Here is a 65139-nt window from a genome sequence, read left to right as displayed (position 1 = left end):
TTTCGAGTTGTGAAGTTTCTAGTTGTGGTGTTTCAATTTGTGGGGTTTCTAGCTGCGGAGTTTCTAGTTGCAGTCTCTGGTTGTGGAGTTTCTAGTTGCGGAGTCTCTAGTTGTGGAGTCTCTAGTTGCGGAGTTTCTAGTTGTGGAGTTTCTAGTTGTGGAGTTTCAAGTTGTGGAGTTTCTAGTTGTGGAGTCTCAAGTTGTGGAGTTTGAAGTTGTGGAGTTTCAAGTTGGGGAGTCTCTAGTTGTGGAGTTTCTAGTTGTGGAGTATCTAGTTATGGAGTTTCCAGTTGTGGAGTTTCTAGTTGTGGAGTTGCGGAGTCTCTAGTTGTGGAGTTTCTAGTTGTGGAGTTTCTAGTTGTGGAGTTTCGAGTTGTGGAGTCTCTAGTTGTGGAGTTTCTAGTTGTGGATTTTCCAGTTGTGAAGTATCTATTTGTGGAGTTTCCAGTTGTGGAGTATCTAGTTGTGGAGTTTCAAGTTGTGGAGTTTCTAGTGGCGGAGTTTCTAGTTGCGGAGTTTTTAATAGCGGATTTTCTAGTTGTTGAGTTTCAAGTTGCGGAGTCTCAAGTTGTGGAGATTCCAGTTGTGGAGTTTATAGTTGTGGAGTTTCTAGTTGTCGAGTTTCTAGTTGTGAAGTCTCTAGTTTTGCAGTTTCTAGTTGTAAAGTTTCTAGTTGTAGAGTTTCTAGATATGGAATTTCTAGTTGCCGAGTCTCTATTTGTGGAGCTTGTAGTGTTGGAGTTTCTAGTTTTGGAGTTTCTAGTTGTGGAGTTTCAAGTTGTGGAGTCTCTAGTTGTGGAGTTTAAAGTTGTTGAGTTTGAAGTTGTGGAGTCTCTAGTTGTGGAGTTTCTAGTTGTGGAGTATCAAGTTGTGGAGTTTCCATTTGTGGAGTTTCTAGTGGTTGAGTTTCTAGTTTGAAGTCTCTAGTTGTAGATTCTCTAGTTGTGGAGTCTCTAGTTTAGGAGTTTCTAGTTGAAGAGTTTTTAGTTGTGGAGTGTCTAGTTTTGGAGTTTCGAGTTGTGGAGTTTCGAGTTGTGGAGTTTCTAGTTGCAGAGTCTCTAGTTGTGGAGTTTCAAGTTGTGGAGTCTCTAGTTTTGGAGTTTCTAGTTGCCGAGTTTCAAGTTGTGGAGTATCTAGTAGTGGAGTTTCCAGTTGTGGAGTTTCTAGTTTTGGAGTTTCTAGTTGCGGAGTCCCTAGTTGTGGAGTTACTAGTTGCGGAGTCTCAAGCTGTGGAGTTTCTAGTTGTTGAGTTTTTAGTTGTGGAGTTTCTAGTTGTTGAGTTTCTAGTTTGAAGTCTCTAGTTGTAGATTCTCTAGTTGTGGAGTCTCTAGTTTAGAAATTTCTAGTTGAAGAGTTTTTAGCTTTGGAGTTTCTAGTTGTGGAGTTTTGAGTTGTGGAGTTTCTAGCTGCGGAGTTTCTAGTTGCAGTCTCTAGTTTTGGAGTTTCTAGTTGCGAATTCTCTAGTTGAGGAGTCTCTAGTTGTAGAGTTTCTAGTTGCGGAGTGTCTAGTTGTGGTGTTTCTAGCTGTGGAATTTCTTGTTGCGGAGTTTTTATATGCGGAGTTTCTATTTGCGGAGTTCTATAGTTACAGAGTCTCTAGTTGTCGAATTTTCAGTTGTGGAGTGTCTAGTTGTGGAGTTTCAAGTTATGGAGTTTCTAGTAGAGTTTTGAATTGTGAAGTTTTTAGTTGTGGAGTTTCTAGTTGTCGAGTTTCTAGTTTTGGAGTTTCTAGTGGTGGAGTTTCTAGTTGTAGAGTCTCCAGTTGCGGAGTTTCTAGTTGCGGAGTTTCTAGTTTGGGAGTTTCTGGTTGTGGAGTTTCTAGTATTGGATTTTCTAGTTGTGGAGTAACTAGTTGTGGATTTTCTAGTTGTGGAGTTTCTAGTTGTGGAGTTGCGGAGTCTCTAGTTGTGGAGTTATAGGTTTCAGAGTCTCTAGTTGTGGAGTTTCAAGTTGTGGAGTCTCTAGTTGTGGAGTTTCTAGTTGCCGAGTTTCCAGTTGTGGAGTATCTAGTGGTGGAGTTTCCAGTTTTGGAGTTTCTAGTTGTGGAATTTTTAGTTGCAGAGTCCCTAGTTGTGGAGTTTCAAGTTGCGGAGTCTCAAGCTGTGGAGTTTCTAGTTGTTGAGTTTTTAGTTGTGGAGTTTGTAGTTGTTGAGTTTCTAGATTGAAGTCTCTAGTTGTAGGTTCTCTAGTTGTGGAGTCTCTAGTTTAGGAATTTCTAGTTGAAGAGTTTTTAGTTGTGGAGTGTCTAGTTGTGGAGTTTCTAGTTGTGGAGTTTCTAGTTTTCTAGTTGTGGAGTTTCTAGTTGTGGAGTTTCTAGTTGTGGAGTCTCTAGTTGTGTAGTTTCTAGCTGCGGAGTTTCTAGTTGCGGAGTTTCTATTTGTGGGGTTTCTAGCTGCGGAGTTTCTAGTTGCAGAGTCTCTGGTTGTGGAGTTTCTAGTTGCGGAGTCTCTAGTTGTGGAGTTTCTAGTTGTGGAGTTTCTAGTTGTGGAGTTTTTAGTTGTGGAGTTTCTAGTTGCGGAGTTCCTAGTTGGGGAGTTTCTAATTGTAGAGTTTCTGGTTGTGGAGTTTCTAGTTGTGGAGTTTCAAGTTGTGGAGTTTCTAGTTGTGGAGTCTCAAGTTGCGGAGTTTGAAGTTGTGGAGTTTCAAGTTGGGGAGTCTCTAGTTGTGGAGTTTCTAGTTGTGGAGTATCTAGTTATGGAGTTTCCAGTTGTGGAGTTTCTAGTTGTGGAGTTGCGGAGTGTCTAGTTGTGGAGTTTCTAGTTGTGGAGTTTCTAGTTGAGGAGTTTCGAGTTGTGGAGTCTCTAGTTGTGGATTTTCTAGTAGCGGAGTTTCCAGTTGTGGAGTATCTTGTTGTGGAGTTTCCAGTTGTGAAGTTTCTAGTTGTCGAGTTTCAAGTTGTGGAGTATCTAGTTGTGGAGTTTCTCGTTGCGGAGTTTTTTAATAGCGGAGTTTCAATATGTGGAGTTTCAAGTTGTGGAGTCTCAAGTTGTGGAGTTTCCAGTTGTGGAGTTTATAGCTGTGGAGTTTCTAGTTGTTGAGTTTCTAGTTGTGAAGTCTCTAGTTTTGCAGTTTCTAGTTGTAAAGTTTCTAGTTGTAGAGTTTCTATATACGGAATTTCTAGTTGCCAATTCTCTATTTGTAGAGCTTGTAGTGTTGGAGTTTCTAGTTGTGGAGTTTCTAGTTGTGGAGTTTCTAGTTGTGGTGTTTCGAGTTGTGGAGTCTCTAGTTGTGGAGTTTCTAGTTGTGGAGTTTCCAGTTGTGGAGTATCTAGTTGTGGAGTTTCCAGTTGTGAAGTATCTAGTTGTGAAGTTTCCAGTTGTGGAGTATCTAGTTGTGGAGTTTTAAGTTGTGGAGTTTCTAGTTGCAGAGTTTCTAGTTGCGGAGTTTTCAATAGCGGAGTTTCTAGTTGTGAAGTGTTTAGTTGCGGAGTCTCAAGTTGTGGAGTTTCCTGTTTTGGAGTTATTTAGCTGTGGAGTTTGTAGTTGTTGAGTTTCTAGTTGTGAAGTCTCTAGTTTTGCAGTTTCTAGTTGTGGAGTTTCTAGATATGAAATTTCTAGTTGCCGAGTCTGTATTTGTGGAGTTTGTAGATGTGGAGTTTCTAGTCGTGGAGTTTCTAGTTGTGGGATCTCTAGTTGCGGAGTCTCTAGTTGTGGAGTTTCTAGTTGTGGAGTATCTAGTTATGGAGTTTCCAGTTGTGGAGTTTCTAGTTGTGGAGTTGCGGAGTCCCTAGTTGTGCAGTTTCTAGTTGTGGAGTTTCTAGTTGAGGAGTGTCGAGTTGTGGAGTCTCTAGTTGTGGAGTTTCTAGTTGTGGAGTTTCCAGTTGTGGAGTATCTTGTTGTGGAGTGTCCAGTTGTGAAGTTTCTAGTTGTGGAGTTTCCAGTTGTGTAGTTTCTAGCTGCGGAGTTTCTAGTTGCGGAGTTTCTATTTGTGGAGTTTCTAGCTGCGGAGTTTTTAGTTGCAGAGTCTCTGGTTGTGGAGTTTCTAGTTGCGGAGTCTCTAGTTGTGGAGTTTCTAGTTGTGGAGTTTCTAGTTGTGGAGTTTCTAGTTGTGGAGTTTTTAGTTGTGGAGTCTCTAGTTGCGGAGTTTCTAGTTGTGGAGTTTCTAGTTGTAGAGTTTCTGGTTGTGAAGTTTCTAGTTGTGGAGTTTCAAGTTGTGGAGTTTCTAGTTGTGGAGTCTCAAGTTGTGGAGTTTGAAGTTGTGGAGTTTCAAGTTGGGGAGTCTCTAGTTTTGGAGTTTCTAGTTGTGGAGTATCTAGTTATGGAGTTTCGAGTTGTGGAGTTTCTAGTTGTAGAGTTGCGGAGTTTCGAGTTGTGGAGTCTCTCGTTGTGGAGTTTCTAGTTGTGGATTTTCCAGTTGTGAAGTATCTATTTGTGGAGTTTCCAGTTGTGGAGTATCTAGTTGTGGAGTTTCAAGTTGTGGAGTTTCTAGTGGCGGAGTTTCTAGTTGCGGAGTTTTTAATAGCGGAGTTTCTAGTTGTTGAGTTTCAAGTTGCGGAGTCTCAAGTTGTGGAGATTCCAGTTGTGGAGTTTCTAGTTGTGGAGTTTCTAGTTGTTGAGTTTCAGGTTGTGAAGTCTCTAGTTTTGCAGTTTCTAGTTGTAAAGTTTCAAGTTGTAGAGTTTCTAGATATGGAATTTCTAGTTGCCGAGTCTCTATTTGTGGAGCTTGTAGTGTTGGAGTTTCTAGTTGTGGAGTTTCAAGTTGTGGAGTCTCTAGTTGTGGAGTTTCTAGTTGTGGAGTACCAAGTTGTGGAGTTTCCGTTTGTGGAGTTTCTAGTTGTGGAGTTGCGGAGTCTCTGGTTGTGGAGTTTCTAGTTGTGGAGTTTCTAGTTGTGGTGTTTCGAGTTGTGGAGTCTCTAGTTCTGGAGTTTCTAGTTGTGGAGTTTCCAGTTGTGGAGTATCTAGTTGTGGAGTTTCTAGTTGTGGAGTATCAAGTTGTGGAGTTTCCGTTTGTGGAGTTTCTAGTTGTGGAGTTGCGGAGTCTCTGGTTGTGGAGTTTCTAGTTGTGGAGTTTCTAGTTGTGGTGTTTCGAGTTGTAGAGTCTCTAGTTGTGGAGTTTCTAGTTGTGGAGTTTCCAGTTGTGGAGTATCTAGTTGTGGAGTTTCCAGTTGTGAAGTATCTAATTGTGGAGTTTCCAGTTGTGGAGTATCTAGTTGTGGAGTTTTAAGTTGTGGAGTTTCTAGTTGCAGAGTTTCTAGTTGCGGAGTTTTCAATAGCGGAGTTTCTAGTTGTGAAGTTTCAAGTTGCGAAGTCTTAAGTTGTGGAGTTTCCAGTTTTGGAGTTATTTAGCTGTGTAGTTTGTAGTTGTTGAGTTTCTAGTTGTTAAGTCTCTAGTTTTGCAGTTTTTAGTTGTGGAGTTTCTAGATATGAAATTTCTAGTTGCCGAGTCTGTATTTGTGGAGTTTGTAGATGTGGAGTTTCTAATCGTGGAGTTTCTAGTTGTGGAGTCTCTAGTTGCGGAGTCTCTAGTTGTGGAGTTTCTAGTTGTGGAGTATCTAGTTATGGAGTTTCCAGTTGTGGAGTTTCTAGTTGTGGAGTTGCGGAGTCTCTAGTTGTGGAGTTTCTAGTTGTGGAGTTTCTAGTTGAGGAGTTTCGAGTTGTGAAGTTTCTAGTTGTGGAGTTTCCAGTTGTGTAGTTTCTAGCTGCGGAGTTTCTAGTTGCGGAGTTTCTATTTGTGGGGTTTCTAGCTGCGGAGTTTCTAGTTGCAGTCTCTGGTTGTGGAGTTTCTAGTTGCAGAGTCTCTAGTTGTGGAGTCTCTAGTTGCGGAGTTTCTAGTTGTGGAGTTTCTAGTTGTAGAGTTTCTGGTTGTGGAGTTTCTAGTTGTGGAGTTTCAAGTTGTGGAGTTTCTAGTTGTGGAGTCTCAAGTTGTGGAGTTTGAAGTTGTGGAGTTTCAAGTTGGGGAGTCTCTAGTTGTGGAGTTTCTAGTTGTGGAGTATCTAGTTATGGAGTTTCCAGTTGTGGAGTTTCTAGTTGTGGAGTTGCGGAGTCTCTAGTTGTGGAGTTTCTAGTTGTGGAGTTTCTAGTTGTGGAGTTTCGAGTTGTGGAGTCTCTAGTTGTGGAGTTTCTAGTTGTGGATTTTCCAGTTGTGAAGTATCTATTTGTGGAGTTTCCAGTTGTGGAGTATCTAGTTGTGGAGTTTCAAGTTGTGGAGTTTCTAGTGGCGGAGTTTCTAGTTGCGGAGTTTTTAATAGCGGAGTTTCTAGTTGTTGAGTTTCAAGTTGCGGAGTCTCAAGTTGTGGAGATTCCAGTTGTGGAGTTTATAGTTGTGGAGTTTCTAGTTGTTGAGTTTCTAGTTGTGAAGTCTCTAGTTTTGCAGTTTCTAGTTGTAAAGTTTCTAGTTGTAGAGTTTCTAGATATGGAATTTCTAGTTGCCGAGTCTCTATTTGTGGAGCTTGTAGTGTTGGAGTTTCTAGTTTTGGAGTTTCTAGTTGTGGAGTTTCAAGTTGTGGAGTCTCTAGTTGTGGAGTTTAAAGTTGTTGAGTTTGAAGTTGTGGAGTCTCTAGTTGTGGAGTTTCTAGTTGTGGAGTATCAAGTTGTGGAGTTTCCATTTGTGGAGTTTCTGGTTGTGCAATTGCGGAGTTTCTAGTTGTGGAGTTTCAAGTTGCGGAGTCTCAAGCTGTGGAGTTTCTAGTTGTTGAGTTTTTAGTTGTGGAGTTTCTAGTGGTTGAGTTTCTAGTTTGAAGTCTCTAGTTGTAGATTCTCTAGTTGTGGAGTCTCTAGTTTAGGAGTTTCTAGTTGAAGAGTTTTTAGTTGTGGAGTGTCTAGTTTTGGAGTTTCCAGTTGTGGAGTTTCGAGTTGTGGAGTTTCTAGTTGCAGAGTCTCTAGTTGTGGAATTTCAAGTTGTGGAGTCTCTAGTTTTGGAGTTTCTAGTTGCCGAGTTTCAAGTTGTGGAGTATCTAGTAGTGGAGTTTCCAGTTGTGGAGTTTCTAGTTTTGGAGTTTCTAGTTGCGGAGTCCCTAGTTGTGGAGTTTCTAGTTGCGGAGTCTCAAGATGTGGAGTTTCTAGTTGTTGAGTTTTTAGTTGTGGAGTTTCTAGTTGTTGAGTTTCTAGTTTGAAGTCTATAGTTGTAGATTCTCTAGTTGTGGAGTCTCTAGTTTAGAAATTTGTAGTTGAAGAGTTTTTAGCTTTGGAGTTTCTAGTTGTGGAGTTTTGAGTTGTGGAGTTTCTAGCTGCGGAGTTTCTAGTTGCAGTCTCTAGTTTTGGAGTTTCTAGTGGCGAATTCTCTAGTTGAGGAGTCTCTAGTTGTAGAGTTTCTAGTTGCGGAGTGTCTAGTTGTGGTGTTTCTAGCTGTGGAATTTCTTGTTGTGGAGTTTTTAAATGCGGAGTTTCTATTTGCGGAGTTCTATAGTTACAGAGTCTCTAGTTGTCGAATTTTCAGTTGTGGAGTGTCTAGTTGTGGAGTTTCAAGTTATGGAGTTTCTAGTAGAGTTTCGAATTGTGAAGTTTTTAGTTGTGGAGTTTCTAGTTGTCGAGTTTCTAGTTTTGGAGTTTCTAGTGGTGGAGTTTCTAGTTGTAGAGTCTCCAGTTGCGGAGTTTCTAGTTGCGGAGTTTCTAGTTTGGGAGTTTCTGGTTGTGGAGTTTCTAGTATTGGATTTTCTAGTTGTGGAGTAACTAGTTGTGGATTTTCTAGTTGTGGAGTTTCTAGTTGTGGAGTTGCGGAGTCTCTAGTTGTGGAGTTTTAGGTTTCAGAGTCTCTAGTTGTGGAGTTTCAAGTTGTGGAGTCTCTAGTTGTGGAGTTTCTAGTTGCCGAGTTTCCAGTTGCGGAGTATCTAGTGGTGGAGTTTCCAGTTTTGGAGTTTCTAGTTGTGGAATTTTTAGTTGCAGAGTCCCTAGTTGTGGAGTTTCAAGTTGCGGAGTCTCAAGCTGTGGAGTTTCTAGTTGTTGAGTTTTTAGTTGTGGAGTTTGTAGTTGTTGAGTTTCTAGATTGAAGTCTCTAGTTGTAGGTTCTCTAGTTGTGGAGTCTCTAGTTTAGGAATTTCTAGTTGAAGAGTTTTTAGTTGTGGAGTGTCTAGTTGTGGAGTTTCTAGTTGTGGAGTTTCTAGTTTTCTAGTTGTGGAGTTTCTAGTTGTGGAGTTTCTATTGTGGAGTCTCTAGTTGTGTAGTTTCTGGCTGCGGAGTTTCTAGTTGCGGAGTTTCTATTTGTGGGGTTTCTAGCTGCGGAGTTTCTAGTTGCAGATTCTCTGGTTGTGGAGTTTCTAGTTGCGGAGTCTCTAGTTGTGGAGTTTCTAGTTGTGGAGTTTCTAGTTGTGGAGTTTTTAGTTGTGGAGTCTCTAGTTGCGGAGTTCCTAGTTGGGGAGTTTCTAATTGTAGAGTTTCTGGTTGTGGAGTTTCTAGTTGTGGAGTTTGAAGTTGTGGAGTTTCTAGTTGTGGAGTCTCAAGTTGTGGAGTTTGAAGTTGTGGAGTTTCAAGTTGGGGAGTCTCTAGTTGTGGAGTTTCTAGTTGTGGAGTATCTAGTTATGGAGTTTCCAGTTGTGGAGTTTCTAGTTGTGGAGTTGCGGAGTCTCTAGTTGTGGAGTTTCTAGTTGTGGAGTTTCTAGTTGAGGAGTTTCGAGTTGTGCAGTCTCTAGTTGTGGATTTTCTAGTAGCGGAGTTTCCAGTTGTGGAGTATCTTGTTGTGGAGTTTCCAGTTGTGAAGTTTCTAGTTGTCGAGTTTCCAGTTGTGGAGTATCTAGTTGTGGAGTTTCTCGTTGCGGAGTTTTTAATAGCGGAGTTTCAATATGCGGAGTTTCAAGTTGTGGAGTCTCAAGTTGTGGAGTTTCCAGTTGTGGAGTTTATAGCTGTGGAGTTTCTAGTTGTTGAGTTTCTAGTTGTGAAGTCTCTAGTTTTGCAGTTTCTAGTTGTAAAGTTTCTAGTTGTAGAGTTTCTAGATATGGAATTTCTAGTTGCCGAGTCTCTATTTGTGGAGCTTGTAGTGTTGGAGTTTCTAGTTGTGGAATTTTTAGTTGCAGAGTCCCTAGTTGTGGAGTTTCTAGTTGCGGAGTCTCAAGCTGTGGAGTTTCTAGTTGTTGAGTTTTTAGTTGTGGAGTTTGTAGTTGTTGAGTTTCTAGATTGAAGTCTCTAGTTGTAGGTTCTCTAGTTGTGGAGTCTCTAGTTTAGGAATTTCTAGTTGAAGAGTTTTTAGTTGTGGAGTGTCTAGTTGTGGAGTTTCGAGTTGTGGAGTTTCTAGTTTTCTAGTTGTGGAGTTTCTAGTTGTGGAGTTTCTAGTTGTGGAGTCTCTAGTTGTGTAGTTTCTAGCTGCGGAGTTTCTTGTTGCGGAGTTTCTATTTGTGGGGTTTCTAGCTGCGGAGTTTCTAGTTGCAGAGTCTCTGGTTGTGGAGTTTCTAGTTGCGGAGTCTCTAGTTGTGGAGTTTCTAGTTGTGGAGTTTCTAGTTGTGGAGTTTCTAGTTGTGGAGTTTTTAGTTGTGGAGTCTCTAGTTGCGGAGTTTCTAGCTGCGGAGTTTCTAGTTGCGGAGTTTCTATTTGTGGGGTTTCTAGCTGCGGAGTTTCTAGTTGCAGAGTCTCTGGTTGTGGAGTTTCTAGTTGCGGAGTCTCTAGTTGTGGAGTCTCTAGTTGCGGAGTTTCTAGTTGTGGAGTTTCTAGTTGTAGAGTTTCTGGTTTTGGAGTTTCTAGTTGTGGAGTTTCAAGGTTGGAGTTTCTAGTTGTGGAGTCTCAAGTTGTGGAGTTTGAAGTTGTGGAGTTTCAAGTTTGGGAGTCTCTAGTTGTGGAGTTTCTAGTTGTGGAGTATCTAGTAATGGAGTTTCTAGTTGTGGAGTTTCTAGTTGTGGAGTTGCGGAGTCTCTAGTTGTGGAGTTTCTAGTTGTGGAGTTCCTAGTTGTGGAGTTTCGAGTTGTGGAGTCTCTAGTTGTGGAGTTTCTAGTTGTGGATTTTCCAGTTGTGAAGTATCTATTTGTGGAGTTTCCAGTTGTGGAGTATCTAGTTGTGGAGTTTCAAGTTGTGGAGTTTCTAGTGGCGGAGTTTCTAGTTGCGGAGTTTCTAGTTGTGAAGTCTCTAGTTTTGCAGTTTCTAGTTGTAAATTTTCTAGTTGTAGAGTTTCTAGATATGGAATTTCCAGTTGCCGAGTCTCTATTTGTGGAGCTTGTAGTGTTGGAGTGTCTAGTTGTGGAGTTTCTAGTTGTGGAGTTTCAAGTTGTGGAGTCTCTAGTTGTGGAGTTTAGAGTGGTTGAGTTTGAAGTTGTGGAGTTTCTAGTTGTGGAGTATCAAGTTGTGGAGTTTCCATTTGTGGAGTTTCTAGTTGTGCAATTGCGGAGTTTCTAGTTGTGGAGTTTCAAGTTGCGGAGTCTCAAGCTGTGGAGTTTCTAGTTGTTGAGTTTTTAGTTGTGGAGTTTCTAGTGGTTGAGTTTCTAGTTTTAAGTCTCTAGTTGTAGATTCTCTAGTTGTGGAGTCTCTAGTTTAGGAGTTTCTAGTTGAAGAGTTTTTAGTTGTGGAGTGTCTAGTTTTGGAGTTTCCAGTTGTGGAGTTTCGAGTTGTGGAGTTTCTAGTTGCAGTCTCTAGTTGTGGAGTTTCAAGTTGTGGAGTCTCTAGTTTTGGAGTTTCTAGTTGCCGAGTTTCAAGTTGTGGAGTATCTAGTAGTGGAGTTTCCAGTTGTGGAGTTTCTAGTTTTGGAGTTTCTAGTTGCGGAGTCCCTAGTTGTGGAGTTTCTAGTTGCGGAGTCTCAAGCTGTGGAGTTTCTTGTTGTTGAGTTTCTAGTTGTGGAGTTTCTAGTTGTTGAGTTTCTAGTTTGAAGTCTCTAGTTGTAGATTCTCTAGTTGTGGAGTCTCTAGTTTAGAAATTTTTAGTTGCAGAGTCCCTAGTTGTGGAGTTTATAGTTGCGGAGTCCCAAGCTGTGGAGTTTTTGTTGTTGAGTTTTTAGTTGTGGAGTTTGTAGTTGTTGAGTTTCTAGATTGAAGTCTCTAGTTGTAGGTTCTCCAGTTGTGGAGTCTCTAGTTTAGGAATTTCTAGTTGAAGAGTTTTTAGTTGTGGAGTGTCTAGTTGTGGAGTTTCGAGTTGTGGAGTTTCTAGTTTTCTAGTTGTGGAGTTTCTAGTTGTGGAGTTTCTAGTTGTGGAGTCTCTAGTTGTGTAGTTTCTAGCTGCAGAGTTTCTAGTTGCGGAGTTTCTATTTGTGGGGTTTCTAGCTGCGGAGTTTCTAGTTGCAGAGTCTCTGGTTGTGGAGTTTCTAGTTGCGGAGTCTCTAGTTGTGGAGTTTCTAGTTGTGGAGTTTCTAGTTGTGGAGTTTCTAGTTGTGGAGTTTTTAGTTGTGGAGTCTCTAGTTGCGGAGTTCCTAGTTGTGGAGTTTCTAGTTGTAGAGTTTCTGGTTGTGGAGTTTCTAGTTGTGGAGTTTCAAGTTGTGGAGTTTCTAGTTGTGGAGTCTCAAGTTGTGGAGTTTGAAGTTGTGGAGTTTCTAGTTGTGGAGTATCTAGTTATGGAGTTTCCAGTTGTGTAGTTTCTAGTTGTGGAGTTTCTAGTTGTGGAGTTTCTAGTTGAGGAGTTTCGAGCTGTGGAGTCTCTAGTTGTGGATTTTCTAGTAGCGGAGTTTCCAGTTGTGGAGTATCTTGTTGTGGAGTTTCCAGTTATGAAGTTTCTAGTTGTGGAGTTTCCAGTTTTGGAGTATCTAGTTGTGGAGTTTCTCGTTGCGGAGTTTTTAATAGCGGAGTTTCTATATGTGGAGTTTCAAGTTGTGGAGTCTCAAGTTGTGGAGTTTCCAGTTGTGGAGTTTAGAGTTGTGGAGTTTCTAGTTGTTGAGTTTCTAGTTGGGAAGTCTCTTGTTTTGCAGTTTCTAGTTGTAAAGTTTCTAGTTGTAGAGTTTCTATATATGGAATTTCTAGTTGCCGAGTCTCTATTTGTAGAGCTTGTAGTGTTGGAGTTTCTAGTTGTGGAGTCTCTAGTTGTGGAGTTTAAAGTTGTTGAGTTTGAAGTTGTGGAGTCTCTAGTTGTGGAGTTTCTAGTTGTGGAGTATCAAGTTGTGGAGTTTCCGTTTGTTGAGTTTCTAGTTGTGGAGTTGCGGAGTCTTTGGTTGTGGAGTTTCTAGTTGTGGAGTTTCTAGTTGTGGTGTTTCGAGTTGTGGAGTCTCTAGTTGTGGAGTTTCTAGTTGTGGAGTTTCCAGTTGTGCAGTATCTAGTTGTGGAGTTTCCAGTTGTGAAGTATCTAATTGTGGAGTTTCCAGTTTTGGAGTTATTTAGCTGTGGAGTTTGTAGTTGTTGAGTTTCTAGTTGTTAAGTCTCTAGTTTTGCAGTTTCTAGTTGTGGAGTTTCTAGATATGAAATTTCTAGTTGCCGAGTCTGTATTTGTGGAGTTTGTAGATGTGGAGTTTCTAATCGTGGAGTTTCTAGTTGTGGAGTCTCTAGTTGCGGAGTCTCTAGTTGTGGAGTTTCTAGTTGTGGAGTATCTAGTTATGGAGTTTCCAGTTGTGGAGTTTCTAGTTGTGGAGTTGCGGAGTCTCTAGTTGTGGAGTTTCTAGTTGTGGAGTTTCTAGTTGAGGAGTTTCGAGTTGTGAAGTTTCTAGTTGTGGAGTTTCCAGTTGTGTAGTTTCTAGCTGCGGAGTTTCTAGTTGCGGAGTTTCATGTTGCGGAGTCTCAAGTTGTGGAGTTTCCAGTTGTGGAGTTATTTAGAGTTATTTAGTTGTGGAGTTTGTAGTTGTTGAGTTTCTAGTTGTGAAGTCTCTAGTTTTGCAGTTTCTAGTTGTGGAGTTTCTAGATATGAAATTTCTAGTTGCCGAGTCTGTATTTGTGGAGTTTGTAGTTGTGGAGTCTCTAGTTGAGTTTCTAGTTGTTGAGTTTCTAGTTGTGGAGTTTCTAGTTGAGGAGTTTCTAGTTGTGGAGTCTCTAGTTGCGGAGTTTCTAGTTGCGAAGTTTCTAGTTGTGGAGTTTCTAGTTTTAGAGTTTCTAGTTGTGGAGTTTCTAGTTGTAGAGTCTCCTGTTGCGGAGTTTCTAGTTGCGGAGTTTCTAGTTGGGAAGTATCCAGTTGTGGAGTTTCTAGTTGTGGAGTTTCTAGTTGTGGAGTCTCAAGTTGTGGAGTTTAAACTTGTGGAGTTTCAAGTTGTGGAGTCTATAGCTGTGGAGTTCCTAGTTGTAGGATTTCTAGTTGTGGAGTATCTAGTTATGGATTTTCCAGTTGCGGAGTTTCTAGTTGTGGAGTTTCTAGCTGCGGAGTTTCCAGGTGCAGAGTCTCTAGTTTTGGCGTTTCTAGTAGCGAATTCTCTAGTTGAGGAGTCTCTAGTTGTAGAGTTTCTAGTTGTTGAGTTTTTAGTTTTGCAGATTCTAGTTGTTGAGTTTCTAGTTTGAAGTCTCTAGTTGTGGAGTTTCTAGTTTAGGAGTTTCTAGTTGTAGAGTTTTTAGTTTTTGAGTGTCTAGTTGTGAAGTTTCAAGTTCTGAAGTTTCGAGTTGTGGAGTTTCGAGTTGTGGAGTTTTGAGTTGTGGAGTTTCAAGTTGTGGAGTTTCTAGTGTTGGAGTTTCTATTTGCGGAATCTCTAGTTGTGGATTTTCTAGTTGCGGAACTTAAGGCTGTGAGGTTTCAAGTTGTGGAGTTTCTAGTTGTGGAGTTTCTAGTTGCGGAGTTTCTAGGTGTGGAGTTTCTAGCTGCGGAGTTTCTAGTTGCAAGGTCTCTAGATGTTGAATTTCTAGTTCTAGAGTTTCTAGTTGTGGAGTCTCTAGTTGCGGAGTTTCTAGTTGTGGAGTTTCTAGTTGTGGAGTTTCTGGTTGTGGAGTTTTAAGTTGTGGAGTTTCAAGTTGTGGAGACTCTAGTTGTGGAGTTTCTAGTTGTGGAGTCTCTAGTTGCGGAGTTTCTAGTTGTGGAGTTGCTAGTGTTGGAGTTTCTAGTTTTGGAGTTTCAGGTTGTGGAGTTTCTAGTTGCAGAGATTCTAGTTGCAGAGCCTCTGGTTGTGGTGGTTCTAGTTATGGAGTTTCTAGTTGTGGAGTTTCTAGTCGTGGAGTATCTAGTTGTAGAGTCTCCTGTTGCGGAGTTTCTAGTTGCGGAGTTTCTAGTTGTGGAGTCTCAAGTTGTGGAGTTTAAACTTGTGGAGTTTCAAGTTGTGGAGTCTATAGTTGTGGAGTTCCTAGTTGTGGAGTTCCTAGTTGTAGATTTTCTAGTTGTGGAGTATCTAGTTATGAATTTTCCAGTTGTGGAGTTTCTAGCTGTGGAGTTTCTAGTTGTGGAGTCTCAAGTTGTGGAGTTTAAACTTGTGGAGTTTCAAGTTGTGGAGTCTATAGTTGTGGAGTTCCTAGTTGTAGATTTTCTAGTTGTGGAGTATCTAGTTGTGAATTTTCCAGTTGTGGAGTTTCTAGTTGTTGAGTTGAGGAGTCTCTAGTTGTTGAGTTTCTAGTTGAAGAGTCTCTAGTTGTGGAGTTTCAAGTTGTGGAGTTTCTAGTTGTGGAGTTTCGAGTTGTGGAGTTTCTAGTTGTGGAGTTTCTAGCTGCGGAGTTTCTAGGTGCAGAGTCCCTAGTTTTGGCATTTCTAGTTGCGAATTCTCTAGTTGTAGAGTTTCTGGTTGTTGAGTTGTTAGTTGTGCAGATTCTAGTTGTTGAGTTTCTAGTTTGAAGTCTCTAGTTGTGGAGTTTCTAGTTTAGGAGTTCCTAGTTGTAGAGTTTTTAGTTTTTGAGTGTCTAGTTGTGAAGTTTCAAGTTCTGGAGTTTCGAGTTGTGGAGTTTCGAGTTGTGGAGTTTTGAGTTGTGGAGTTTCAAGTTGTGGAGTTTCTAGTTGTGGAGTTTCTAGTTGCGGAATCTCTAGTTGTGGATTTTCTAGTTGCGGAACTTAAGGCTGTGAGGTTTCAAGTTGTGGAGTTTCTAGTTGTGGAGTTTCTAGCTGTGGAGTTTCTAGTTGTGGAGTTTCTAGTTGCGGAGTTTCTAGTTGTGGAGTTTCTAGCTGCGGAGTTTCTAGTTGCAATGTCTCTAGATGTGGAATTTCTAGTTCTAGAGTTTCTAGTTTTGGAGTCTCTAGTTGCGGAGTTTCTAGTTGTGGAGTTTCTAGTTGTGGAGTTTCCAGTTGTGGAGTTTCTAGTTGTGGAGTTGCGGACTCTCTAGTTGTGAAGTTTCTAGTTGTGGAGTTTCTAGTTGAGGAGTTTCGAGTTGTGGAGTCTCTAGTTGTGGAGTTTCTAGGTGTGGAGTTTCCAGTTGTGGAGTATCTTGTTGTGGAGTTTCCAGTTGTGAAGTTTCTAGTTGTGGAGTTTCCAGTTGTGGAGTATCTAGTTGTGGAGTTTCTCGTTGCGGAGTTTTTAATAGCGGAGTTTCTAATTGTGGAGTTTCAAGTTGTGGAGTCTCAAGTTGTGGAGTTTCCAGTTGTGGAGTTTATAGTTGTGGAGTTTCGAGTTGTTGAGTTTGTAGTTGTAAAGTCTCTAGTTTTGCAGTTTCTAGTTGTAAAGTTTTTAGTTGTGGAGTTTCTAGATATGAAATTTCTAGTTGCCGAGTATCTATTTGTGGAGTTTGTAGTTGTGGAGTTTCTAGTTGTGGAGTTTCAAGTTGTGGAGTCTCTAGTTGCGGAGTTTATAGTTGCGGAGTTTCTAGTTGTGGAGTTTCTAGTTGTGGAGTTTCTGGTTGTGGAGTTTCTAGTTGTGGAGTTTCAAGTTGTGGAGTTTCTAGTTGCAGAGTCTCAAGTTGTGGAGTTTCTAGTTGTGGAGATTCAAGTTGTGGAGTTTTGAGTTGTGGGATTTCGAGTTGTGGAGTTTCTAGTTGTGGAGTTTCGAGTTGTGGAGTTTCTAGTTGTGGAGTTTCTAGTTGCAGTCTCTAGTTTTGGAGTTTCTAGTAGCGAATTCTCTAGTTGAGGAGTCTCTAGTTGTAGAATTTCTAGTTGCGGAGTGTCTAGTTGTGGTGTTTTTAGCTGTGGAATTTCTTGTTGCGGAGTTTTTAATTGCGGAGTTTCTAGTTGCGGAGTTCTATAGTTACAGAGTCTCTAGTTGTCGAATTTTTAGTTGTGGAGTGTCTAGTTGTGGAGTTTCAAGTTATGGAGTTTCTAGTAGAGTTTCGAATTGTGAAGTTTTTAGTTGTGGAGTTTCTAGTTGTCGAGTTTCTAGTTTTGGAGTTTCTAGTTGTGGAGTTTCTAGTTGTAGAGTCTCCAGTTGCGGAGTTTCAAGTTGCGGAGTTTCTAGTTGGGGAGTTTCTAGTTGTGGAGTTTCTAGTTGTGGAGTTTCTAGTTGTGGAGTCTATAGTTGTGTAGTTTCTAGCTGCGGAGTTTCTATTTGTGGAGTTTCTAGCTGCGGAGTTTCTAGTTGCAGAGTCTCTGGTTGTGGAGTTTCTAGTTGTGGAGTTTCTAGTTGTGGAGTTTTTAGTTGTGGAGTCTCTAGTTGCAGAGTTCCTAGTTGTGGAGTTCCTAGTTGTGGAGTTTCCAGTTGTGGAGTATCTAGTTGTGGAGTTTTAAGTTGTGGAGTTTCTAGTTGCAGAGTTTCTAGTTGCGGAGTTTTCAATAGCGGAGTTTCTAGTTGTGAAGTTTCAAGTTGCGGAGTCTCAAGTTGTGGAGTTTCCAGTTTTGGAGTTATTTAGTTGTGGAGTTTGTAGTTGTTGAGTTTCTAGTTGTGAAGTCTCTAGTTTTGCAGTTTCTAGTTGTGGAGTTTCTAGATATGAAATTTCTAGTTGCCGAGTCTGTATTTGTGGAGTTTGTAGATGTGGAGTTTCTAGTCGTGGAGTTTCTAGTTGTGGAATCTCTAGTTTCGGAGTCTCTAGTTGTGGAGTTTCTAGTTGTGGAGTATCTAGTTATGGAGTTTCCAGTTGTGGAGTTTCTAGTTGTGGAGTTGCGGAGTCTCTAGTTGTGGAGTTTCTAGTTGTGGAGTTTCTAGTTGAGGAGTTTCGAGTTGTGGAGTCTCTAGTTGTGGAGTTTCTAGTTGTGGAGTTTCCAGTTGTGGAGTATCTTGTTGTGGAGTGTCCAGTTGTGAAGTTTCTAGTTGTGGAGTTTCCAGTTGTGTAGTTTCTAGCTGCGGAGTTTCTAGTTGCGGAGTTTCTATTTGTGGGGTTTCTAGCTGCGGAGTTTCTAGTTGCAGAGTCTCTGGTTGTGGAGTTTCTAGTTGCGGAGTCTCTAGTTGTGGAGTTTCTAGTTGTGGAGTTTCTAGTTGTGGAGTTTCTAGTTGTGGAGTTTTTAGTTGTGGAGTCTCTAGTTGCGGAGTTTCTAGTTGTGGACTTTCTAGTTGTAGAGTTTCTGGTTGTGAAGTTTCTAGTTGTGGAGTTTCAAGTTGTGGAGTTTCTAGTTGTGGAGTCTCAAGTTGTGGAGTTTGAAGTTGTGGAGTTTCAAGTTGGGGAGTCTCTAGTTTTGGAGTTTCTAGTTGTGGAGTATCTAGTTATGGAGTTTCCAGTTGTGGAGTTTCTAGTTGTGGAGTTGCGGAGTTTCGAGTTGTGGAGTCTCTAGTTGTGGAGTTTCTAGTTGTGGATTTTCCAGTTGTGAAGTATCTATTTGTGGAGTTTTCAGTTGTGGAGTATCTAGTTGTGGAGTTTCAAGTTGTGGAGTTTCAAGTTGTGGAGTTTCTAGTGGCGGAGTTTCTAGTTGCGGAGTTTTTAATAGCGGAGTTTCTAGTTGTGAAGTTTCATGTTGCGGAGTCTCAAGTTGTTGAGTTTCCAGTTGTGGAGTTATTTAGAGTTATTTAGTTGTGGAGTTTGTAGTTGTTGAGTTTCTAGTTGTGAAGTCTCTAGTTTTGCAGTTTCTAGTTGTGGAGTTTCTAGATATGGAATTTCTAGTTGCCGAGTCTGTATTTGTGGAGTTTGTAGTTGTGGAGTCTCTAGTTGAGTTTCTAGTTGTTGAGTTTCTAGTTGTGGAGTTTCTAGTTGAGGAGTTTCTAGTTGTGGAGTCTCTAGTTGCGGAGTTTCTAGTTGTGAAGTTTCTAGTTGTGGAGTTTCTAGTTTTAGAGTTTCTAGTTGTGGAGTTTCTAGTTGTAGAGTCTCCTGTTGCGGAGTTTCTAGTTGCGGAGTTTCTAGTTGGGAAGTATCCAGTTGTGGAGTTTCTAGTTGTGAAGTTTCTAGTTGTGGAGTCTCAAGTTGTGGAGTTTAAACTTGTGGAGTTTCAAGTTGTGGAGTCTATAGCTGTGGAGTTCCTAGTTGTAGATTTTCTAGTTGTGGAGTATCTAGTTATGGATTTTCCAGTTGTGGAGTTTCTAGTTGTGGAGTTTCTAGCTGCGGAGTTTCCAGGTGCAGAGTCTCTAGTTTTGGCGTTTCTAGTAGCGAATTCTCTAGTTGAGGAGTCTCTAGTTGTAGAGTTTCTAGTTGTTGAGTTTTTAGTTTTGCAGATTCTAGTTGTTGAGTTTCTAGTTTGAAGTCTCTAGTTGTGGAGTTTCTAGTTTAGGAGTTTCTAGTTGTAGAGTTTTTAGTTTTTGAGTGTCTAGTTGTGAAGTTTCAAGTTCTGAAGTTTCGAGTTGTGGAGTTTCGAGTTGTGGAGTTTTGAGTTGTGGAGTTTCAAGTTGTGGAGTTTCTAGTTGTGGAGTTTCTATTTGCGGAATCTCTAGTTGTGGATTTTCTAGTTGCGGAACTTAAGGCTGTGAGGTTTCAAGTTGTGGAGTTTCTAGTTGTGGAGTTTCTAGTTGCGGAGTTTCTAGGTGTGGAGTTTCTAGCTGCGGAGTTTCTAGTTGCAAGGTCTCTAGATGTTGAATTTCTAGTTCTAGAGTTTCTAGTTGTGGAGTCTCTAGTTGCGGAGTTTCTAGTTGTGGAGTTTCTAGTTGTGGAGTTTCTGGTTGTGGAGTTTTAAGTTGTGGAGTTTCAAGTTGTGGAGACTCTAGTTGTGGAGTTTCTAGTTGTGGAGTCTCTAGTTGCGGAGTTTCTAGTTGTGGAGTTGCTAGTGTTGGAGTTTCTAGTTTTGGAGTTTCAGGTTGTGGAGTTTCTAGTTGCAGAGATTCTAGTTGCAGAGCCTCTGGTTGTGGTGGTTCTAGTTATGGAGTTTCTAGTTGTGGAGTTTCTAGTCGTGGAGTATCTAGTTGTAGAGTCTCCTGTTGCGGAGTTTCTAGTTGCGGAGTTTCTAGTTGTGGAGTCTCAAGTTGTGGAGTTTAAACTTGTGGAGTTTCAAGTTGTGGAGTCTATAGTTGTGGAGTTCCTAGTTGTGGAGTTCCTAGTTGTAGATTTTCTAGTTGTGGAGTATCTAGTTATGAATTTTCCAGTTGTGGAGTTTCTAGCTGTGGAGTTTCTAGTTGTGGAGTCTCAAGTTGTGGAGTTTAAACTTGTGGAGTTTCAAGTTGTGGAGTCTATAGTTGTGGAGTTCCTAGTTGTAGATTTTCTAGTTGTGGAGTATCTAGTTGTGAATTTTCCAGTTGTGGAGTTTCTAGTTGTTGAGTTGAGGAGTCTCTAGTTGTTGAGTTTCTAGTTGAAGAGTCTCTAGTTGTGGAGTTTCAAGTTGTGGAGTTTCTAGTTGTGGAGTTTCGAGTTGTGGAGTTTCTAGTTGTGGAGTTTCTAGCTGCGGAGTTTCTAGGTGCAGAGTCCCTAGTTTTGGCATTTCTAGTTGCGAATTCTCTAGTTGTAGAGTTTCTGGTTGTTGAGTTGTTAGTTGTGCAGATTCTAGTTGTTGAGTTTCTAGTTTGAAGTCTCTAGTTGTGGAGTTTCTAGTTTAGGAGTTCCTAGTTGTAGAGTTTTTAGTTTTTGAGTGTCTAGTTGTGAAGTTTCAAGTTCTGGAGTTTCGAGTTGTGGAGTTTCGAGTTGTGGAGTTTTGAGTTGTGGAGTTTCAAGTTGTGGAGTTTCTAGTTGTGGAGTTTCTAGTTGCGGAATCTCTAGTTGTGGATTTTCTAGTTGCCGAACTTAAGGCTGTGAGGTTTCAAGTTGTGGAGTTTCTAGTTGTGGAGTTTCTAGCTGTGGAGTTTCTAGTTGTGGAGTTTCTAGTTGCGGAGTTTCTAGTTGTGGAGTTTCTAGCTGCGGAGTTTCTAGTTGCAATGTCTCTAGATGTGGAATTTCTAGTTCTAGAGTTTCTAGTTTTGGAGTCTCTACTTGCGGAGTTTCTAGTTGTGGAGTTTCTAGTTGTGGAGTTTCCAGTTGTGGAGTTTCTAGTTGTGGAGTTGCGGACTCTCTAGTTGTGAAGTTTCTAGTTGTGGAGTTTCTAGTTGAGGAGTTTCGAGTTGTGGAGTCTCTAGTTGTGGAGTTTCTAGGTGTGGAGTTTCCAGTTGTGGAGTATCTTGTTGTGGAGTTTCCAGTTGTGAAGTTTCTAGTTGTGGAGTTTCCAGTTGTGGAGTATCTTGTTGTGGAGTTTCTCGTTGCGGAGTTTTTAATAGCGGAGTTTCTAATTGTGGAGTTTCAAGTTGTGGAGTCTCAAGTTGTGGAGTTTCCAGTTGTGGAGTTTATAGTTGTGGAGTTTCGAGTTGTTGAGTTTGTAGTTGTAAAGTCTCTAGTTTTGCAGTTTCTAGTTGTAAAGTTTTTAGTTGTGGAGTTTCTAGATATGAAATTTCTAGTTGCCGAGTATCTATTTGTGGAGTTTGTAGTTGTGGAGTTTCTAGTTGTGGAGTTTCAAGTTGTGGAGTCTCTAGTTGCGGTGTTTATAGTTGCGGAGTTTCTAGTTGTGGAGTTTCTAGTTGTGGAGTTTCTGGTTGTGGAGTTTCTAGTTGTGGAGTTTCAAGTTGTGGAGTTTCTAGTTGCAGAGTCTCAAGTTGTGGAGTTTCTAGTTGTGGAGTTTCAAGTTGTGGAGTTTTGAGTTGTGGGATTTCGAGTTGTGGAGTTTCTAGTTGTGGAGTTTCGAGTTGTGGAGTTTCTAGTTATGGAGTTTCTAGTTGCAGTCTCTAGTTTTGGAGTTTCTAGTTGCGAATTCTCTAGTTGAGGAGTCTCTAGTTGTAGAATTTCTAGTTGCGGAGTGTCTAGTTGTGGTGTTTTTAGCTGTGGAATTTCTTGTTGCGGAGTTTTTAATTGCGGAGTTTCTAGTTGCGGAGTTCTATAGTTACAGAGTCTCTAGTTGTCGAATTTTCAGTTGTGGAGTGTCTAGGGTTGGAGTTTCAAGTTATGGAGTTTCTAGTAGAGTTTCGAATTGTGAAGTTTTTAGTTGTGGAGTTTCTAGTTGTCGAGTTTCTAGTTTTGGAGTTTCTAGTTGTGGAGTTTCTAGTTGTAGAGTCTCCAGTTGCGGAGTTTCAAGTTGCGGAGTTTCTAGTTGGGGAGTTTCTAGTTGTGGAGTTTCTAGTTGTGGAGTTTCTAGTTGTGGAGTCTATAGTTGTGTAGTTTCTAGCTGCGGAGTTTCTAGTTGTGGAGTTTCTATTTGTGGAGTTTCTAGCTGCGGAGTTTCTAGTTGCAGAGTCTCTGGTTGTGGAGTTTCTAGTTGTGGAGTTTCTAGTTGTGGAGTTTTTAGTTGTGGAGTCTCTAGTTGCAGAGTTCCTAGTTGTGGAGTTCCTAGTTGTGGAGTTTCCAGTTGTGGAGTGTCTAGTTGTGGAGTTTTAAGTTGTGGAGTTTCTAGTTGCAGAGTTTCTAGTTGCGGAGTTTTCAATAGCGGAGTTTCTAGTTGTGAAGTTTCAAGTTGCGGAGTCTCAAGTTGTGGAGTTTCCAGTTTTGGAGTTATTTAGTTGTGGAGTTTGTAGTTGTTGAGTTTCTAGTTGTGAAGTCTTTAGTTTTGCAGTTTCTAGTTGTGGAGTTTCTAGATATGAAATTTCTAGTTGCCGAGTCTGTATTTGTGGAGTTTGTAGATGTGGAGTTTCTAGTCGTGGAGTTTCTAGTTGTGGAATCTCTAGTTTCGGAGTCTCTAGTTGTGGAGTTTCTAGTTGTGGAGTATCTAGTTATGGAGTTTCCAGTTGTGGAGTTTCTAGTTGTGGAGTTGCGGAGTCTCTAGTTGTGGAGTTTCTAGTTGTGGAGTTTCTAGTTGAGGAGTTTCGAGTTGTGGAGTCTCTAGTTGTGGAGTTTCTAGTTGTGGAGTTTCCAGTTGTGGAGTATCTTGTTGTGGAGTGTCCAGTTGTGAAGTTTCTAGTTGTGGAGTTTCCAGTTGTGTAGTTTCTAGCTGCGGAGTTTCTAGTTGCGGAGTTTCTATTTGTGGGGTTTCTAGCTGCGGAGTTTCTAGTTGCAGAGTCTCTGGTTGTGGAGTTTCTAGTTGCGGAGTCTCTAGTTGTGGAGTTTCTAGTTGTGGAGTTTCTAGTTGTGGAGTTTCTAGTTGTGGAGTTTTTAGTTGTGGAGTCTCTAGTTGCGGAGTTTCTAGTTGTGGAGTTTCTAGTTGTAGAGTTTCTGGTTGTGAAGTTTCTAGTTGTGGAGTTTCAAGTTGTGGAGTTTCTAGTTGTGGAGTCTCAAGTTGTGGAGTTTGAAGTTGTGGAGTTTCAAGTTGGGGAGTCTCTAGTTTTGGAGTTTCTAGTTGTGGAGTATCTAGTTATGGAGTTTCCAGTTGTGGAGTTTCTAGTTGTGGAGTTGCGGAGTTTCGAGTTGTGGAGTCTCTAGTTGTGGAGTTTCTAGTTGTGGATTTTCCAGTTGTGAAGTATCTATTTGTGGAGTTTTCAGTTGTGGAGTATCTAGTTGTGGAGTTTCAAGTTGTGGAGTTTCAAGTTGTGGAGTTTCTAGTGGCGAAGTTTCTAGTTGCGGAGTTTTTAATAGCGGAGTTTCTAGTTGTGAAGTTTCATGTTGCGGAGTCTCAAGTTGTTGAGTTTCCAGTTGTGGAGTTATTGAGAGTTATTTAGTTGTGGAGTTTGTAGTTGTTGAGTTTCTAGTTGTGAAGTCTCTAGTTTTGCACTTTCTAGTTGTGGAGTTTCTAGATATGGAATTTCTAGTTGCCGAGTCTGTATTTGTGGAGTTTGTAGTTGTGGAGTCTCTAGTTGAGTTTCTAGTTGTTGAGTTTCTAGTTGTGGAGTTTCTAGTTGAGGAGTTTCTAGTTGTGGAGTCTCTAGTTGCGGAGTTTCTAGTTGTGAAGTTTCTAGTTGTGGAGTTTCTAGTTTTAGAGTTTCTAGTTGTGGAGTTTCTAGTTGTAGAGTCTCCTGTTGCGGAGTTTCTAGTTGCGGAGTTTCTAGTTGGGAAGTATCCAGTTGTGGAGTTTCTAGTTGTGGAGTTTCTAGTTGTGGAGTCTCAAAGTGTGGAGTTTAAACTTGTGGAGTTTCAAGTTGTGGAGTCTATAGCTGTGGAGTTCCTAGTTGTAGATTTTCTAGTTGTGGAGTATCTAGTTATGGATTTTCCAGTTGTGGAGTTTCTAGTTGTGGAGTTTCTAGCTGCGGAGTTTCCAGGTGCAGAGTCTCTAGTTTTGGCGTTTCTAGTAGCGAATTCTCTAGTTGAGGAGTCTCTAGTTGTAGAGTTTCTAGTTGTTGAGTTTTTAGTTTTGCAGATTCTAGTTGTTGAGTTTCTAGTTTGAAGTCTCTAGTTGTGGAGTTTCTAGTTTAGGAGTTTCTAGTTGTAGAGTTTTTAGTTTTTGAGTGTCTAGTTGTGAAGTTTCAAGTTCTGAAGTTTCGAGTTGTGGAGTTTCGAGTTGTGGAGTTTTGAGTTGTGGAGTTTCAAGTTGTGGAGTTTCTAGTTGTGGAGTTTCTAGTTGCGGAATCTCTAGTTGTGGATTTTCTAGTTGCGGAACTTAAGGCTGTGAGGTTTCAAGTTGTGGAGTTTCTAGTTGTGGAGTTTCTAGTTGCGGAGTTTCTAGGTGTGGAGTTTCTAGCTGCGGAGTTTCTAGTTGCAAGGTCTCTAGATGTGGAATTTCTAGTTCTAGAGTTTCTAGTTGTGGAGTCTCTAGTTGCGGAGTTTCTAGTTGTGGAGTTTCTAGTTGTGGAGTTTCTGGTTGTGGAGTTTTAAGTTGTGGAGTTTCAAGTTGTGGAGACTCTAGTTGTGGAGTTTCTAGTTGTGGAGTCTCTAGTTGCGGAGTTTCTAGTTGTGGAGTTGCTAGTGTTGGAGTTTCTAGTTTTGGAGTTTCAGGTTGTGGAGTTTCTAGTTGCAGAGATTCTAGTTGCAGAGCCTCTGGTTGTGGTGGTTCTAGTTATGGAGTTTCTAGTTGTGGAGTTTCTAGTCGTGGAGTATCTAGTTGTAGAGTCTCCTGTTGCGGAGTTTCTAGTTGCGGAGTTTCTAGTTGTGGAGTCTCAAGTTGTGGAGTTTAAACTTGTGGAGTTTCAAGTTGTGGAGTCTATAGTTGTGGAGTTCCTAGTTGTGGAGTTCCTAGTTGTAGATTTTCTAGTTGTGGAGTATCTAGTTATGAATTTTCCAGTTGTGGAGTTTCTAGCTGTGGAGTTTCTAGTTGTGGAGTCTCAAGTTGTGGAGTTTAAACTTGTGGAGTTTCAAGTTGTGGAGTCTATAGTTGTGGAGTTCCTAGTTGTAGATTTTCTAGTTGTGGAGTATCTAGTTGTGAATTTTCCAGTTGTGGAGTTTCTAGTTGTTGAGTTGAGGAGTCTCTAGTTGTTGAGTTTCTAGTTGAAGAGTCTCTAGTTGTGGAGTTTCAAGTTGTGGAGTTTCTAGTTGTGGAGTTTCGAGTTGTGGAGTTTCTAGTTGTGGAGTTTCTAGCTGCGGAGTTTCTAGGTGCAGAGTCCCTAGTTTTGGCATTTCTAGTTGCGAATTCTCTAGTTGTAGAGTTTCTGGTTGTTGAGTTGTTAGTTGTGCAGATTCTAGTTGTTGAGTTTCTAGTTTGAAGTCTCTAGTTGTGGAGTTTCTAGTTTAGGAGTTCCTAGTTGTAGAGTTTTTAGTTTTTGAGTGTCTAGTTGTGAAGTTTCAAGTTCTGGAGTTTCGAGTTGTGGAGTTTCGAGTTGTGGAGTTTTGAGTTGTGGAGTTTCAAGTTGTGGAGTTTCTAGTTGTGGAGTTTCTAGTTGCGGAATCTCTAGTTGTGGATTTTCTAGTTGCGGAACTTAAGGCTGTGAGGTTTCAAGTTGTGGAGTTTCTAGTTGTGGAGTTTCTAGCTGTGGAGTTTCTAGTTGTGGAGTTTCTAGTTGCGGAGTTTCTAGTTGTGGAGTTTCTAGCTGCGGAGTTTCTAGTTGCAATGTCTCTAGATGTGGAATTTCTAGTTCTAGAGTTTCTAGTTTTGGAGTCTCTAGTTGCGGAGTTTCTAGTTGTGGAGTTTCTAGTTGTGGAGTTTCCAGTTGTGGAGTTTCTAGTTGTGGAGTTGCGGACTCTCTAGTTGTGAAGTTTCTAGTTGTGGAGTTTCTAGTTGAGGAGTTTCGAGTTGTGGAGTCTCTAGTTGTGGAGTTTCTAGGTGTGGAGTTTCCAGTTGTGGAGTATCTTGTTGTGGAGTTTCCAGTTGTGAAGTTTCTAGTTGTGGAGTTTCCAGTTGTGGAGTATCTAGTTGTGGAGTTTCTCGTTGCGGAGTTTTTAATAGCGGAGTTTCTAATTGTGGAGTTTCAAGTTGTGGAGTCTCAAGTTGTGGAGTTTCCAGTTGTGGAGTTTATAGTTGTGGAGTTTCGAGTTGTTGAGTTTGTAGTTGTAAAGTCTCTAGTTTTGCAGTTTCTAGTTGTAAAGTTTTTAGTTGTGGAGTTTCTAGATATGAAATTTCTAGTTGCCGAGTATCTATTTGTGGAGTTTGTAGTTGTGGAGTTTCTAGTTGTGGAGTTTCAAGTTGTGGAGTCTCTAGTTGCGGTGTTTATAGTTGCGGAGTTTCTAGTTGTGGAGTTTCTTGTTGTGGAGTTTCTGGTTGTGGAGTTTCTAGTTGTGGAGTTTCAAGTTGTGGAGTTTCTAGTTGCAGAGTCTCAAGTTGTGGAGTTTCTAGTTGTGGAGTTTCAAGTTGTGGAGTTTTGAGTTGTGGGATTTCGAGTTGTGGAGTTTCTAGTTGTGGAGTTTCGAGTTGTGGAGTTTCTAGTTATGGAGTTTCTAGTTGCAGTCTCTAGTTTTGGAGTTTCTAGTTGCGAATTCTCTAGTTGAGGAGTCTCTAGTTGTAGAATTTCTAGTTGCGGAGTGTCTAGTTGTGGTGTTTTTAGCTGTGGAATTTCTTGTTGCGGAGTTTTTAATTGCGGAGTTTCTAGTTGCGGAGTTCTATAGTTACAGAGTCTCTAGTTGTCGAATTTTCAGTTGTGGAGTGTCTAGGGTTGGAGTTTCAAGTTATGGAGTTTCTAGTAGAGTTTCGAATTGTGAAGTTTTTAGTTGTGGAGTTTCTAGTTGTCGAGTTTCTAGTTTTGGAGTTTCTAGTTGTGGAGTTTCTAGTTGTAGAGTCTCCAGTTGCGGAGTTTCAAGTTGCGGAGTTTCTAGTTGGGGAGTTTCTAGTTGTGGAGTTTCTAGTTGTGGAGTTTCTAGTTGTGGAGTCTATAGTTGTGTAGTTTCTAGCTGCGGAGTTTCTAGTTGTGGAGTTTCTATTTGTGGAGTTTCTAGCTGCGGAGTTTCTAGTTGCAGAGTCTCTGGTTGTGGAGTTTCTAGTTGTGGAGTTTCTAGTTGTGGAGTTTTTAGTTGTGGAGTCTCTAGTTGCAGAGTTCCTAGTTGTGGAGTTCCTAGTTGTGGAGTTTCCAGTTGTGGAGTGTCTAGTTGTGGAGTTTTAAGTTGTGGAGTTTCTAGTTGCAGAGTTTCTAGTTGCGGAGTTTTCAATAGCGGAGTTTCTAGTTGTGAAGTTTCAAGTTGCGGAGTCTCAAGTTGTGGAGTTTCCAGTTTTGGAGTTATTTAGTTGTGGAGTTTGTAGTTGTTGAGTTTCTAGTTGTGAAGTCTTTAGTTTTGCAGTTTCTAGTTGTGGAGTTTCTAGATATGAAATTTCTAGTTGCCGAGTCTGTATTTGTGGAGTTTGTAGATGTGGAGTTTCTAGTCGTGGAGTTTCTAGTTGTGGAATCTCTAGTTTCGGAGTCTCTAGTTGTGGAGTTTCTAGTTGTGGAGTATCTAGTTATGGAGTTTCCAGTTGTGGAGTTTCTAGTTGTGGAGTTGCGGAGTCTCTAGTTGTGGAGTTTCTAGTTGTGGAGTTTCTAGTTGAGGAGTTTCGAGTTGTGGAGTCTCTAGTTGTGGAGTTTCTAGTTGTGGAGTTTCCAGTTGTGGAGTATCTTGTTGTGGAGTGTCCAGTTGTGAAGTTTCTAGTTGTGGAGTTTCCAGTTGTGTAGTTTCTAGCTGCGGAGTTTCTAGTTGCGGAGTTTCTATTTGTGGGGTTTCTAGCTGCGGAGTTTCTAGTTGCAGAGTCTCTGGTTGTGGAGTTTCTAGTTGCGGAGTCTCTAGTTGTGGAGTTTCTAGTTGTGGAGTTTCTAGTTGTGGAGTTTCTAGTTGTGGAGTTTTTAGTTGTGGAGTCTCTAGTTGCGGAGTTTCTAGTTGTGGAGTTTCTAGTTGTAGAGTTTCTGGTTGTGAAGTTTCTAGTTGTGGAGTTTCAAGTTGTGGAGTTTCTAGTTGTGGAGTCTCAAGTTGTGGAGTTTGAAGTTGTGGAGTTTCAAGTTGGGGAGTCTCTAGTTTTGGAGTTTCTAGTTGTGGAGTATCTAGTTATGGAGTTTCCAGTTGTGGAGTTTCTAGTTGTGGAGTTGCGGAGTTTCGAGTTGTGGAGTCTCTAGTTGTGGAGTTTCTAGTTGTGGATTTTCCAGTTGTGAAGTATCTATTTGTGGAGTTTTCAGTTGTGGAGTATCTAGTTGTGGAGTTTCAAGTTGTGGAGTTTCAAGTTGTGGAGTTTCTAGTGGCGAAGTTTCTAGTTGCGGAGTTTTTAATAGCGGAGTTTCTAGTTGTGAAGTTTCATGTTGCGGAGTCTCAAGTTGTTGAGTTTCCAGTTGTGGAGTTATTTAGAGTTATTTAGTTGTGGAGTTTGTAGTTGTTGAGTTTCTAGTTGTGAAGTCTCTAGTTTTGCACTTTCTAGTTGTGGAGTTTCTAGATATGGAATTTCTAGTTGCCGAGTCTGTATTTGTGGAGTTTGTAGTTGTGGAGTCTCTAGTTGAGTTTCTAGTTGTTGAGTTTCTAGTTGTGGAGTTTCTAGTTGAGGAGTTTCTAGTTGTGGAGTCTCTAGTTGCGGAGTTTCTAGTTGTGAAGTTTCTAGTTGTGGAGTTTCTAGTTTTAGAGTTTCTAGTTGTGGAGTTTCTAGTTGTAGAGTCTCCTGTTGCGGAGTTTCTAGTTGCGGAGTTTCTAGTTGGGAAGTATCCAGTTGTGGAGTTTCTAGTTGTGGAGTTTCTAGTTGTGGAGTCTCAAAGTGTGGAGTTTAAACTTGTGGAGTTTCAAGTTGTGGAGTCTATAGCTGTGGAGTTCCTAGTTGTAGATTTTCTAGTTGTGGAGTATCTAGTTATGGATTTTCCAGTTGTGGAGTTTCTAGTTGTGGAGTTTCTAGCTGCGGAGTTTCCAGGTGCAGAGTCTCTAGTTTTGGCGTTTCTAGTAGCGAATTCTCTAGTTGAGGAGTCTCTAGTTGTAGAGTTTCTAGTTGTTGAGTTTTTAGTTTTGCAGATTCTAGTTGTTGAGTTTCTAGTTTGAAGTCTCTAGTTGTGGAGTTTCTAGTTTAGGAGTTTCTAGTTGTAGAGTTTTTAGTTTTTGAGTGTCTAGTTGTGAAGTTTCAAGTTCTGAAGTTTCGAGTTGTGGAGTTTCGAGTTGTGGAGTTTTGAGTTGTGGAGTTTCAAGTTGTGGAGTTTCTAGTTGTGGAGTTTCTAGTTGCGGAATCTCTAGTTGTGGATTTTCTAGTTGCGGAACTTAAGGCTGTGAGGTTTCAAGTTGTGGAGTTTCTAGTTGTGGAGTTTCTAGTTGCGGAGTTTCTAGGTGTGGAGTTTCTAGCTGCGGAGTTTCTAGTTGCAAGGTCTCTAGATGTGGAATTTCTAGTTCTAGAGTTTCTAGTTGTGGAGTCTCTAGTTGCGGAGTTTCTAGTTGTGGAGTTTCTAGTTGTGGAGTTTCTGGTTGTGGAGTTTTAAGTTGTGGAGTTTCAAGTTGTGGAGACTCTAGTTGTGGAGTTTCTAGTTGTGGAGTCTCTAGTTGCGGAGTTTCTAGTTGTGGAGTTGCTAGTGTTGGAGTTTCTAGTTTTGGAGTTTCAGGTTGTGGAGTTTCTAGTTGCAGAGATTCTAGTTGCAGAGCCTCTGGTTGTGGTGGTTCTAGTTATGGAGTTTCTAGTTGTGGAGTTTCTAGTCGTGGAGTATCTAGTTGTAGAGTCTCCTGTTGCGGAGTTTCTAGTTGCGGAGTTTCTAGTTGTGGAGTCTCAAGTTGTGGAGTTTAAACTTGTGGAGTTTCAAGTTGTGGAGTCTATAGTTGTGGAGTTCCTAGTTGTGGAGTTCCTAGTTGTAGATTTTCTAGTTGTGGAGTATCTAGTTATGAATTTTCCAGTTGTGGAGTTTCTAGCTGTGGAGTTTCTAGTTGTGGAGTCTCAAGTTGTGGAGTTTAAACTTGTGGAGTTTCAAGTTGTGGAGTCTATAGTTGTGGAGTTCCTAGTTGTAGATTTTCTAGTTGTGGAGTATCTAGTTGTGAATTTTCCAGTTGTGGAGTATCTAGTTGTTGAGTTGAGGAGTCTCTAGTTGTTGAGTTTCTAGTTGAAGAGTCTCTAGTTGTGGAGTTTCAAGTTGTGGAGTTTCTAGTTGTGGAGTTTCGAGTTGTGGAGTTTCTAGTTGTGGAGTTTCTAGCTGCGGAGTTTCTAGGTGCAGAGTCCCTAGTTTTGGCATTTCTAGTTGCGAATTCTCTAGTTGTAGAGTTTCTGGTTGTTGAGTTGTTAGTTGTGCAGATTCTAGTTGTTGAGTTTCTAGTTTGAAGTCTCTAGTTGTGGAGTTTCTAGTTTAGGAGTTCCTAGTTGTAGAGTTTTTAGTTTTTGAGTGTCTAGTTGTGAAGTTTCAAGTTCTGGAGTTTCGAGTTGTGGAGTTTCGAGTTGTGGAGTTTTGAGTTGTGGAGTTTCAAGTTGTGGAGTTTCTAGTTGTGGAGTTTCTAGTTGCGGAATCTCTAGTTGTGGATTTTCTAGTTGCGGAACCTAAGGCTGTGAGGTTTCAAGTTGTGGTGTTTCTAGTTGTGGAGTTTCTAGCTGTGGAGTTTCTAGTTGTGGAGTTTCTAGTTGCGGAGTTTCTAGTTGTGGAGTTTCTAGCTGCGGAGTTTTTAGTTGCAATGTCTCTAGATGTGGAATTTCTAGTTCTAGAGTTTCTAGTTTTGGAGTCTCTAGTTGCGGAGTTTCTAGTTGTGGAGTTTCTAGTTGTGGAGTTTCTGGTTGTGGAGTTTTAAGTTGTGGAGTTTCAAGTTGTGGAGTTTCTAGTTGTGGAGTCTCTAGTTGCGGAGTTTCTAGTTGTGGAGTTGCTAGTGTTGGAGTTTCTAGTTTTGGAGTTTCAGGTTGTGGAGTTTCTAGTTGCAGAGATTCTAGTTGCAGAGCCTCTGGTTGTGGTGGTTCTAGTTATGGAGTTTCTAGTTGTGGAGTTTCTAGTCGTGGAGTATCTAGTTGTAGAGTTTCCAGTTGCGGAGTTTCTAGTTGTGGAGTTGCGGAGTCTCTTGTTGTGGAGTTTCAAGTTGTGGAGTCCCTAGTTGCGGAGTTTCTAGTTGTGGAGTTTCTAGTTGTGGAGTTGCTAGTTGTGAAATTTCTAGGTGTGAACTTCCTGGTTGTGAAGTTTCTAGTTGCAGAGATTCTAGTTGCGGAGTCTATGGTTGTGGAGGTTCTACTTGTGGAGTTTGTAGTTATGAAGTTTCAGTTGTGGAGTTTTTAGTTGTGGAGTCTCAAGTTGTGGAATTTATAGCTGTAGAGTTTAGTTGTGGAGTTTCTAGTTGTTGAATTTCTAGTTTTGAAGACTGTAGTTGTGGAGTCTCTAGTTATGGAGTCTCTAGTTTAGTAGTTTCTAGTTGTAGAGTTTTTAGTTGTGGAGTGTCCAGTTGTGGAGTTTCAAGTTGTGGAGTTTTTAGTTGTGGAGTTTCGAGTTGTGGAGTTTCTAGTTGTGGAGTTTCTAGTTTTGGAGTTTCTAGTTGCGAATTCTCTAGTTGAAGAGTCTCTAGTTGTAGAGTTTCTAGTTGTGGAGTTTCTAGTTTTGGAGTTTCAAGTTGTGGAGTTTCTAGTTGTTGAGTTTCTAGTTTGAAGTCTAGTTGTAGTCTCTAGTTGTGGAGTCTCTAGTTTAGGAGTTTCTAGTTGTAGAGTTTTTAGTTGTGGAGTGTCTAGTTGTGGAGTTTCTAGCTGCGGAGTTTCTAGTTGCAGAGTCTCTGGTTGTGGAGTTTCTAGTTGCGGAGTCTCTAGTTGTGGAGTTTCTAGTTGTGGAGTTTCTAGTTGTGGAGTTTCCAGTTGTGGAAATTTTAGTTGTGGACTTTCTAGACATGAAATTTCTTGTAGCCGAGTCTCTATTTGTGGAGCTTGTAGTGTTGGAGTTTCTAGTTGTGGAGTTTCTAGTTGTGGAGTCTCTATTTGCAGAGTTTCTAGTTGTGGAGTTTCTAGTTGTGGAGTTGCTAGTGTTGGAGTTTCTAGTTTTGGAGTTTCAGGTTGTGGAGTTTCTAGTTGCAGAGATTCTAGTTGCAGAGCCTCTGGTTGTGGTGGTTCTAGTTATGGAGTTTCTAGTTGTGGAGTTTCTAGTCGTGGAGTATCTAGTTGTAGAGTTTCCAGTTGTGGAGTTTCTAGTTGTGGAGTTGCGGAGTCTCTTGTTGTGGAGTTTCCAGTTGTGGAGTATCTAGTTGTGGAGCTTCCAGTTGTGAAGTATCTAGTTGTGGAGTTTCCAGTTGTGGAGTATCTAGTTGTGAAGTTTTAAGTTGTGGAGTTTCTAGTTGCAGAGTTTCTAGTTGCGGAGTTTTCAATAGCGGAGTTTCTAGTTGTGAAGTTTCATGTTGCGGAGTCTCAAGTTGTGGAGTTTCCAGTTGTGGAGTTATTTAGAGTTATTTAGTTGTGGAGTTTGTAGTTGTTGAGTTTCTAGTTGTGAAGTCTCTAGTTTTGCAGTTTCTAGTTGTGGAGTTTCTAGATATGGAATTTCTAGTTGCCGAGTCTGTATTTGTGGAGTTTGTAGTTGTGGAGTCTCTAGTTGAGTTTCTAGTTGTTGAGTTTCTAGTTGTGGAGTTTCTAGTTGAGGAGTTTCTAGTTGTGGAGTCTCTAGTTGCGGAGTTTCTAGTTGTGAAGTTTCTAGTTGTGGAGTTTCTAGTTTTAGAGTTTCTAGTTGTGGAGTTTCTAGTTGTAGAGTCTCCTGTTGCGGAGTTTCTAGTTGCGGAGTTTCTAGTTGGGAAGTTTCCAGTTGTGGAGTTTCTAGTTGTGGAGTTTCTAGTTGTGGAGTCTCAAGTTGTGGAGTTTAAACTTGTGGAGTTTCAAGTTTGAAGTCTATAGCTGTGGAGTTCCTAGTTGTAGATTTTCTAGTTGTGGAGTATCTAGTTATGGATTTTCCAGTTGTGGAGTTTCTAGTTGTGGAGTTTCTAGCTGCGGAGTTTCCAGGTGCAGAGTCTCTAGTTTTGGCGTTTCTAGTAGCGAATTCTCTAGTTGAGGAGTCTCTAGTTGTAGAGTTTCTAGTTGTTGAGTTTTTAGTTGTGCAGATTCTAGTTGTTGAGTTTCTAGTTTGAAGTCTCTAGTTGTGGAGTTTCTAGTTTAGGAGTTTCTAGTTGTAGAGTTTTTAGTTTTTGAGTGTCTAGTTGTGAAGTTTCAAGTTCTGAAGTTTCGAGTTGTGGAGTTTCGAGTTGTGGAGTTTTGAGTTGTGGAGTTTCAAGTTGTGGAGTTTCTAGTTGTGGAGTTTCTAGTTGTGGATTTTCTAGTTGCGGAACTTAAGGCTGTGAGGTTTCAAGTTGTGGAGTTTCTAGTTGTGGAGTTTCTAGTTGCGGAGTTTCTAGGTGTGGAGTTTCTAGCTGCGGAGTTTCTAGTTGCAAGGTCTCTAGATGTGGAATTTCTAGTTCTAGAGTTTCTAGTTGTGGAGTCTCTAGTTGCGGAGTTTCTAGTTGTGGAGTTTCTAGTTGTGGAGTTTCTGGTTGTGGAGTTTGAAGTTGTGGAGTTTCAAGTTGTGGAGACTCTAGTTGTGGAGTTTCTAGTTGTGGAGTCTCTAGTTGCGGAGTTTCTAGTTGTGGAGTTGCTAGTGTTGGAGTTTCTAGTTTTGGAGTTTCAGGTTGTGGAGTTTCTAGTTGCAGAGATTCTAGTGGCAGAGCCTCTGGTTGTGGTGGTTCTAGTTATGGAGTTTCTAGTTGTGGAGTTTCTAGTCGTGGAGTATCTAGTTGTAGAGTCTCCTGTTGCGGAGTTTCTAGTTGCGGAGTTTCTAGTTGTGGAGTCTCAAGTTGTGGAGTTTAAACTTGTGGAGTTTCAAGTTGTGGAGTCTATAGTTGTGGAGTTCCTAGTTGTGGAGTTCCTAGTTGTAGATTTTCTAGTTGTGGAGTATCTAGTTATGAATTTTCCAGTTGTGGAGTTTCTAGCTGTGGAGTTTCTAGTTGTGGAGTCTCAAGTTGTGGAGTTTAAACTTGTGGAGTTTCAAGTTGTGGAGTCTATAGTTGTGGAGTTCCTAGTTGTAGATTTTCTAGTTGTGGAGTATCTAGTTGTGAATTTTCCAGTTGTGGAGTTTCTAGTTGTTGAGTTGAGGAGTCTCTAGTTGTTGAGTTTCTAGTTGAAGAGTCTCTAGTTGTGGAGTTTCAAGTTGTGGAGTTTTTAGTTGTGGAGTTTCGAGTTGTGGAGTTTCTAGTTGTGGAGTTTCTAGCTGCGGAGTTTCTAGGTGCAGAGTCCCTAGTTTTGGCATTTCTAGTTGCGAATTCTCTAGTTGTAGAGTTTCTAGTTGTTGAGTTGTTAGTTGTGCAGATTCTAGTTGTTGAGTTTCTAGTTTGAAGTCTCTAGTTGTGGAGTTTCTAGTTGTAGAGTTTTTAGTTTTTGAGTGTCTAGGTGTGAAGTTTCAAGTTCTGGAGTTTCGAGTTGTGGAGTTTCGAGTTGTGGAGTTTTGAGTTGTGGAGTTTCAAGTTGTGGAGTTTCGAGTTGTGGAGTTTCTAGTTGCGGAATCTCTAGTTGTGGATTTTCTAGTTGCGGAACTTAAGGCTGTGAGGTTTCAAGTTGTGGAGTTTCTAGTTGTGGAGTTTCTAGCTGTGGAGTTTCTAGTTGTGGAGTTTCTAGTTTTGGAGTTTCTAGTTGTGGAGTATCTAGTTATGGAGTTTCGAGTTGTGGAGTTTCTAGTTGTGGAGTTGCGGAGTTTCGAGTTGTGGAGTCTCTAGTTGTGGAGTTTCTAGTTGTGGAGTTTCCAGTTGTGGAGTTTATAGCTGTGGAGTTTCCAGTTGTGGAGTATCTAGTTGTGGAGTTTCAAGTTGTGGAGTTTCTAGTGGCGGAGTTTCTAGTTGCGGAGTTTTTAATAGCGGAGTTTCTAGTTGTTGAGTTTCAAGTTGCGGAGTCTCAAGTTGTGGAGATTCCAGTTGTGGAGTTTCTAGTTGTGGAGTTTCTAGTTGTTGAGTTTCAGGTTGTGAAGTCTCTAGTTTTGCAGTTTCTAGTTGTAAAGTTTCAAGTTGTAGAGTTTCTAGATATGGAATTTCTAGTTGCCGAGTCTCTATTTGTGGAGCTTGTAGTGTTGGAGTTTCTAGTTGTGGAGTTTCAAGTTGTGGAGTCTCTAGTTGTGGAGTTTAAAGTTGTTGAGTTTGAAGTTGTGGAGTCTCTAGTTGTGGAGTTTCTAGTTGTGGAGTATCAAGTTGTGGAGTTTCCGTTTGTGGAGTTTCTAGTTGTGGAGTTGCGGAGTCTCTGGTTGTGGAGTTTCTAGTTGTGGAGTTTCTAGTTGTCGTGTTTCGAGTTGTGGAGTCTCTAGTTGTGGAGTTTCTAGTTGTGGAGTTTCCAGTTGTGGAGTATCTAGTTGTGGAGTTTCTAGTTGTGGAGTATCAAGTTGTGGAGTTTCCGTTTGCGGAGTTTCTAGTTGTGGAGTTGCGGAGTCTCTGGTTGTGGAGTTTCTAGTTGTGGAGTTTCTAGTTGTGGTGTTTCGAGTTGTGGAGTCTCTAGTTGTGCAGTTTCTAGTTGTGGAGTTTTCAGTTGTGGAGTATCTAGTTGTGGAGTTTCCAGTTGTGAAGTATCTAATTGTGGAGTTTCCAGTTGTGGAGTATCTAGTTGTGGAGTTTTAAGTTGTGGAGTTTCTAGTTGCAGAGTTTCTAGTGGCGGAGTTTTCAATAGCGGAGTTTCTAGTTGTGAAGTTTCAAGTTGCGGAGTCTTAAGTTGTGGAGTTTCCAGTTTTGGAGTTATTTAGCTGTGGAGTTTGTAGTTGTTGAGTTTCTAGTTGTTAAGTCTCTAGTTTTGCAGTTTCTAGTTGTGGAGTTTCTAGATATGAAATTTCTAGTTGCCGAGTCTGTATTTGTGGAGTTTGTAGATGTGGACTTTCTAATCGTGGAGTTTCTAGTTGTGGAGTCTCTAGTTGCGGAGTCTCTAGTTGTGGAGTTTCTAGTTGTGGAGTATCTAGTTATGGAGTTTCCAGTTGTGGAGTTTCTAGTTGTGGAGTTGTGGAGTCTCTAGTTGTGGAGTTTATAGTTGTGGAGTTTCGAGTTGAGGAGTTTCGAGTTGTGAAGTTTCTAGTTGTGGAGTTTCCAGTTGTGTAGTTTCTAGCTGCGGAGTTTCTAGTTGCGGAGTTTCAATTTGTGGGGTTTCTAGCTGCGGAGTTTCTAGTTGCAGTCTCTGGTTGTGGAGTTTCTAGTTGCGGAGTCTCTAGTTGTGGAGTCTCTAGTTGCGGAGTTTCTAGTTGTGGAGTTTCTAGTTGTGAAGTTTCAAGTTGTGGAGTTTCTAGTTGTGGAGTCTCAAGTTGTGGAGTTTGAAGTTGTGGAGTTTCAAGTTGGGGAGTCTCTAGTTGTGGAGTTTCTAGTTGTGGAGTATCTAGTTATGGAGTTTCCAGTGGTGGAGTTTCTAGTTGTGGAGTTGCGGAGTCTCTAGTTGTGGAGTTTCTAGTTGTGGAGTTTCTAGTTGTGGAGTTTCGAGTTGTGGAGTCTCTAGTTGTGGAGTTTCTAGTTGTGGATTTTCCAGTTGTGAAGTATCTATTTGTGGAGTTTCCAGTTGTGGAGTATCTAGTTGTGGAGTTTCAAGTTGTGGAGTTTCTAGTGGCGGAGTTTCTAGTTGCGGAGTTTTTAATAGCGGAGTTTCTAGTTGTTGAGTTTCAAGTTGCGGAGTCTCAAGTTGTGGAGATTCCAGTTGTGGAGTTTATAGTTGTGGAGTTTCTAGTTGTTGAGTTTCTAGTTGTGAAGTCTCTAGTTTTGCAGTTTCTAGTTGTAAAGTTTCTAGTTGTAGAGTTTCTAGATATGGAATTTCTAGTTGCCGAGTCTCTATTTGTGGAGCTTGTAGTGTTGGAGTTTCTAGTTTTGGAGTTTCTAGTTGTGGAGTTTCAAGTTGTGGAGTCTCTAGTTGTGGAGTTTAAAGTTGTTGAGTTTGAAGTTGTGGAGTCTCTAGTTGTGGAGTTTCTAGTTGTGGAGTATCAAGTTGTGGAGTTTCCATTTGTGGAGTTTCTAGTTGTGCAATTGCGGAGTTTCTAGTTGTGGAGTTTCAAGTTGCGGAGTCTCAAGCTGTGGAGTTTCTAGTTGTTGAGTTTTTAGTTGTGGAGTTTCTAGTGGTTGAGTTTCTAGTTTGAAGTCTCTAGTTGTAGATTCTCTAGTTGTGGAGTCTCTAGTTTAGGAGTTTCTAGTTGAAGAGTTTTTAGTTGTGGAGTGTCTAGTTTTGGAGTTTCCAGTTGTGGAGTTTCGAGTTGTGGAGTTTCTAGTTGCAGAGTCTCTAGTTGTGGAGTTTCAAGTTGTGGAGTCTCTAGTTTTGGAGTTTCTAGTTGTCGAGTTTCAAGTTGTGGAGTATCTAGTAGTGGAGTTTCCAGTTGTGGAGTTTCTAGTTTTGGAGTTTCTAGTTGCGGAGTCCCTAGTTGTGGAGTTTCTAGTTGCGGAGTCTCAAGCTGTGGAGTTTCTAGTTGTTGAGTTTTTAGTTGTGGAGTTTCTAGTTGTTGAGTTTCTAGTTTGAAGTCTCTAGTTGTAGATTCTCTAGTTGTGGAGTCTCTAGTTTAGAAATTTCTAGTTGAAGAGTTTTTAGCTTTGGAGTTTCTAGTTGTGGAGTTTTGAGTTGTGGAGTTTCTAGCTGCGGAGTTTCTAGTTGCAGTCTCTAGTTTTGGAGTTTCTAGTTGCGAATTCTCTAGTTGAGGAGTCTCTAGTTGTAGAGTTTCTAGTTGCGGAGTGTCTAGTTGTGGTGTTTCTAGCTGTGGAATTTCTTGTTGCGGAGTTTTTAAATGCGGAGTTTCTATTTGCGGAGTTCTATAGTTACAGAGTCTCTAGTTGTCGAATTTTCAGTTGTGGAGTGTCTAGTTGTGGAGTTTCAAGTTATGGAGTTTCTAGTAGAGTTTCGAATTGTGAAGTTTTTAGTTGTGGAGTTTCTAGTTGTCGAGTTTCTAGTTTTGGAGTTTCTAGTGGTGGAGTTTCTAGTTGTAGAGTCTCCAGTTGCGGAGTTTCTAGTTGCGGAGTTTCTAGTTTGGGAGTTTCTGGTTGTGGAGTTTCTAGTATTGGATTTTCTAGTTGTGGAGTAACTAGTTGTGGATTTTCTAGTTGTGGAGTTTCTAGTTGTGGAGTTGCGGAGTCTCTAGTTGTGGAGTTTTAGGTTTCAGAGTCTCTAGTTGTGGAGTTTCAAGTTGTGGAGTCTCTAGTTGTGGAGTTTCTAGTTGCCGAGTTTCCAGTTGTGGAGTATCTAGTGGTGGAGTTTCCAGTTTTGGAGTTTCTAGTTGTGGAAATTTTAGTTGCAGAGTCCCTAGTTGTGGAGTTTCAAGTTGCGGAGTCTCAAGCTGTGGAGTTTCTAGTTGTTGAGTTTTTAGTTGTGGAGTTTGTAGTTGTTGAGTTTCTAGATTGAAGTCTCTAGTTGTAGGTTCTCTAGTTGTGGAGTCTCTAGTTTAGGAATTTCTAGTTGAAGAGTTTTTAGTTGTGGAGGGTCTAGTTGTGGAGTTTCTAGTTGTGGAGTTTCTAGTTTTCAAGTTGTGGAGTTTCTAGTTGTGGAGTTTCTAGTTGTGGAGTCTCTAGTTGTGTAGTTTCCAGCTGCGGAGTTTCTAGTTGCGGAGTTTCTATTTGTGGGGTTTCAACTGCGGAGTTTCTAGTTGCAGAGTCTCTGGTTGTGGAGTTTCTAGTTGCGGAGTCTAGTTGTGGAGTTTCTAGTTGTGGAGTTTCTAGTTGTGGAGTTTTTAGTTGTGGAGTCTCTAGTTGCGGAGTTCCTATTCGGGGAGTTTCTAATTGTAGAGTTTCTGGTTGTGGAGTTTCTAGTTGTGGAGTTTCAAGTTGTGGAGTTTCTAGTTGTGGAGTCTCAAGTTGCGGAGTTTGAAGTTGTGGAGTTTCAAGTTGGGGAGTCTCTAGTTGTGGAGTTTCTAGTTGTGGAGTATCTAGTTATGGAGTTTCCAGTTGTGGAGTTTCTAGTTGTGGAGTTGCGGAGTCTCTAGTTGTGGAGTTTCTAGTTGTGGAGTTTCTAGTTGAGGAGTTTCGAGTTGTGGAGTCTCTAGTTGTGGATTTTCTAGTAGCGGAGTTTCCAGTTGTGGAGTATCTTGTTGTGGAGTTTCCAGTTGTGAAGTTTCTAGTTGTCGAGTTTCCAGTTGTGGAGTATCTAGTTGTGGAGTTTCTCGTTGCGGAGTTTTTTAATAGCGGAGTTTCAATATGTGGAGTTTCAAGTTGTGGAGTCTCAAGTTGTGGAGTTTCCAGTTCTGGAGTTTATAGCTGTGGAGTTTCTAGTTGTTGAGTTTCTAGTTGTGAAGTCTCTAGTTTTGCAGTTTCTAGTTGTAAAGTTTCTAGTTGTAGAGTTTCTATATACGGAATTTCTAGTTGCCAATTCTCTATTTGTAGAGCTTGTAGTGTTGGAGTTTCTAGTTGTGGAGTTTCTAGTTGTGGAGTTTCTAGTTGTGGAGTTTCAAGTTGTGGAGTCTCTAGTTGTGGAGTTTAAAGTTGTTGAGTTTAAAGTTGTGGAGTCTCTAGTTGTGGAATTTCTAGTTGTGGAGTATCAAGTTGTGGAGTTTCCATTTGTGGAGTTGCGAAGTCTCTGGTTGTGGAGTTTCTAGTTGTGGAGTTTCTAGTTGTGGTGTTTCGAGTTGTGGAGTCTCTAGTTGTGGAGTTTCTAGTTGTGGAGTTCCCAGTTGTGGAGTATCTAGTTGTGGAGTTTCCAGTTGTGAAGTATCTAGTTGTGGATTTTGCAGTTGTGGAGTATCTAGTTGTGGAGTTTTAAGTTGTGGAGTTTCTAGTTGCAGAGTTTCTAGTTGCGGAGTTTTCAATAGCGGAGTTTCTAGTTGTGAAGTTTCAAGTTGCGGAGTCTCAAGTTGTGGAGTTTCCTGTTTTGGAGTTATTTAGCTGTGGAGTTTGTAGTTGTTGAGTTTCTAGTTGTGAAGTCTCTAGTTTTGCAGTTTCTAGTTGTGGAGTTTCTAGATATGAAATTTCTAGTTGCCGAGTCTGTATTTGTGGAGTTTTTAGATGTGGAGTTTCTAGTCGTGGAGTTTCTAGTTGTGGAATCTCTAGTTGCGGAGTCTCTAGTTGTGGAGTTTCTAGTTGTGGAGTATCTAGTTATGGAGTTTCCAGTTGTGGAGTTTCTAGTTGTGGAGTTGCGGAGTCTCTAGTTGTGGAGTTTCTAGTTGTGGAGTTTCTAGTTGAGGAGTTTCGAGTTGTGGAGTCTCTAGTTGTGGAGTTTCTAGATGTGGAGTTTCCAGTTCTGGAGTATCTTGTTGTGGAGTGTCCAGTTGTGAAGTTTCTAGTTGTGGAGTTTCCAGTTGTGTAGTTTCTAGCTGCGGAGTTTCTAGTTGCAGAGTCTCTGGTTGTGGAGTTTCTAGTTGCGGAGTCTCTAGTTGTGGAGTTTCTAGTTGTGGAGTTTCTAGTTGTGGAGTTTCTAGTTGTGGAGTTTTTAGTTGTGGAGTCTCTAGTTGCGGAGTTTCTAGTTGTGGAGTTTCTAGTTGTAGAGTTTCTGGTTGTGAAGTTTCTAGTTGTGGAGTTTGAAGTTGTGGAGTTTCTAGTTGTGGAGTCTCAAGTTGTGGAGTTTGAAGTTGTGGAGTTTCAAGTTGGGGAGTCTCTAGTTTTGGAGTTTCTAGTTGTGGAGTATCTAGTTATGGAGTTTCGAGTTGTGGAGTTTCTAGTTGTGGAGTTGCGGAGTTTCGAGTTGTGGAGTCTCTAGTTGTGGAGTTTCTAGTTGTGGATTTTCCAGTTGTGAAGTATCTATTTGTGGAGTTTCCAGTTGTGGAGTATCTAGTTGTGGAGTTTCAAGTTGTGCAGTTTCTAGTGGCGGAGTTTCTAGTTGCGGAGTTTTTAATAGCGGAGTTTCTAGTTGTTGAGTTTCAAGTTGCGGAGTCTCAAGTTGTGGAGATTCCAGTTGTGGAGTTTCTAGTTGTGGAGTTTCTAGTTGTTGAGTTTCAGGTTGTGAAGTCTCTAGTTTTGCAGTTTCTAGTTGTAAAGTTTCAAGTTGTAGAGTTTCTAGATATGGAATTTCTAGTTGCCGAGTCTCTATTTGTGGAGCTTGTAGTGTTGGAGTTTCTAGTTGTGGAGTTTCAAGTTGTGGAGTCTCTAGTTGTGGAGTTTAAAGTTGTTGAGTTTGAAGTTGTGGAGTCTCTAGTTGTGGAGTTTCTAGTTGTGGAGTATCAAGTTGTGGAGTTTCCGTTTTTGGAGTTTCTAGTTGTGGAGTTGCGGAGTCTCTGGTTGTGGAGTTTCTAGTTGTGGAGTTTCTAGTTGTGGTGTTTCGAGTTGTGGAGTCTCTAGTTGTGGAGTTTCTAGTTGTGGAGTTTCCAGTTGTGGAGTATCTAGTTGTGGAGTTTCTAGTTGTGGAGTATCAAGTTGTTGAGTTTCCGTTTGTGGAGTTTCTAGTTGTGGAGTTGCGGAGTCTCTGGTTGTGGAGTTTCTAGTTGTGGAGTTTCTAGTTGTGGTGTTTCGAGTTGTGGAGTCTCTAGTTGTGGAGTTTCTAGTTGTGGAGTTTCCAGTTGTGGAGTATCTAGTTGTGGAGTTTCCAGTTGTGAAGTATCTAATTGTGGAGTTTCCAGTTGTGGAGTATCTAGTTGTGGAGTTTTAAGTTGTGGAGTTTCTAGTTGCAGAGTTTCTAGTTGCGAAGTTTTCAATAGCGGAGTTTCTAGTTGTGAAGTTTCAAGTTGCGGAGTCTTAAGTTGTGGAGTTTCCAGTTTTGGAGTTATTTAGCTGTGGAGTTTGTAGTTGTTGAGTTTCTAGTTAAGTCTCTAGTTTTGCAGTTTCTAGTTGTGGAGTTTCTAGATATGAAATTTCTAGTTGCCGAGTCTGTATTTGTGGAGTTTGTAGATGTGGAGTTTCTAATCGTGGAGTTTCTAGTTGTGGAGTCTCTAGTTGCGGAGTCTCTAGTTGTGGAGTTTCTAGTTGTGGAGTATCTAGTTATGGAGTTTCCAGTTGTGGAGTTTCTAGTTGTGGAGTTGCGGAGTCTCTAGTTGTGGAGTTTCTAGTTGTGAAGTTTCGAGTTGAGGAGTTTCGAGTTGTGAAGTTTCTAGTTGTGGTGTTTCCAGTTGTGTAGTTTCTAGCTGCGGAGTTTCTAGTTGCGGAGTTTCAATTTGTGGGGTTTCTAGCTGCGGAGTTTCTAGTTGCAGTCTCTGGTTGTGGAGTTTCTAGTTGCGGAGTCTCTGGTTGTGGAGTCTCTAGTTGCGGAGTTTCTAGTTGTGGAGTTTCTAGTTGTGGAGTTTCAAGTTGTGGAGTTTCTAGTTGTGGAGTCTCAAGTTGTGGAGTTTGAAGTTGTGGAGTTTCAAGTTGGGGAGTCTCTAGTTGTGGAGTTTCTAGTTGTGGAGTATCTAGTTATGGAGTTTCCAGTTGTGGAGTTTCTAGTTGTGGAGTTGCGGAGTCTCTAGTTGTGGAGTTTCTAGTTGTGGAGTTTCTAGTTGTGGAGTTTCGAGTTGTGGAGTCTCTAGTTGTGGAGTTTCTAGTTGTGGATTTTCCAGTTGTGAAGTATCTATTTGTGGAGTTTCCAGTTGTGGAGTATCTAGTTGTGGAGTTTCAAGTTGTGGAGTTTCTAGTGGCGGAGTTTCTAGTTGCGGAGTTTTTAATAGCGGATTTTCTAGTTGTTGAGTTTCAAGTTGCGGAGTCTCAAGTTGTGGAGATTCCAGTTGTGGAGTTTATAGTTGTGGAGTTTCTAGTTGTCGAGTTTCTAGTTGTGAAGTCTCTAGTTTTGCAGTTTCTAGTTGTAAAGTTTCTAGTTGTAGAGTTTCTAGATATGGAATTTCTAGTTGCCGAGTCTCTATTTGTGGAGCTTGTAGTGTTGGAGTTTCTAGTTTTGGAGTTTCTAGTTGTGGAGTTTCAAGTTGTGGAGTCTCTAGTTGTGGAGTTTAAAGTTGTTGAGTTTGAAGTTGTGGAGTCTCTAGTTGTGGAGTTTCTAGTTGTGGAGTATCAAGTTGTGGAGTTTCCATTTGTGGAGTTTCTAGTGGTTGAGTTTCTAGTTTGAAGTCTCTAGTTGTAGATTCTCTAGTTGTGGAGTCTCTAGTTTAGGAGTTTCTAGTTGAAGAGTTTTTAGTTGTGGAGTGTCTAGTTTTGGAGTTTCGAGTTGTGGAGTTTCGAGTTGTGGAGTTTCTAGTTGCAGAGTCTCTAGTTGTGGAGTTTCAAGTTGTGGAGTCTCTAGTTTTGGAGTTTCTAGTTGCCGAGTTTCAAGTTGTGGAGTATCTAGTAGTGGAGTTTCCAGTTGTGGAGTTTCTAGTTTTGGAGTTTCTAGTTGCGGAGTCCCTAGTTGTGGAGTTTCTAGTTGCGGAGTCTCAAGCTGTGGAGTTTCTAGTTGTTGAGTTTTTAGTTGTGGAGTTTCTAGTTGTTGAGTTTCTAGTTTGAAGTCTCTAGTTGTAGATTCTCTAGTTGTGGAGTCTCTAGTTTAGAAATTTCTAGTTGAAGAGTTTTTAGCTTTGGAGTTTCTAGTTGTGGAGTTTTGAGTTGTGGAGTTTCTAGCTGCGGAGTTTCTAGTTGCAGTCTCTAGTTTTGGAGTTTCTAGTTGCGAATTCTCTAGTTGAGGAGTCTCTAGTTGTAGAGTTTCTAGTTGCGGAGTGTCTAGTTGTGGTGTTTCTAGCTGTGGAATTTCTTGTTGCGGAGTTTTTATATGCGGAGTTTCTATTTGCGGAGTTCTATAGTTACAGAGTCTCTAGTTGTCGAATTTTCAGTTGTGGAGTGTCTAGTTGTGGAGTTTCAAGTTATGGAGTTTCAAGTAGAGTTTTGAATTGTGAAGTTTTTAGTTGTGGAGTTTCTAGTTGTCGAGTTTCTAGTTTTGGAGTTTCTAGTGGTGGAGTTTCTAGTTGTAGAGTCTCCAGTTGCGGAGTTTCTAGTTGCGGAGTTTCTAGTTTGGGAGTTTCTGGTTGTGGAGTTTCTAGTATTGGATTTTCTAGTTGTGGAGTAACTAGTTGTGGATTTTCTAGTTGTGGAGTTTCTAGTTGTGGAGTTGCGGAGTCTCTAGTTGTGTAGTTTTAGGTTTCAGAGTCTCTAGTTGTGGAGTTTCAAGTTGTGGAGTCTCTAGTTGTGGAGTTTCTAGTTGCCGAGTTTCCAGTTGTGGAGTATCTAGTGGTGGAGTTTCCAGTTTTGGAGTTTCTAGTTGTGGAATTTTTAGTTGCAGAGTCCCTAGTTGTGGAGTTTCAAGTTGCGGAGTCTCAAGCTGTGGAGTTTCTAGTTGTTGAGTTTTTAGTTGTGGAGTTTGTAGTTGTTGAGTTTCTAGATTGAAGTCTCTAGTTGTAGGTTCTCTAGTTGTGGAGTCTCTAGTTTAGGAATTTCTAGTTGAAGAGTTTTTAGTTGTGGAGTGTCTAGTTGTGGAGTTTCTAGTTGTGGAGTTTCTAGTTTTCTAGTTGTGGAGTTTCTAGTTGTGGAGTTTCTAGTTGTGGAGTCTCTAGTTGTGTAGTTTCTAGCTGCGGAGTTTCTAGTTGCGGAGTTTCTATTTGTGGGGTTTCTAGCTGCGGAGTTTCTAGTTGCAGAGTCTCTGGTTGTGGAGTTTCTAGTTGCGGAGTCTCTAGTTGTGGAGTTTCTAGTTGTGGAGTTTCTAGTTGTGGAGTTTTTAGTTGTGGAGTCTCTAGTTGCGGAGTTCCTAGTTGGGGAGTTTCTAATTGTAGAGTTTCTGGTTGTGGAGTTTCTAGTTGTGGAGTTTCAAGTTGTGGAGTTTCTAGTTGTGGAGTCTCAAGTTGCGGAGTTTGAAGTTGTGGAGTTTCAAGTTGGGGAGTCTCTAGTTGTGGAGTTTCTAGTTGTGGAGTATCTAGTTATGGAGTTTCCAGTTGTGGAGTTTCTAGTTGTGGAGTTGCGGAGTGTCTAGTTGTGGAGTTTCTAGTTGTGGAGTTTCTAGTTGAGGAGTTTCGAGTTGTGGAGTCTCTAGTTGTGGATTTTCTAGTAGCGGAGTTTCCAGTTGTGGAGTATCTTGTTGTGGAGTTTCCAGTTGTGAAGTTTCTAGTTGTCGAGTTTCAAGTTGTGGAGTATCTAGTTGTGGAGTTTCTCGTTGCGGAGTTTTTTAATAGCGGAGTTTCAATATGTGGAGTTTCAAGTTGTGGAGTCTCAAGTTGTGGAGTTTCCAGTTGTGGAGTTTATAGCTGTGGAGTTTCTAGTTGTTGAGTTTCTAGTTGTGAAGTCTCTAGTTTTGCAGTTTCTAGTTGTAAAGTTTCTAGTTGTAGAGTTTCTATATACGGAATTTCTAGTTGCCAATTCTCTATTTGTAGAGCTTGTAGTGTTGGAGTTTCTAGTTGTGGAGTTTCTAGTTGTGGAGTTTCTAGTTGTGGTGTTTCGAGTTGTGGAGTCTCAAGTTGTGGAGTTTCTAGTTGTGGAGTTTCCAGTTGTGGAGTATCTAGTTGTGGAGTTTCCAGTTGTGAAGTATCTAGTTGTGAAGTTTCCAGTTGTGGAGTATCTAGTTGTGGAGTTTTAAGTTGTGGAGTTTCTAGTTGCAGAGTTTCTAGTTGCGGAGTTTTCAATAGCGGAGTTTCTAGTTGTGAAGTGTTTAGTTGCGGAGTCTCAAGTTGTGGAGTTTCCTGTTTTGGAGTTATTTAGCTGTGGAGTTTGTAGTTGTTGAGTTTCTAGTTGTGAAGTCTCTAGTTTTGCAGTTTCTAGTTGTGGAGTTTCTAGATATGAAATTTCTAGTTGCCGAGTCTGTATTTGTGGAGTTTGTAGATGTGGAGTTTCTAGTCGTGGAGTTTCTAGTTGTGGGATCTCTAGTTGCGGAGTCTCTAGTTGTGGAGTTTCTAGTTGTGGAGTATCTAGTTATGGAGTTTCCAGTTGTGGAGTTTCTAGTTGTGGAGTTGCGGAGTCCCTAGTTGTGCAGTTTCTAGTTGTGGAGTTTCTAGTTGAGGAGTGTCGAGTTGTGGAGTCTCTAGTTGTGGAGTTTCTAGTTGTGGAGTTTCCAGTTGTGGAGTATCTTGTTGTGGAGTGTCCAGTTGTGAAGTTTCTAGTTGTGGAGTTTCCAGTTGTGTAGTTTCTAGCTGCGGAGTTTCTAGTTGCGGAGTTTCTATTTGTGGAGTTTCTAGCTGCGGAGTTTTTAGTTGCAGAGTCTCTGGTTGTGGAGTTTCTAGTTGCGGAGTCTCTAGTTGTGGAGTTTCTAGTTGTGGAGTTTCTAGTTGTGGAGTTTCTAGTTGTGGAGTTTTTAGTTGTGGAGTCTCTAGTTGCGGAGTTTCTAGTTGTGGAGTTTCTAGTTGTAGAGTTTCTGGTTGTGAAGTTTCTAGTTGTGGAGTTTCAAGTTGTGGAGTTTCTAGTTGTGGAGTCTCAAGTTGTGGAGTTTGAAGTTGTGGAGTTTCAAGTTGGGGAGTCTCTAGTTTTGGAGTTTCTAGTTGTGGAGTATCTAGTTATGGAGTTTCGAGTTGTGGAGTTTCTAGTTGTAGAGTTGCGGAGTTTCGAGTTGTGGAGTCTCTCGTTGTGGAGTTTCTAGTTGTGGATTTTCCAGTTGTGAAGTATCTATTTGTGGAGTTTCCAGTTGTGGAGTATCTAGTTGTGGAGTTTCAAGTTGTGGAGTTTCTAGTGGCGGAGTTTCTAGTTGCGGAGTTTTTAATAGCGGAGTTTCTAGTTGTTGAGTTTCAAGTTGCGGAGTCTCAAGTTGTGGAGATTCCAGTTGTGGAGTTTCTAGTTGTGGAGTTTCTAGTTGTTGAGTTTCAGGTTGTGAAGTCTCTAGTTTTGCAGTTTCTAGTTGTAAAGTTTCAAGTTGTAGAGTTTCTAGATATGGAATTTCTAGTTGCCGAGTCTCTATTTGTGGAGCTTGTAGTGTTGGAGTTTCTAGTTGTGGAGTTTCAAGTTGTGGAGTCTCTAGTTGTGGAGTTTCTAGTTGTGGAGTACCAAGTTGTGGAGTTTCCGTTTGTGGAGTTTCTAGTTGTGGAGTTGCGGAGTCTCTGGTTGTGGAGTTTCTAGTTGTGGAGTTTCTAGTTGTGGTGTTTCGAGTTGTGGAGTCTCTAGTTCTGGAGTTTCTAGTTGTGGAGTTTCCAGTTGTGGAGTATCTAGTTGTGGAGTTTCTAGTTGTGGAGTATCAAGTTGTGGAGTTTCCGTTTGTGGAGTTTCTAGTTGTGGAGTTGCGGAGTCTCTGGTTGTGGAGTTTCTAGTTGTGGAGTTTCTAGTTGTGGTGTTTCGAGTTGTGGAGTCTCTAGTTGTGGAGTTTCTAGTTGTGGAGTTTCCAGTTGTGGAGTATCTAGTTGTGGAGTTTCCAGTTGTGAAGTATCTAATTGTGGAGTTTCCAGTTGTGGAGTATCTAGTTGTGGAGTTTTAAGTTGTGGAGTTTCTAGTTGCAGAGTTTCTAGTTGCGGAGTTTTCAATAGCGGAGTTTCTAGTTGTGAAGTTTCAAGTTGCGAAGTCTTAAGTTGTGGAGTTTCCAGTTTTGGAGTTATTTAGCTGTGTAGTTTGTAGTTGTTGAGTTTCTAGTTGTTAAGTCTCTAGTTTTGCAGTTTTTAGTTGTGGAGTTTCTAGATATGAAATTTCTAGTTGCCGAGTCTGTATTTGTGGAGTTTGTAGATGTGGAGTTTCTAATCGTGGAGTTTCTAGTTGTGGAGTCTCTAGTTGCGGAGTCTCTAGTTGTGGAGTTTCTAGTTGTGGAGTATCTAGTTATGGAGTTTCCAGTTGTGGAGTTTCTAGTTGTGGAGTTGCGGAGTCTCTAGTTGTGGAGTTTCTAGTTGTGGAGTTTCTAGTTGAGGAGTTTCGAGTTGTGAAGTTTCTAGTTGTGGAGTTTCCAGTTGTGTAGTTTCTAGCTGCGGAGTTTCTAGTTGCGGAGTTTCTATTTGTGGGGTTTCTAGCTGCGGAGTTTCTAGTTGCAGTCTCTGGTTGTGGAGTTTCTAGTTGCAGAGTCTCTAGTTGTGGAGTTTCTAGTTGTAGAGTTTCTGGTTGTGGAGTTTCTAGTTGTGGAGTTTCAAGTTGTGGAGTTTCTAGTTGTGGAGTCTCAAGTTGTGGAGTTTGAAGTTGTGGAGTTTCAAGTTGGGGAGTCTCTAGTTGTGGAGTTTCTAGTTGTGGAGTATCTAGTTATGGAGTTTCCAGTTGTGGAGTTTCTAGTTGTGGAGTTGCGGAGTCTCTAGTTGTGGAGTTTCTAGTTGTGGAGTTTCTAGTTGTGGAGTTTCGAGTTGTGGAGTCTCTAGTTGTGGAGTTTCTAGTTGTGGATTTTCCAGTTGTGAAGTATCTATTTGTGGAGTTTCCAGTTGTGGAGTATCTAGTTGTGGAGTTTCAAGTTGTTGAGTTTCTAGTGGCGGAGTTTCTAGTTGCGGAGTTTTTAATAGCGGAGTTTCTAGTTGTTGAGTTTCAAGTTGCGGAGTCTCAAGTTGTGGAGATTCCAGTTGTGGAGTTTATAGTTGTGGAGTTTCTAGTTGTTGAGTTTCTAGTTGTGAAGTCTCTAGTTTTGCAGTTTCTAGTTGTAAAGTTTCTAGTTGTAGAGTTTCTAGATATGGAATTTCTAGTTGCCGAGTCTCTATTTGTGGAGCTTGTAGTGTTGGAGTTTCTAGTTTTGGAGTTTCTAGTTGTGGAGTTTCAAGTTGTGGAGTCTCTAGTTGTGGATTTTAAAGTTGTTGAGTTTGAAGTTGTGGAGTCTCTAGTTGTGGAGTTTCTAGTTGTGGAGTATCAAGTTGTGGAGTTTCCATTTGTGGAGTTTCTGGTTGTGCAATTGCGGAGTTTCTAGTTGTGGAGTTTCAAGTTGCGGATTCTCAAGCTGTGGAGTTTCTAGTTGTTGAGTTTTTAGTTGTGGAGTTTCTAGTGGTTGAGTTTCTAGTTTGAAGTCTCTAGTTGTAGATTCTCTAGTTGTGGAGTCTCTAGTTTAGGAGTTTCTAGTTGAAGAGTTTTTAGTTGTGGAGTGTCTAGTTTTGGAGTTTCCAGTTGTGGAGTTTCGAGTTGTGGAGTTTCTAGTTGCAGGGTCTCTAGTTGTGGAATTTCAAGTTGTGGAGTCTCTAGTTTTGGAGTTTCTAGTTGCCGAGTTTCAAGTTGTGGAGTATCTAGTAGTGGAGTTTCCAGTTGTGGAGTTTCTAGTTTTGGAGTTTCTAGTTGCGGAGTCCCTAGTTGTGGAGTTTCTAGTTGCGGAGTCTCAAGATGTGGAGTTTCTAGTTGTTGAGTTTTTAGTTGTGGAGTTTCTAGTTGTTGAGTTTCTAGTTTGAAGTCTATAGTTGTAGATTCTCTAGTTGTGGAGTCTCTAGTTTAGAAATTTGTAGTTGAAGAGTTTTTAGCTTTGGAGTTTCTAGTTGTGGAGTTTTGAGTTGTGGAGTTTCTAGCTGCGGAGTTTCTAGTTGCAGTCTCTAGTTTTGGAGTTTCTAGTGGCGAATTCTCTAGTTGAGGAGTCTCTAGTTGTAGAGTTTCTAGTTGCGGAGTGTCTAGTTGTGGTGTTTCTAGCTGTGGAATTTCTTGTTGTGGAGTTTCTAAATGCGGAGTTTCTATTTGCGGAGTTCTATAGTTACAGAGTCTCTAGTTGTCGAATTTTCAGTTGTGGAGTGTCTAGTTGTGGAGTTTCAAGTTATGGAGTTTCTAGTAGAGTTTCGAATTGTGAAGTTTTTAGTTGTGGAGTTTCTAGTTGTCGAGTTTCTAGTTTTGGAGTTTCTAGTGGTGGAGTTTCTAGTTGTAGAGTCTCCAGTTGCGGAGTTTCTAGTTGCGGAGTTTCTAGTTTGGGAGTTTCTGGTTGTGGAGTTTCTAGTATTGGATTTTCTAGTTGTGGAGTAACTAGTTGTGGATTTTCTAGTTGTGGAGTTTCTAGTTGTGGAGTTGCGGAGTCTCTAGTTGTGGAGTTTTAGGTTTCAGAGTCTCTAGTTGTGGAGTTTCAAGTTGTGGAGTCTCTAGTTGTGGAGTTTCTAGTTGCCGAGTTTCCAGTTGCGGAGTATCTAGTGGTGGAGTTTCCAGTTTTGGAGTTTCTAGTTGTGGAATTTTTAGTTGCAGAGTCCCTAGTTGTGGAGTTTCAAGTTGCGGAGTCTCAAGCTGTGGAGTTTCTAGTTGTTGAGTTTTTAGTTGTGGAGTTTGTAGTTGTTGAGTTTCTAGATTGAAGTCTCTAGTTGTAGGTTCTCTAGTTGTGGAGTCTCTAGTTTAGGAATTTCTAGTTGAAGAGTTTTTAGTTGTGGACTGTCTAGTTGTGGAGTTTCTAGTTGTGGAGTTTCTAGTTTTCTAGTTGTGGAGTTTCTAGTTGTGGAGTTTCTATTGTGGAGTCACTAGTTGTGTAGTTTCTAGCTGCGGAGTTTCTAGTTGCGGAGTTTCTATTTGTGGGGTTTCTAGCTGCGGAGTTTCTAGTTGCAGATTCTCTGGTTGTGGAGTTTCTAGTTGCGGAGTCTCTAGTTGTGGAGTTTCTAGTTGTGGAGTTTCTAGTTGTGGAGTTTTTAGTTGTGGAGTCTCTAGTTGCGGAGTTCCTAGTTGGGGAGTTTCTAATTGTAGAGTTTCTGGTTGTGGAGTTTCTAGTTGTGGAGTTTGAAGTTGTGGAGTTTCTAGTTGTGGAGTCTCAAGTTGTGGAGTTTGAAGTTGTGGAGTTTCAAGTTGGGGAGTCTCTAGTTGTGGAGTTTCTAGTTGTGGAGTATCTAGTTATGGAGTTTCCAGTTGTGGAGTTTCTAGTTGTGGAGTTGCGGAGTCTCTAGTTGTGGAGTTTCTAGTTGTGGAGTTTCTAGTTGAGGAGTTTCGAGTTGTGCAGTCTCTAGTTGTGGATTTTCTAGTAGCGGAGTTTCCAGTTGTGGAGTATCTTGTTGTGGAGTTTCCAGTTGTGAAGTTTCTAGTTGTCGAGTTTCCAGTTGTGGAGTATCTAGTTGTGGAGTTTCTCGTTGCGGAGTTTTTAATAGCGGAGTTTCAATATGCGGAGTTTCAAGTTGTGGAGTCTCAAGTTGTGGAGTTTCCAGTTGTGGAGTTTATAGCTGTGGAGTTTCTAGTTGTTGAGTTTCTAGTTGTGAAGTCTCTAGTTTTGCAGTTTCTAGTTGTTGAGTTTCTAGTTGTGAAGTCTCTAGTTTTGCAGTTTCTAGTTGTAGAGTTTCTAGATATGGAATTTCTAGTTGCCGAGTCTCTATTTGTGGAGCTTGTAGTGTTGGAGTTTCTAGTTGTGGAATTTTTAGTTGCAGAGTCCCTTGTTGTGGAGTTTCTAGTTGCGGAGTCTCAAGCTGTGGAGTTTCTAGTTGTTGAGTTTTTAGTTGTGGAGTTTGTAGTTGTTGAGTTTCTAGATTGAAGTCTCTAGTTGTAGGTTCTCTAGTTGTGGAGTCTCTAGTTTAGGAATTTCTAGTTGAAGAGTTTTTAGTTGTGGAGTGTCTAGTTGTGGAGTTTCGAGTTGTGGAGTTTCTAGTTTTCTAGTTGTGGAGTTTCTAGTTGTGGAGTTTCTAGTTGTGGAGTCTCTAGTTGTGTAGTTTCTAGCTGCAGAGTTTCTTGTTGCGGAGTTTCTATTTGTGGGGTTTCTAGCTGCGGAGTTTCTAGTTGCAGAGTCTCTGGTTGTGGAGTTTCTAGTTGCGGAGTCTCTAGTTGTGGAGTTTCTAGTTGTGGAGTTTCTAGTTGTGGAGTTTCTAGTTGTGGAGTTTTTAGTTGTGGAGTCTCTAGTTGCGGAGTTTCTAGCTGCGGAGTTTCTAGTTGCGGAGTTTCTATTTGTGGGGTTTCTAGCTGCGGAGTTTCTAGTTGCAGAGTCTCTGGTTGTGGAGTTTCTAGTTGCGGAGTCTCTAGTTGTGGAGTCTCTAGTTGCGGAGTTTCTAGTTGTGGAGTTTCTAGTTGTAGAGTTTCTGGTTTTGGAGTTTCTAGTTGTGGAGTTTCAAGGTTGGAGTTTCTAGTTGTGGAGTCTCAAGTTGTGGAGTTTGAAGTTGTGGAGTTTCAAGTTTGGGAGTCTCTAGTTGTGGAGTTTCTAGTTGTGGAGTATCTAGTAATGGAGTTTCTAGTTGTGGAGTTTCTAGTTGTGGAGTTGCGGAGTCTCTAGTTGTGGAGTTTCTAGTTGTGGAGTTCCTAGTTGTGGAGTTTCGAGTTGTGGAGTCTCTAGTTGTGGAGTTTCTAGTTGTGGATTTTCCAGTTGTGAAGTATCTATTTGTGGAGTTTCCAGTTGTGGAGTATCTAGTTGTGGAGTTTCAAGTTGTGGAGTTTCTAGTGGCGGAGTTTCTAGTTGCGGAGTTTCTAGTTGTGAAGTCTCTAGTTTTGCAGTTTTTAGTTGTAAATTTTCTAGTTGTAGAGTTTCTAGATATGGAATTTCCAGTTGCCGAGTCTCTATTTGTGGAGCTTGTAGTGTTGGAGTGTCTAGTTGTGGAGTTTCTAGTTGTGGAGTTTCAAGTTGTGGAGTCTCTAGTTGTGGAGTTTAGAGTGGTTGAGTTTGAAGTTGTGGAGTTTCTAGTTGTGGAGTATCAAGTTGTGGAGTTTCCATTTGTGGAGTTTCTAGTTGTGCAATTGCGGAGTTTCTAGTTGTGGAGTTTCAAGTTGCGGAGTCTCAAGCTGTGGAGTTTCTAGTTGTTGAGTTTTTAGTTGTGGAGTTTCTAGTGGTTGAGTTTCTAGTTTTAAGTCTCTAGTTGTAGATTCTCTAGTTGTGGAGTCTCTAGTTTAGGAGTTTCTAGTTGAAGAGTTTTTAGTTGTGGAGTGTCTAGTTTTGGAGTTTCCAGTTGTGGAGTTTCGAGTTGTGGAGTTTCTAGTTGCAGTCTCTAGTTGTGGAGTTTCAAGTTGTGGAGTCTCTAGTTTTGGAGTTTCTAGTTGCCGAGTTTCAAGTTGTGGAGTATCTAGTAGTGGAGTTTCCAGTTGTGGAGTTTCTAGTTTTGGAGTTTCTAGTTGCGGAGTCCCTAGTTGTGGAGTTTCTAGTTGCGGAGTCTCAAGCTGTGGAGTTTCTTGTTGTTGAGTTTCTAGTTGTGGAGTTTCTAGTTGTTGAGTTTCTAGTTTGAAGTCTCTAGTTGTAGATTCTCTAGTTGTGGAGTCTCTAGTTTAGAAATTTTTAGTTGCAGAGTCCCTAGTTGTGGAGTTTATAGTTGCGGAGTCCCAAGCTGTGGAGTTTTTGTTGTTGAGTTTTTAGTTGTGGAGTTTGTAGTTGTTGAGTTTCTAGATTGAAGTCTCTAGTTGTAGGTTCTCCAGTTGTGGAGTCTCTAGTTTAGGAATTTCTAGTTGAAGAGTTTTTAGTTGTGGAGTGTCTAGTTGTGGAGTTTCGAGTTGTGGAGTTTCTAGTTTTCTAGTTGTGGAGTTTCTAGTTGTGGAGTTTCTAGTTGTGGAGTCTCTAGTTGTGTAGTTTCTAGCTGCAGAGTTTCTAGTTGCGGAGTTTCTATTTGTGGGGTTTCTAGCTGCGGAGTTTCTAGTTGCAGAGTCTCTGGTTGTGGAGTTTCTAGTTGCGGAGTCTCTAGTTGTGGAGTTTCTAGTTGTGGAGTTTCTAGTTGTGGAGTTTCTAGTTGTGGAGTTTTTAGTTGTGGAGTCTCTAGTTGCGGAGTTCCTAGTTGTGGAGTTTCTAGTTGTAGAGTTTCTGGTTGTGGAGTTTCTAGTTGTGGAGTTTCAAGTTGTGGAGTTTCTAGTTGTGGAGTCTCAAGTTGTGGAGTTTGAAGTTGTGGAGTTTCTAGTTGTGGAGTATCTAGTTATGGAGTTTCCAGTTGTGTAGTTTCTAGTTGTGGAGTTTCTAGTTGTGGAGTTTCTAGTTGAGGAGTTTCGAGCTGTGGAGTCTCTAGTTGTGGATTTTCTAGTAGCGGAGTTTCCAGTTGTGGAGTATCTTGTTGTGGAGTTTCCAGTTATGAAGTTTCTAGTTGTGGAGTTTCCAGTTTTGGAGTATCTAGTTGTGGAGTTTCTCGTTGCGGAGTTTTTAATAGCGGAGTTTCTATATGTGGAGTTTCAAGTAGTGGAGTCTCAAGTTGTGGAGTTTCCAGTTGTGGAGTTTAGAGTTGTGGAGTTTCTAGTTGTTGAGTTTCTAGTTGGGAAGTCTCTAGTTTTGCAGTTTCTAGTTGTAAAGTTTCTAGTTGTAGAGTTTCTATATATGGAATTTCTAGTTGCCGAGTCTCTATTTGTAGAGCTTGTAGTGTTGGAGTTTCTAGTTGTGGAGTCTCTAGTTGTGGAGTTTAAAGTTGTTGAGTTTGAAGTTGTGGAGTCTCTAGTTGTGGAGTTTCTAGTTGTGGAGTATCAAGTTGTGGAGTTTCCGTTTGTTGAGTTTCTAGTTGTGGAGTTGCGGAGTCTCTGGTTGTGGAGTTTCTAGTTGTGGAGTTTCTAGTTGTGGTGTTTCGAGTTGTGGAGTCTCTAGTTGTGGAGTTTCTAGTTGTGGAGTTTCCAGTTGTGGAGTATCTAGTTGTGGAGTTTCCAGTTGTGAAGTATCTAATTGTGGAGTTTCCAGTTTTGGAGTTATTTAGCTGTGGAGTTTGTAGTTGTTGAGTTTCTAGTTGTTAAGTCTCTAGTTTTGCAGTTTCTAGTTGTGGAGTTTCTAGATATGAAATTTCTAGTTGCCGAGTCTGTATTTGTGGAGTTTGTAGATGTGGAGTTTCTAATCGTGGAGTTTCTAGTTGTGGAGTCTCTAGTTGCGGAGTCTCTAGTTGTGGAGTTTCTAGTTGTGGAGTATCTAGTTATGGAGTTTCCAGTTGTGGAGTTTCTAGTTGTGGAGTTGCGGAGTCTCTAGTTGTGGAGTTTCTAGTTGTGGAGTTTCTAGTTGAGGAGTTTCGAGTTGTGAAGTTTCTAGTTGTGGAGTTTCCAGTTGTGTAGTTTCTAGCTGCGGAGTTTCTAGTTGCGGAGTTTCATGTTGCGGAGTCTCAAGTTGTGGAGTTTCCAGTTGTGGAGTTATTTAGAGTTATTTAGTTGTGGAGTTTGTAGTTGTTGAGTTTCTAGTTGTGAAGTCTCTAGTTTTGCAGTTTCTAGTTGTGGAGTTTCTAGATATGGAATTTCTAGTTGCCGAGTCTGTATTTGTGGAGTTTGTAGTTGTGGAGTCTCTAGTTGAGTTTCTAGTTGTTGAGTTTCTAGTTGTGGAGTTTCTAGTTGAGGAGTTTCTAGTTGTGGAGTCTCTAGTTGCGGAGTTTCTAGTTGCGAAGTTTCTAGTTGTGGAGTTTCTAGTTTTAGAGTTTCTAGTTGTGGAGTTTCTAGTTGTAGAGTCTCCTGTTGCGGAGTTTCTAGTTGCGGAGTTTCTAGTTGGGAAGTATCCAGTTGTGGAGTTTCTAGTTGTGGAGTTTCTAGTTGTGGAGTCTCAAGTTATGGAGTTTAAACTTGTGGAGTTTCAAGTTGTGGAGTCTATAGCTGTGGAGTTCCTAGTTGTAGGATTTCTAGTTGTGGAGTATCTAGTTATGGATTTTCCAGTTGCGGAGTTTCTAGTTGTGGAGTTTCTAGCTGCGGAGTTTCCAGGTGCAGAGTCTCTAGTTTTGGCGTTTCTAGTAGCGAATTCTCTAGTTGAGGAGTCTCTAGTTGTAGAGTTTCTAGTTGTTGAGTTTTTAGTTTTGCAGATTCTAGTTGTTGAGTTTCTAGTTTGAAGTCTCTAGTTGTGGAGTTTCTAGTTTAGGAGTTTCTAGTTGTAGAGTTTTTAGTTTTTGAGTGTCTAGTTGTGAAGTTTCAAGTTCTGAAGTTTCGAGTTGTGGAGTTTCGAGTTGTGGAGTTTTGAGTTGTGGAGTTTCAAGTTGTGGAGTTTCTAGTTGTGGAGTTTCTATTTGCGGAATCTCTAGTTGTGGATTTTCTAGTTGCGGAACTTAAGGCTGTGAGGTTTCAAGTTGTGGAGTTTCTAGTTGTGGAGTTTCTAGTTGCGGAGTTTCTAGGTGTGGAGTTTCTAGCTGCGGAGTTTCTAGTTGCAAGGTCTCTAGATGTGGAATTTCTAGTTCTAGAGTTTCTAGTTGTGGAGTCTCTAGTTGCGGAGTTTCTAGTTGTGGAGTTTCTATTTGTGGAGTTTCTGGTTGTGGAGTTTTAAGTTGTGGAGTTTCAAGTTGTGGAGACTCTAGTTGTGGAGTTTCTAGTTGTGGAGTCTCTAGTTGCGGAGTTTCTAGTTGTGGAGTTGCTAGTGTTGGAGTTTCTAGTTTTGAAGTTTCAGGTTGTGGAGTTTCTAGTTGCAGAGATTCTAGTTGCAGAGCCTCTGGTTGTGGTGGTTCTAGTTATGGAGTTTCTAGTTGTGGAGTTTCTAGTCGTGGAGTATCTAGTTGTAGAGTCTCCTGTTGCGGAGTTTCTAGTTGCGGAGTTTCTAGTTGTGGAGTCTCAAGTTGTGGAGTTTAAACTTGTGGAGTTTCAAGTTGTGGAGTCTATAGTTGTGGAGTTCCTAGTTGTGGAGTTCCTAGTTGTAGATTTTCTAGTTGTGGAGTATCTAGTTATGAATTTTCCAGTTGTGGAGTTTCTAGCTGTGGAGTTTCTAGTTGTGGAGTCTCAAGTTGTGGAGTTTAAACTTGTGGAGTTTCAACTTGTGGAGTCTATAGTTGTGGAGTTCCTAGTTGTAGATTTTCTAGTTGTGGAGTATCTAGTTGTGAATTTTCCAGTTGTGGAGTTTCTAGTTGTTGAGTTGAGGAGTCTCTAGTTGTTGAGTTTCTAGTTGAAGAGTCTCTAGTTGTGGAGTTTCAAGTTGTGGAGTTTCTAGTTGTGGAGTTTCGTGTTGTGGAGTTTCTAGTTGTGGAGTTTCTAGCTGCGGAGTTTCTAGGTGCAGAGTCCCTAGTTTTGGCATTTCTAGTTGCGAATTCTCTAGTTGTAGAGTTTCTGGTTGTTGAGTTGTTAGTTGTGCAGATTCTAGTTGTTGAGTTTCTAGTTTGAAGTCTCTAGTTGTGGAGTTTCTAGTTTAGGAGTTCCTAGTTGTAGAGTTTTTAGTTTTTGAGTGTCTAGTTGTGAAGTTTCAAGTTCTGGAGTTTCGAGTTGTGGAGTTTCGAGTTGTGGAGTTTTGAGTTGTGGAGTTTCAAGTTGTGGAGTTTCTAGTTGTGGAGTTTCTAGTTGCGGAATCTCTAGTTGTGGATTTTCTAGTTGCGGAACTTAAGGCTGTGAGGTTTCAAGTTGTGGAGTTTCTAGTTGTGGAGTTTCTAGCTGTGGAGTTTGTAGTTGTGGAGTTTCTAGTTGCGGAGTTTCTAGTTGTGGAGTTTCTAGCTGCGGAGTTTCTAGTTGCAATGTCTCTAGATGTGGAATTTCTAGTTCTAGAGTTTCCAGTTTTGGAGTCTCTAGTTGCGGAGTTTCTAGTTGTGGAGTTTCTAGTTGTGGAGTTTCCAGTTGTGGAGTTTCTAGTTGTGGAGTTGCGGACTCTCTAGTTGTGAAGTTTCTAGTTGTGGAGTTTCTAGTTGAGGAGTTTCGAGTTGTGGAGTCTCTAGTTGTGGAGTTTCTAGGTGTGGAGTTTCCAGTTGTGGAGTATCTTGTTGTGGAGTTTCCAGTTGTGAAGTTTCTAGTTGTGGAGTTTCCAGTTGTGGAGTATCTAGTTGTGGAGTTTCTCGTTGCGGAGTTTTTAATAGCGGAGTTTCTAATTGTGGAGTTTCAAGTTGTGGAGTCTCAAGTTGTGGAGTTTCCAGTTGTGGAGTTTATAGTTGTGGAGTTTCGAGTTGTTGAGTTTGTAGTTGTAAAGTCTCTAGTTTTGCAGTTTCTAGTTGTAAAGTTTTTAGTTGTGGAGTTTCTAGATATGAAATTTCTAGTTGCCGAGTATCTATTTGTGGAGTTTGTAGTTGTGGAGTTTCTAGTTGTGGAGTTTCAAGTTGTGGAGTCTCTAGTTGCGGAGTTTATAGTTGCGGAGTTTCTAGTTGTGGAGTTTCTAGTTGTGGAGTTTCTGGTTGTGGAGTTTCTAGTTGTGGAGTTTCAAGTTGTGGAGTTTCTAGTTGCAGAGTCTCAAGTTGTGGAGTTTCTAGTTGTGGAGTTTCAAGTTGTGGAGTTTTGAGTTGTGGGATTTCGAGTTGTGGAGTTTCTAGTTGTGGAGTTTCGAGTTGTGGAGTTTCTAGTTGTGGAGTTTCTAGTTGCAGTCTCTAGTTTTGGAGTTTCTAGTTGCGAATTCTCTAGTTGAGGAGTCTCTAGTTGTAGAATTTCTAGTTGCGGAGTGTCTAGTTGTGGTGTTTTTAGCTGTGGAATTTCTTGTTGCGGAGTTTTTAATTGCGGAGTTTCTAGTTGCGGAGTTCTATAGTTACAGAGTCTCTAGTTGTCGAATTTTTAGTTGTGGAGTGTCTAGTTGTGGAGTTTCAAGTTATGGAGTTTCTAGTAGAGTTTCGAATTGTGAAGTTTTTAGTTGTGGAGTTTCTAGTTGTCGAGTTTCTAGTTTTGGAGTTTCTAGTTGTGGAGTTTCTAGTTGTAGAGTCTCCAGTTGCGGAGTTCAAGTTGCGGAGTTTCTAGTTGGGGAGTTTCTAGTTGTGGAGTTTCTAGTTGTGGAGTTTCTAGTTGTGGAGTCTATAGTTGTGTAGTTTCTAGCTGCGGAGTTTCTAGTTGCGGAGTTTCTATTTGTGGAGTTTCTAGCTGCGGAGTTTCTAGTTGCAGAGTCTCTGGTTGTGGAGTTTCTAGTTGTGGAGTTTCTAGTTGTGGAGTTTTTAGTTGTGGAGTCTCTAGTTGCAGAGTTCCTAGTTGTGGAGTTCCTAGTTGTGGAGTTTCCAGTTGTGGAGTATCTAGTTGTGGAGTTTTAAGTTGTGGAGTTTCTAGTTGCAGAGTTTCTAGTTGCGGAGTTTTCAATAGCGGAGTTTCTAGTTGTGAAGTTTCAAGTTGCGGAGTCTCAAGTTGTGGAGTTTCCAGTTTTGGAGTTATTTAGTTGTGGAGTTTGTAGTTGTTGAGTTTCTAGTTGTGAAGTCTCTAGTTTTGCAGTTTCTAGTTGTGGAGTTTCTAGATATGAAATTTCTAGTTGCCGAGTCTGTATTTGTGGAGTTTGTAGATGTGGAGTTTCTAGTCGTGGAGTTTCTAGTTGTGGAATCTCTAGTTTCGGAGTCTCTAGTTGTGGAGTTTCTAGTTGTGGAGTATCTAGTTATGGAGTTTCCAGTTGTGGAGTTTCTAGTTGTGGAGTTGCGGAGTCTCTAGTTGTGGAGTTTCTAGTTGTGGAGTTTCTAGTTGAGGAGTTTCGAGTTGTGGAGTCTCTAGTTGTGGAGTTTCTAGTTGTGGAGTTTCCAGTTGTGGAGTATCTTGTTGTGGAGTGTCCAGTTGTGAAGTTTCTAGTTGTGGAGTTTCCAGTTGTGTAGTTTCTAGCTGCGGAGTTTCTAGTTGCGGAGTTTCTATTTGTGGGGTTTCTAGCTGCGGAGTTTCTAGTTGCAGAGTCTCTGGTTGTGGAGTTTCTAGTTGCGGAGTCTCTAGTTGTGGAGTTTCTAGTTGTGGAGTTTCTAGTTGTGGAGTTTCTAGTTGTGGAGTTTTTAGTTGTGGAGTCTCTAGTTGCGGAGTTTCTAGTTGTGGACTTTCTAGTTGTAGAGTTTCTGGTTGTGAAGTTTCTAGTTGTGGAGTTTCAAGTTGTGGAGTTTCTAGTTGTGGAGTCTCAAGTTGTGGAGTTTGAAGTTGTGGAGTTTCAAGTTGGGGAGTCTCTAGTTTTGGAGTTTCTAGTTGTGGAGTATCTAGTTATGGAGTTTCCAGTTGTGGAGTTTCTAGTTGTGGAGTTGCGGAGTTTCGAGTTGTGGAGTCTCTAGTTGTGGAGTTTCTAGTTGTGGATTTTCCAGTTGTGAAGTATCTATTTGTGGAGTTTTCAGTTGTGGAGTATCTAGTTGTGGAGTTTCAAGTTGTGGAGTTTCAAGTTGTGGAGTTTCTAGTGGCGGAGTTTCTAGTTGCGGAGTTTTTAATAGCGGAGTTTCTAGTTGTGAAGTTTCATGTTGCGGAGTCTCAAGTTGTTGAGTTTCCAGTTGTGGAGTTATTTAGAGTTATTTAGTTGTGGAGTTTGTAGTTGTTGAGTTTCTAGTTGTGAAGTCTCTAGTTTTGCAGTTTCTAGTTGTGGAGTTTCTAGATATGGAATTTCTAGTTGCCGAGTCTGTATTTGTGGAGTTTGTAGTTGTGGAGTCTCTAGTTGAGTTTCTAGTTGTTGAGTTTCTAGTTGTGGAGTTTCTAGTTGAGGAGTTTCTAGTTGTGGAGTCTCTAGTTGCGGAGTTTCTAGTTGTGAAGTTTCTAGTTGTGGAGTTTCTAGTTTTAGAGTTTCTAGTTGTGGAGTTTCTAGTTGTAGAGTCTCCTGTTGCGGAGTTTCTAGTTGCGGAGTTTCTAGTTGGGAAGTATCCAGTTGTGGAGTTTCTAGTTGTGAAGTTTCTAGTTGTGGAGTCTCAAGTTGTGGAGTTTAAACTTGTGGAGTTTCAAGTTGTGGAGTCTATAGCTGTGGAGTTCCTAGTTGTAGATTTTCTAGTTGTGGAGTATCTAGTTATGGATTTTCCAGTTGTGGAGTTTCTAGTTGTGGAGTTTCTAGCTGCGGAGTTTCCAGGTGCAGAGTCTCTAGTTTTGGCGTTTCTAGTAGCGAATTCTCTAGTTGAGGAGTCTCTAGTTGTAGAGTTTCTAGTTGTTGAGTTTTTAGTTTTGCAGATTCTAGTTGTTGAGTTTCTAGTTTGAAGTCTCTAGTTGTGGAGTTTCTAGTTTAGGAGTTTCTAGTTGTAGAGTTTTTAGTTTTTGAGTGTCTAGTTGTGAAGTTTCAAGTTCTGAAGTTTCGAGTTGTGGAGTTTCGAGTTGTGGAGTTTTGAGTTGTGGAGTTTCAAGTTGTGGAGTTTCTAGTTGTGGAGTTTCTAGTTGCGGAATCTCTAGTTGTGGATTTTCTAGTTGCGGAACTTAAGGCTGTGAGGTTTCAAGTTGTGGAGTTTCTAGTTGTGGAGTTTCTAGTTGCGGAGTTTCTAGGTGTGGAGTTTCTAGCTGCGGAGTTTCTAGTTGCAAGGTCTCTAGATGTGGAATTTCTAGTTCTAGAGTTTCTAGTTGTGGAGTCTCTAGTTGCGGAGTTTCTAGTTGTGGAGTTTCTAGTTGTGGAGTTTCTGGTTGTGGAGTTTTAAGTTGTGGAGTTTCAAGTTGTGGAGACTCTAGTTGTGGAGTTTCTAGTTGTGGAGTCTCTAGTTGCGGAGTTTCTAGTTGTGGAGTTGCTAGTGTTGGAGTTTCTAGTTTTGGAGTTTCAGGTTGTGGAGTTTCTAGTTGCAGAGATTCTAGTTGCAGAGCCTCTGGTTGTGGTGGTTCTAGTTATGGAGTTTCTAGTTGTGGAGTTTCTAGTCGTGGAGTATCTAGTTGTAGAGTCTCCTGTTGCGGAGTTTCTAGTTGCGGAGTTTCTAGTTGTGGAGTCTCAAGTTGTGGAGTTTAAACTTGTGGAGTTTCAAGTTGTGGAGTCTATAGTTGTGGAGTTCCTAGTTGTGGAGTTCCTAGTTGTAGATTTTCTAGTTGTGGAGTATCTAGTTATGAATTTTCCAGTTGTGGAGTTTCTAGCTGTGGAGTTTCTAGTTGTGGAGTCTCAAGTTGTGGAGTTTAAACTTGTGGAGTTTCAAGTTGTGGAGTCTATAGTTGTGGAGTTCCTAGTTGTAGATTTTCTAGTTGTGGAGTATCTAGTTGTGAATTTTCCAGTTGTGGAGTTTCTAGTTGTTGAGTTGAGGAGTCTCTAGTTGTTGAGTTTCTAGTTGAAGAGTCTCTAGTTGTGGAGTTTCAAGTTGTGGAGTTTCTAGTTGTGGAGTTTCGAGTTGTGGAGTTTCTAGTTGTGGAGTTTCTAGCTGCGGAGTTTCTAGGTGCAGAGTCCCTAGTTTTGGCATTTCTAGTTGCGAATTCTCTAGTTGTAGAGTTTCTGGTTGTTGAGTTGTTAGTTGTGCAGATTCTAGTTGTTGAGTTTCTAGTTTGAAGTCTCTAGTTGTGGAGTTTCTAGTTTAGGAGTTCCTAGTTGTAGAGTTTTTAGTTTTTGAGTGTCTAGTTGTGAAGTTTCAAGTTCTGGAGTTTCGAGTTGTGGAGTTTCGAGTTGTGGAGTTTTGAGTTGTGGAGTTTCAAGTTGTGGAGTTTCTAGTTGTGGAGTTTCTAGTTGCGGAATCTCTAGTTGTGGATTTTCTAGTTGCGGAACTTAAGGCTGTGAGGTTTCAAGTTGTGGAGTTTCTAGTTGTGGAGTTTCTAGCTGTGGAGTTTCTAGTTGTGGAGTTTCTAGTTGCGGAGTTTCTAGTTGTGGAGTTTCTAGCTGCGGAGTTTCTAGTTGCAATGTCTCTAGATGTGGAATTTCTAGTTCTAGAGTTTCTAGTTTTGGAGTCTCTAGTTGCGGAGTTTCTAGTTGTGGAGTTTCTAGTTGTGGAGTTTCCAGTTGTGGAGTTTCTAGTTGTGGAGTTGCGGACTCTCTAGTTGTGAAGTTTCTAGTTGTGGAGTTTCTAGTTGAGGAGTTTCGAGTTGTGGAGTCTCTAGTTGTGGAGTTTCTAGGTGTGGAGTTTCCAGTTGTGGAGTATCTTGTTGTGGAGTTTCCAGTTGTGAAGTTTCTAGTTGTGGAGTTTCCAGTTGTGGAGTATCTAGTTGTGGAGTTTCTCGTTGCGGAGTTTTTAATAGCGGAGTTTCTAATTGTGGAGTTTCAAGTTGTGGAGTCTCAAGTTGTGGAGTTTCCAGTTGTGGAGTTTATAGTTGTGGAGTTTCGAGTTGTTGAGTTTGTAGTTGTAAAGTCTCTAGTTTTGCAGTTTCTAGTTGTAAAGTTTTTAGTTGTGGAGTTTCTAGATATGAAATTTCTAGTTGCCGAGTATCTATTTGTGGAGTTTGTAGTTGTGGAGTTTCTAGTTGTGGAGTTTCAAGTTGTGGAGTCTCTAGTTGCGGTGTTTATAGTTGCGGAGTTTCTAGTTGTGGAGTTTCTAGTTGTGGAGTTTCTGGTTGTGGAGTTTCTAGTTGTGGAGTTTCAAGTTGTGGAGTTTCTAGTTGCAGAGTCTCAAGTTGTGGAGTTTCTAGTTGTGGAGTTTCAAGTTGTGGAGTTTTGAGTTGTGGGATTTCGAGTTGTGGAGTTTCTAGTTGTGGAGTTTCGAGTTGTGGAGTTTCTAGTTATGGAGTTTCTAGTTGCAGTCTCTAGTTTTGGAGTTTCTAGTTGCGAATTCTCTAGTTGAGGAGTCTCTAGTTGTAGAATTTCTAGTTGCGGAGTGTCTAGTTGTGGTGTTTTTAGCTGTGGAATTTCTTGTTGCGGAGTTTTTAATTGCGGAGTTTCTAGTTGCGGAGTTCTATAGTTACAGAGTCTCTAGTTGTCGAATTTTTAGTTGTGGAGTGTCTAGGGTTGGAGTTTCAAGTTATGGAGTTTCTAGTAGAGTTTCGAATTGTGAAGTTTTTAGTTGTGGAGTTTCTAGTTGTCGAGTTTCTAGTTTTGGAGTTTCTAGTTGTGGAGTTTCTAGTTGTAGAGTCTCCAGTTGCGGAGTTTCAAGTTGCGGAGTTTCTAGTTGGGGAGTTTCTAGTTGTGGAGTTTCTAGTTGTGGAGTTTCTAGTTGTGGAGTCTATAGTTGTGTAGTTTCTAGCTGCGGAGTTTCTAGTTGCGGAGTTTCTATTTGTGGAGTTTCTAGCTGCGGAGTTTCTAGTTGCAGAGTCTCTGGTTGTGGAGTTTCTAGTTGTGGAGTTTCTAGTTGTGGAGTTTTTAGTTGTGGAGTCTCTAGTTGCAGAGTTCCTAGTTGTGGAGTTCCTAGTTGTGGAGTTTCCAGTTGTGGAGTATCTAGTTGTGGAGTTTTAAGTTGTGGAGTTTCTAGTTGCAGAGTTTCTAGTTGCGGAGTTTTCAATAGCGGAGTTTCTAGTTGTGAAGTTTCAAGTTGCGGAGTCTCAAGTTGTGGAGTTTCCAGTTTTGGAGTTATTTAGTTGTGGAGTTTGTAGTTGTTGAGTTTCTAGTTGTGAAGTCTCTAGTTTTGCAGTTTCTAGTTGTGGAGTTTCTAGATATGAAATTTCTAGTTGCCGAGTCTGTATTTGTGGAGTTTGTAGATGTGGAGTTTCTAGTCGTGGAGTTTCTAGTTGTGGAATCTCTAGTTTCGGAGTCTCTAGTTGTGGAGTTTCTAGTTGTGGAGTATCTAGTTATGGAGTTTCCAGTTGTGGAGTTTCTAGTTGTGGAGTTGCGGAGTCTCTAGTTGTGGAGTTTCTAGTTGTGGAGTTTCTAGTTGAGGAGTTTCGAGTTGTGGAGTCTCTAGTTGTGGAGTTTCTAGTTGTGGAGTTTCCAGTTGTGGAGTATCTTGTTGTGGAGTGTCCAGTTGTGAAGTTTCTAGTTGTGGAGTTTCCAGTTGTGTAGTTTCTAGCTGCGGAGTTTCTAGTTGCGGAGTTTCTATTTGTGGGGTTTCTAGCTGCGGAGTTTCTAGTTGCAGAGTCTCTGGTTGTGGAGTTTCTAGTTGCGGAGTCTCTAGTTGTGGAGTTTCTAGTTGTGGAGTTTCTAGTTGTGGAGTTTCTAGTTGTGGAGTTTTTAGTTGTGGAGTCTCTAGTTGCGGAGTTTCTAGTTGTGGAGTTTCTAGTTGTAGAGTTTCTGGTTGTGAAGTTTCTAGTTGTGGAGTTTCAAGTTGTGGAGTTTCTAGTTGTGGAGTCTCAAGTTGTGGAGTTTGAAGTTGTGGAGTTTCAAGTTGGGGAGTCTCTAGTTTTGGAGTTTCTAGTTGTGGAGTATCTAGTTATGGAGTTTCCAGTTGTGGAGTTTCTAGTTGTGGAGTTGCGGAGTTTCGAGTTGTGGAGTCTCTAGTTGTGGAGTTTCTAGTTGTGGATTTTCCAGTTGTGAAGTATCTATTTGTGGAGTTTTCAGTTGTGGAGTATCTAGTTGTGGAGTTTCAAGTTGTGGAGTTTCAAGTTGTGGAGTTTCTAGTGGCGGAGTTTCTAGTTGCGGAGTTTTTAATAGCGGAGTTTCTAGTTGTGAAGTTTCATGTTGCGGAGTCTCAAGTTGTTGAGTTTCCAGTTGTGGAGTTATTTAGAGTTATTTAGTTGTGGAGTTTGTAGTTGTTGAGTTTCTAGTTGTGAAGTCTCTAGTTTTGCACTTTCTAGTTGTGGAGTTTCTAGATATGGAATTTCTAGTTGCCGAGTCTGTATTTGTGGGGTTTGTAGTTGTGGAGTCTCTAGTTGAGTTTCTAGTTGTTGAGTTTCTAGTTGTGGAGTTTCTAGTTGAGGAGTTTCTAGTTGTGGAGTCTCTAGTTGCGGAGTTTCTAGTTGTGAAGTTTCTAGTTGTGGAGTTTCTAGTTTTAGAGTTTCTAGTTGTGGAGTTTCTAGTTGTAGAGTCTCCTGTTGCGGAGTTTCTAGTTGCGGAGTTTCTAGTTGGGAAGTATCCAGTTGTGGAGTTTCTAGTTGTGGAGTTTCTAGTTGTGGAGTCTCAAAGTGTGGAGTTTAAACTTGTGGAGTTTCAAGTTGTGGAGTCTATAGCTGTGGAGTTCCTAGTTGTAGATTTTCTAGTTGTGGAGTATCTAGTTATGGATTTTCCAGTTGTGGAGTTTCTAGTTGTGGAGTTTCTAGCTGCGGAGTTTCCAGGTGCAGAGTCTCTAGTTTTGGCGTTTCTAGTAGCGAATTCTCTAGTTGAGGAGTCTCTAGTTGTAGAGTTTCTAGTTGTTGAGTTTTTAGTTTTGCAGATTCTAGTTGTTGAGTTTCTAGTTTGAAGTCTCTAGTTGTGGAGTTTCTAGTTTAGGAGTTTCTAGTTGTAGAGTTTTTAGTTTTTGAGTGTCTAGTTGTGAAGTTTCAAGTTCTGAAGTTTCGAGTTGTGGAGTTTCGAGTTGTGGAGTTTTGAGTTGTGGAGTTTCAAGTTGTGGAGTTTCTAGTTGTGGAGTTTCTAGTTGCGGAATCTCTAGTTGTGGATTTTCTAGTTGCGGAACTTAAGGCTGTGAGGTTTCAAGTTGTGGAGTTTCTAGTTGTGGAGTTTCTAGTTGCGGAGTTTCTAGGTGTGGAGTTTCTAGCTGCGGAGTTTCTAGTTGCAAGGTCTCTAGATGTGGAATTTCTAGTTCTAGAGTTTCTAGTTGTGGAGTCTCTAGTTGCGGAGTTTCTAGTTGTGGAGTTTCTAGTTGTGGAGTTTCTGGTTGTGGAGTTTTAAGTTGTGGAGTTTCAAGTTGTGGAGACTCTAGTTGTGGAGTTTCTAGTTGTGGAGTCTCTAGTTGCGGAGTTTCTAGTTGTGGAGTTGCTAGTGTTGGAGTTTCTAGTTTTGGAGTTTCAGGTTGTGGAGTTTCTAGTTGCAGAGATTCTAGTTGCAGAGCCTCTGGTTGTGGTGGTTCTAGTTATGGAGTTTCTAGTTGTGGAGTTTCTAGTCGTGGAGTATCTAGTTGTAGAGTCTCCTGTTGCGGAGTTTCTAGTTGCGGAGTTTCTAGTTGTGGAGTCTCAAGTTGTGGAGTTTAAACTTGTGGAGTTTCAAGTTGTGGAGTCTATAGTTGTGGAGTTCCTAGTTGTGGAGTTCCTAGTTGTAGATTTTCTAGTTGTGGAGTATCTAGTTATGAATTTTCCAGTTGTGGAGTTTCTAGCTGTGGAGTTTCTAGTTGTGGAGTCTCAAGTTGTGGAGTTTAAACTTGTGGAGTTTCAAGTTGTGGAGTCTATAGTTGTGGAGTTCCTAGTTGTAGATTTTCTAGTTGTGGAGTATCTAGTTGTGAATTTTCCAGTTGTGGAGTATCCAGTTGTTGAGTTGAGGAGTC

Source organism: Rhipicephalus microplus, unplaced genomic scaffold (assembly GCF_043290135.1).
Source record: "Rhipicephalus microplus isolate Deutch F79 unplaced genomic scaffold, USDA_Rmic scaffold_26, whole genome shotgun sequence".
NCBI classification, from domain to species: domain Eukaryota; kingdom Metazoa; phylum Arthropoda; class Arachnida; order Ixodida; family Ixodidae; genus Rhipicephalus; species Rhipicephalus microplus.
Note: the sequence above shows the minus strand (reverse complement) of the source record.